This window comes from Leopardus geoffroyi, chromosome A3, assembly GCF_018350155.1.
Source record: "Leopardus geoffroyi isolate Oge1 chromosome A3, O.geoffroyi_Oge1_pat1.0, whole genome shotgun sequence".
Classification (NCBI taxonomy): domain Eukaryota; kingdom Metazoa; phylum Chordata; class Mammalia; order Carnivora; family Felidae; genus Leopardus; species Leopardus geoffroyi.
In genome coordinates this window covers 124,532,063-124,603,057 of record NC_059336.1, presented here as the reverse complement: position 1 = coordinate 124,603,057, position 70,995 = coordinate 124,532,063, and the positions used below count along the sequence as shown (strand labels likewise).

Genomic DNA, 70,995 nt, shown 5'->3' with positions numbered 1-70,995 from the left:
AATATTTGAAGCTTAAGAGCATAGCCAAGGTTCCCAAGCTATATTAAGACAAAGAAAAGCCATGTAAACAATACAGCTATAAACGGTTTTGACTAAAAGAAGAAAAAAATAAGATTTTTTTAATAGGCAAAAGAAAGAAAGGAAGAAGAAAAATTTGCTGATAGGAGCCCTAAACCAATGATCAAAAAACCTCTTCTTTTCTCCCATGGGATCCTACTGAGCAAAAATTACTTGTTGACAATTTAGTCCCTTAAATCCGGAAAACAAGAACAGTGGAGCTTATCCAGTATGAGGGAAGCCCTTTGGGGCATTTGAATATGTTCCCTATGGGACAGGCTCTAGGGGTTAGGGCACTACTGTCTTATTTGACTTGTTATATCTGTGGTGTTCATGTAGAGACCCAGACCTCAAAATATGAATCATAGGAGAAAATACCACAGCTTGGTGACAGCTGGCTGCATGGGTTCGGTTGGATGGTTGTTAAGGGGGAGTCTGGAGTCTGAGGTAGGAGATCCCCAGAAAGTTCTGAGCATTTGGGCGAATTCTCAACAGTCATTTAGTGATTCTTGCATAGAGCCAGGCATTGTGGTAGGTCTTCAAGATGCTGAGAGAAGATGGAATTTTGGCTCTCTACCAGCTTCCAGTCTTAGACAGGGAGGCAGAAACCTGAGGCCATAACTTCGTCCTGATGTGTGGGTCTCTCCTTTGCTGAAAAACCAATAAGCATCCCACTGCCTCTAAAATGGATATGCCCCAATCTGTTCAGTTGGTACTTTAGCCCTCCATGATTAGCCTCCACCTGAGTTTCGACTCTCTCTCTCCATCAAGTGCAGTCGCACTAAGCTATTCCCTGTTCTTAGAGTATGTCTTCCTCCTTCCTACCTCTCTCCTTTTTTAAGGCTTTGCCTCCTTCGAGGAAGCCCTCCCTCTGTCCCCACCCCTCCTTCTTCTGTCCTGTGAAATTCTTTGCCTTAGGTCCTTTTAGATCAGAGTTTGGGATAGATGAATCAAGTCCTGGTGTGTAGGAGGAGACCTAGCACCCTACCAGAGACTAACTTGCTGGGTCCTCACCTGCAAGTCCTCTGTCCGCCCCTCTCTGTCCCCTGTCTCAGGCCTCATCCTCTACTTGCCTAATGGGGTGGGAGGTTGTTGGATTTTATTGTACTGTTTACTTCTGACAGTTCTCAGCCTTACTACCAGGACCCGAATTCATCATGCAACCCCTGGCTGAGGCTGCCTTTTGCTGCCTGGTAACTTCCTCCAAGTGGACATAAAGTCCTGCACCCAGTCTCAATCTTCCTTTTTCACGGGTCTCTCCCTCCCTAATCCTCACCTAGAGATGGGGGTGTGTGTGTAGGGGGTGGGGCAGGAAGAGGGTAGGCGATAGGACTTGAAGAGCTAGAAGCTAGGCCCAGGACCACCCAGCTCACAGTCAGCTTTTGGTCTCTGTGTCCAAACCTAGGGCTGTCCCAGGGAAGAGTACAAGGGTGGGGGGAGTTGGGAGTGGCGGAGTAGGTGAGGGAAAGGGCCGCTTCTAAGGGTAAAGAAAAAAACCTTGCTCGGAAACAAACGTGTGTGTGTGTGAGCGCGCGTGTGTTTATTTAAAAACAAAACCGCTTAAAGGAGCCGCTCCCTCCCCCACAGGGCCGGCCACCGCTGGGAGTTTGCAAGGAAGCGGGACGATTTTGAGCCAACGCCCCACAAAGTGCAGCCTCTCTCGGATCCGCTCGCCCAGGCCCCGCAGGCTCCCGGCCGCCAGCTCCGGGCCCGGGCTGGCTGCGAACAGGACGCGGGAAAGAGGAGGGGGGAACCCTGGTGCGGCCAGAGCCCCGCAGCGACAGCGGAGGCGCAGACTCCCCAGTCGCCGCCTCTCCCAGCCCCGCGGCCTGGGCCGTCAATCAAGCTCGGCCGGCCCCGCCCCTGGGCTGCAGCGGGTGGCCAATCAGAGTCGAGCTCCGCAGCGATGAGCTCAGTCGGCTCGCTTCCCATTGGGCGGCTATATTAAGAAAGTGGCCGAACTCTTTAAATAGCGGGCGCTAGGGCCGCAGCCCGCATCTGCCACCGCAGTCTGCCTGTAGTCAGTGCTCTCTTGTATCCCGGGCGACACCTATAGAAACTGGGGAAGGGACCCGGCCGGCTCCGCTGCTCGAGCCACCGTTTGCGCACAAAGGCACCGACCCCGGGCCCGGGGCGAGAAGAGCGGCCACCGCCCCCGAGCAGCGCGGAGACCCACGGCGCGCCCTATGCCCCCGCGCCCCCGCCACGGCAGCCTGAGCGCACCGAGAGAACGCGCCACCGCGGGGCCCGGGTGCAGCTAGCGACCCTCGCCCCCAGCGCGCAGCCCGAGGTGAGCAGTGAGCGGCGAGCGGGACGGCAGCGAGGCGTTCGCGGGCCCCCTCCTGCTGCCCGGGCCCGGCCCGCTCATGGCGGCCATCCGCAAGAAGCTGGTGGTGGTGGGCGACGGCGCGTGCGGCAAGACATGCCTGCTGATCGTGTTCAGTAAGGACGAGTTCCCCGAGGTGTACGTGCCCACCGTGTTCGAGAACTATGTGGCCGATATCGAGGTGGACGGCAAGCAGGTGGAGCTGGCGCTGTGGGACACGGCGGGCCAGGAGGACTACGACCGCCTGCGGCCGCTCTCCTACCCAGACACCGATGTGATCCTCATGTGCTTCTCAGTGGACAGCCCCGATTCGCTAGAGAACATCCCCGAGAAGTGGGTGCCCGAGGTGAAGCACTTCTGCCCCAACGTGCCCATCATCCTGGTGGCCAACAAGAAAGACCTGCGCAGCGACGAGCACGTCCGCACGGAGCTGGCCCGCATGAAGCAGGAACCCGTGCGCACGGATGACGGCCGCGCCATGGCCGTGCGCATCCAAGCCTACGACTACCTCGAGTGCTCCGCCAAGACCAAGGAGGGCGTGCGCGAGGTCTTCGAGACCGCCACGCGCGCGGCGCTGCAGAAGCGCTACGGCTCCCAGAACGGCTGCATCAACTGCTGCAAGGTGCTATGAGGGCCGCGCCCGCCCTGCCTGCCCCTGCCGGCGCGGCTCCCCCTCTCGGGCTCGACCCTCCCCCTCCACACCGAGCCCGAAGAAGGGGAGACCTGCGTCCCCCAAGGACCCCACCGGACTGCCTGACGTCTGCCTTTCGGCCCGGCAGCTGTGACCCGGCGGCTCTGGGATCGCCGTGGGAGGCACTGGGCGCCCCCTTTCCAGTGTCTGTGTGCGTCGGGCTGTGTTGCACAGGCCCGGGCGCCCCGCTGAGTGCCAAGGGTCCCCTGAGCACCCCTTTCTGAAGAGCCGAGCCTCTTCGGAGTGTGTGGCTGTGTGTTTGTTCGATTCCCCCGCCCCACTTTCACCCACCCCCGCCTCTGATCCCGGGAGAAGAGCTTGGCGCCGGGGTGCAGCCGCGCCCCATCAGATGCGCGCCCGGAACCAGCGAGCGCCTGCTGTCCCTTGTCTGTAACATAGACCGCGGGAACTGCGGGAGGGGAGGGCTGGGGAGGATGGGGTGTTATATAAATATAGATATAATTTTATTTTCGAAGGTAGGATGGTGTTATTTAATGGTGGTGGTGGGTGGAGTGACAGGGCGCCAGAACAGCTCCGGCCCACCTTGGGTCGGGCGCCCATCCAAGCATGAACAGGACTTGGCAATCTTTCCAACCCCTGGGGAAGACTTTTGCAACAGCCTTGGGGCTGAGAGGACACAGCTTCCAGACTCACGTCTCCTGCGGGCCAGCCCCAGGCGAACCCCTCACTAGCCCTGGGCTGGAGGAGGGAGAGAGGGCTTTGGGTTGTTTTTTTTTTGCCATAAGCGAACTTTGTGCCTGTCATACAAGTGGAAATTGTTCATTCCAAGAAACTGATGTTATTTGATTTATTTAAAAGCTAAAACTTGCTGGGGTTTTTTTTGAAAGAATTCTTTGCACAATTGTTTTATTGTTTGACACTTAATGCACTTGTCATTTGCATAAGACAGTAGCATTCTGACCACCCTTGTACGCTGTAACCTCATTTACTTCTGATGTTTTTTTTTTTTAAAGATGATGATGACTTTTAAACAAGAGGAAAAAGAAACCACTAATTATTGTTTTAGTTTTCTTGAAAAAAAAAGTGGCAACACTGTTTTGCGATTTTATTTGTGCAGGTATGCGCACTATTTTGATAAAAGGGCAGTAACAAGTATTGGGACCTATTTAACCCCCTCCTTTTTTTTTTCTTCACAAGGCAGTCTTTAAAGCTATGTGAAATTTTCTCTGCATCTCTGTACAGAGAATGAACCTACCCCTACCCCTAGTCTCTCCTTTCTCCCCCTCCCTTCCCCACCCAGTGGTACTTCTACTAAATTGTTGTCTTGTTTTTTTATTTTTTAAATAAACTGACAAATGACAAAGTGGTGAGCTTATGATGTTTACATAAAAGTTCTATAAGCTGTGTATACAGTTTTTTTATGTAAAATATTAAAAAGACTATGATGATGACATTTATAAAATGGCTCTTGTGATTTAATAGCGTGTGGGGGCAAGGAGAGACTTCTAGGCAAGATCCTTCTTGCCGCCACTCTTTCCCTCATGGTGTTTGGAGTAAATGAGGCTGAAATCCTTTGGGGATGTGTGGGGGGTTGGGTGGCACGGGAGACCAGTTGCTCCTGTCCCCATCCCAGAGGAAGATGAGTGGGGGACCCAAGCACCCAGTGCCAAAGTCTCTGGCCTAATGCATACTGTCTGCCTGTAACACCGTGTCTAAGTCCGTGGGTTCTTACTCCTTGAAACTTGGAAGGTTGTCATTCGTGCATGTTAAATTAGGTAACCTTTTTGTGTTTGTCACAGATGTGGGGCCGAGGTCTCTAGCTAGGAGGCTGGTTACCGGGTTCCCTTCACATCCTCAAGGGGTTCCACAGTACCCCAGATTGCAGGTTGTTACCTTTCTAGCTGGAGCTCCTAGGTGGAAGGGGAGCGCCCAAATCAGGACCTGATTCTTCTTTCATCAAACTTTTGTCTCGGTGTGTGTCTATACAGAACCTAGAATGCTGTATTCTAAGTTCAGAGAATGGCCACATCACGGACAGAACACTGGATGTTTGGGGTGGCTGTGATTTAAAGCTGGGGCAGCCACATTGTGAGATTTAATCAGGATGAGCTCCAAATTCAGACACTTAGCCAACTGCAGGGGGTCTCAGAAGCAGCTAGGCAGGGCAGAGTGATACTTGGAGACCACACCAAAATCCTGCTCCAGGCATGATGGCTCAAATCTGCCAGCTCTCAGCAGTTTCTAGGGAATGTGGCTGATAGCGTTCACCTCTCCCAGCTACCTAAGATGTGCGGTTTTTGTTTTGGGAATCCGCACTTTCTGACTTTCCAGCCCTTAGCTGCTCTCCCTATCTCCCTGCACACCCAGGGCTGAGACCGAGGAGTTTCCTTTTGAAGTCATTTGCTTGAAAGCTTGAGGCTTCTGTTCCCTGTCTTTCCAGACACCCAGGGTCTTTTGTTGTGTGAGGCAAACCTGGTCGCTGGTGACCTTTCACCCACTTAAATGTGTCCAGAACAGGGCCTCCTGCACAGCCAGGCCCATAGGCCAACAGAGGGGAATTGTCTGGGCTTCTCCAAGGGCAGAGTGGGAGATGGTCCACCCGGGCTGGCTTCTTCTATGAGCCACTGCCTCCCCCCTTTCCTTGGCCCCCCAGCCCCACTCACCTCCATCCCCAGAGCCTACTGTTTCTTCCTTGCTTAAAGACAAAACTGCCCATTGAAAAACAAAGTGTTGATTTGCAGGTTTTACAGCTAGCAAATGCTCCTGTACCAGGGAGTGCAGGACTCTGGAGAAGAGCTCAGGCTTGGGCTCAATGCCCAGGACTCAGCTTTGTAACCAGCCAAGAGCCGGAGAGCCACCCAGCCCTCTGAAAGGGCCTTTTCTGAGTTTCCTGCCTGCTCAAATCTGCCTGGTAGCTAAAAGCTGTCTGGTTTTTTAATTTTTTTATTATTATTTTTTTTTTATTTTGGGAAGACAACCACCCAGATGACGCATGGCAGCCTGAGTTATGCTTGTTTTAAAATGCATGGCATTTAATAATCCTGCCGGAACACACTCTTCTTGCTGCATTAGGATCCAACTGGAAAATATAAAGATGAATTGCTGTAGGCTGGAAAATCAATTAGGAAAAAGAGGTAAAACATCTGGTGTTACTCTTAGGATATGAAAATTCATTTTGCACATTTAAAATAAATGTGCTGAGTTCATTTAATTGCCTGTTGAGCTGTTTCGTAGAGAATAGTGGGGTGTTTCATTGATCCCGGGCATTTCATAGCAAGGGGCACTGGCTTGGGTTCTCGTTTAATCTTAATTTTAAACCAATCTGGATTGTATTTCTAAGTTCTTTTTCACATGTGTGTACTTCTTTTTCCGTGTACTTAGAATGGTGGTTTTCAAACCTAACCATGCATCAGAATCGCATGGAGGGCTGGTTAAAACACAGATGGCTAGGCCTAGCCCCCCGAGTTTCTGATCCAGCGGGCCTGAGGTGGGGACCCCAAATTTCAATTTCTAGCAAGGTCCTAAGTGATGCTGATGCCGTGGGTCTGGGGCCCTCAGTTTGAGAACCACTGACTCAAAATGAGGGAGAGTCCTTGTCAGTGTACAGAGGAGGGGGTCATCTGGTAGGAGAGTAGATGGAATTCCTCGGACTTAGGGGGTCGCACCCCCACCCCTTGCAGTCCCAACTTCCTTACCCCAGAGAGTCCAGCACTTTCTGAGACCTTCCCTTCTGAGATGAACCACACATAACCCCTATCTTCTCTACCTTCTTGGGCAAAGGGGGCTTTCACGCCCTTCTAGAGATTTATTTCTGCCACTTCTGAATTCAGAATGCAGCAGCTCTCTGTAATTCATCCAGCACTGGCACCTACTTTGTCAGCTCTGCTGAGATGAGAGAGAGATACAAAAGCAAATAGGGCAAAGTCTTTGCGCTGGTGGGCTGGGCAGTTCCAGGAATACATTCACTAAGGCACTGAAGACAGTGTGCTCAAATGGAGGCATTAGGCCCAGGGCACAACAGGAGCCTGGGAAGTTGGGGAGGGCTTCTTGGAGGAGGGGACATTTGAACTGAGTCTTAAAGCAGGATAGAGTGATGTGTAGGTGGGAGATACAGCTTCTTTGTATTCCTGTGGGGCCTGGCCTCTGGGGAATAAAGCTCTCTTGGGTGGGAACCACCTTCCACTTTTAGGCCCTCTGGCATATATTTCTTCAGTCAAGAAAAATGATGTTACCCAGCCAAGTCAAACACAGCCTCTCCCCTGCCTTCCCTGTCCACACACAGGCCAGTAGAGAAGGTTGGTGATGATGACGGTTTCATTGTTTTCTCTGTGCCTTCCAGGGAGGCGGGGCGGATACGGGGACTGGCTTTGTGGTCACTGTGCTCCTGGGAAACACACAGCCTGGGCTCAAGGAGGCTGGAATACCACAAAGGGACCTTGTACTCTGGCCCACTGGGGGACAGTCCCTTTCCACTTTACTTGGCCCATCTTCCGGCTGGAGGGAGAACCTGAGCAGTCAGGCTGTCCCTCCTGGCCCCAACTCTCAGCAGGCCCCTTTTCTGGCCTGAGAGATAAGAGTCTGGAAGACCCAGGTCATTCCTTCCTGCCCATTCTTTTAGTCATAAGTATTTCCTGTATGAGGAAGAGACTCTGTGCCTAGCATCATGCCAGGAGCTTGGGACCCAGTAGACAAATGGGCAAGTATCTTCTGTCCCCTCATAGGGCTTTCCGTCTAGTTCGTGTGTCTGAAAGATGTAATAATAATGATGCTGATGAGAGCTAATATTTATTGGCTCAGCATTGGGCCCTATTCTAAGCCCTTCATCTGTATCATTTTATTTAGTCTCTGTATTAGTTATCTGTTGTTGCATAACAGATTATCTCAAAACTTAGTGGCTAAGAATAGCATTTATTATCTCACAGTTTTTGTGAGTCAGGAATACAGATACAGCTTAGCTGGGTCCTCTGGCTCAGGGTCTCTGCTAAAACTCTAACTAAGGTATTGGCTGGGGCTGGGTTCTTCTCAAGGCTCCCCTGGAGAATCTGGCCCACTCACTCGGTTGCTGGCAGGATTCAGTTCTCATTGGCTGAGGCCACATATTCAACTCCTCACCAGTAGGCCTCTCCATAGGGCATTCACAACATGGAAGCTTGCTTCATCAGTGCAAGTGAGAGAGAAGATCCAGGGAGAGAGAGAGTGTAGGCAAGACCATCCTAATCTTGGAAGTGACATCCCATTACTTTTGCTGTGTTCTATTTATTAGAAACAAGTAACTGAGTCCAGCACGTACTCAGTGGGAGCATATTACCTAAGGACAAGCATACCAGAAGGTGGGACCATGGGGGACCATTTAGAAGCAGTACACCATAATCTCTATGACAACTCTCAGGTAAATAGTGTTATCCTCACTTCCTAGTGGGATAACTGAACCGTACGAGGTTAGACAACTTGCTCATGGTCACAGAACACATACAGATTTGAGCCCAGGCAGTCTGGCTCCAGGACAATGGCCTTACATACATGGTGGGAGGATGATTTGAGAAAAATAACCCTGACTGCCGTGTGGAGGATGGTTTGGAACAGGGAAAGCCAGAGGCAAGAAGGGCAGTCAGGAAGACTTTTTTCCTGGTCTAGGTAGAGATGAGAAGGCCTGAACCAAGGCTCTGACGTGGGGAGGAGAGGGCAGATTGGAAAGGCATTCAGGAGGCAGAAGGTATGGGAATCTGAGTGGGAGGCACCATGCTGACCCCTAGGATTCTGATGTGGGTGATGCTGAGGATGCCATTATTTAAGGCAAAACAGAGTAAACAGAGGACAGGCAGATTTGGAGGCAGGGCTCTGGAAGGACATGTTGAGTATGGCTTTAGATATAGTGAGTATGGGGTACCACTGTGCTCATTCTCCTCACCTTCCTTCTCACACTACCATCTTGTACTTTCTGTAGAGTTGGACCAGTGTGTGCTGCTCAGGTCATGGCGAAGGTCACAGCTTTTATGGATGAGAAAAATCTCCCCTGAAGGGAGGAGACATTCATCAGATCACCCTCCTTGGAAGAAGCAAGTGCTGGGATAGGTCTTAGAAAGTTAGGCAACAGGGGAAGGGGTCTCCTTCATCTCCCTGAGGACCTGCTGTAGGTGATTTTAAGGTCTTGCTGGGTGAGGGGAGGAGACGTTTGCTCTAGGTGAGTGGCCAGGGTAGACAGAGACCCTATGAGGGCCATTCATGTTCTGTGGGCTTCAGGAGTAACCATACTCAATGGCCAGTTGCAAGTTATGCCCGGTAAATAACAAATTCCCTTCTGTTCTTTTGGAACCTTCAGTAAAATCTTGCTAAATGTTCCAGCCTGGCTTTATTTAGCTCTGCTGTGGAGATTTAAGGGAAGACTATCATCCATGCCTGGGCAATAAGTTCACTTATTTATTTTTGAGAAAGAGAGAGAGAGAAAGAGAGCATGAGCATGAGTGGGAGAGGAGCAGAGAGAGAAAATCCCAAGCAGGCTCTGCCCTGTCAACATGGATGGGGCCCGATGTGGGGCTCAAACTCATGAACCATGAGATCATGACCTGAGCTGAAATCAAGAGTTAGATGCTTAACCGACTGAGCCACCCAGGCACCCCACTTTTTTTTTTTTTAAGTTTATTTATTTTTGATAGAATGAGCATGACTGGGGAAGGGGCAGAGAGAGAGGGAGGGTTGAGAAGCAGCACTTCTGAGGGGCTTCCATCATGGTGGTTTCATCCGGAATCAGAACAGGTATCCTTGGGATAAAAATATTCTGGGATAAGATTCGTGGTTGTGATGGTCATCTGTCCTTCTCTACATGGATCGGTTTCCTCACTGCTAGCCACAAGTCAGGACGCCTATGTGGCACTGATGGCACATAGTTGGATGGGTTTATGGGTCAGCTGAGCAAAGAGGGAGCCATCAGAGAATAGGTGGCAGCAGAAGTGTTGGAGAAGGGATAAGATGCCCTGGGAAGAGTACGTAGAGGGAGAGGAGACTGTAAACTAGATCAGAAGCTCCACGATGAGCCTAGAGGCCATGCCTGCTCCATCACTGCTGAGTCTCTAATGCCCAATATGGTGCTTGGCACATACTAGAACCTCAATAAGCTGCAGAATGAATTAATTAATTAAAGAAGAGACAGAGATTTTGGGAGCACGCACTTCTAAGAGACCCAAAGAAGTGGCAGAGGTTTGCAACAGCTGCTGTGGAGAATAAGGGGAAACATTGTTAAAGAATGGCTGGGCTACGTGGAGGGTCCAGCAGTCCTTAGGTGCTGGGAAAGAAAAAAGCAGGGAAATTGCTCTGTTTTGACATGAGATACATGTAACGCAGCAGTGACGAGTAACCAAATATTTTCATCTTGGGGGCTGAGTCGAGGGCAGTTAAGAGAGTGTTCCTGCACGGCAGGGCTTTGGGCCCTGACAAAACCAACTGAGAGAAGGTGCCTGGCCCAACAGGCTCCCTGGGGAAATACTCCCAGTGATCCTGGGATGAGCAAGCAGAAGAGAAGCACATTTCCAGGGCTCTAGGCCACCCTCCCCAGGGCCACCAGAGTGGCGGGGTGGGCACAGTTACCGTCACTTTGGGCTGAGGAAGCTGGGTGGTTTTGGACTCTGGGTTGGGAGCTTGGCGTGACTGGTCCATGTTTTCTATTTTAGAAATCGTGATCTGAAAGTACAATTCTAAGGGCTATGGAACCGGGCCTTGGGCTTTTGTGACTCTCTGACCTCTGTCCCCGGGCTGTCATTTGGAGCTATTTTCCTTTTCTCTTGAATCCTGAGAGGGGAAGAAACAAATGTTACTAGGAGCAAGTTTCTCATCACTTTGTTAATGATTGATTTCATTTCACTCCAGAACTTGTTTGACCTTTGGATAAACAATTGAAACCTTCTGGAGACACCTAAAAGGAATGTAGGAATGCATTTGCTATTTAATGGTAGAAAGATTATAAATGGGACTCTGACAGAATAAAAAGTATTATTTATAGGAGTGCTAACAAAAAGTCACTTGTAACATACACATTCTTCAGCAATGGCCAAATAAGGGAAAGTGTGATATCTGGTCACATAACCAAGCTGACTCTGTAAATGAGAGTCTCCGTCTACCCATCCCCCTTTCTCAAGCCTGAGCAATCTCTGGCTACACATTTCTTCTAAGGAAGTCTAGAATTGTGGGACAAATGGAGATCCTGACCACACACACAAGATAACACTGACATAAATTAGCCAGCCTGGATTTTCAGAAGGTGTGTTTAGCTGTGCCAGGGGAGAACTGTTCAAAGTTTTTACTTCCTGGGTAATGGTAGAAATCATAGACGGTATAGTTGGTTACCTGCCAAACTGGAAAGAACAAACAAAGATGAACTGCAAGGAAGGCATGAACAACTCAAAGGGGAAACGGGCACTAATTGGGTTTAGAAAGCCACGAGTTGTCCAGCAGGCTGAGGTGATCCAGTCTCCTTCCCTGACATGGTGACAAACTAGAAAGCAGCCTCACCAGTTAGCCCAGAAAATTCAGAAGGCTCAGCGCCATTGTAAAGTGGGATGCAGAGGAGGCCCTGGAAATGGCTTCAGCCAGGGCCACGGACCCACCTGGGCATGTGTAACCCTCTCTTCCTCAGCTGGATGTTGGAAGAGATTGAAGCTCATGGAGCTGGCCCAGGACCTCAACAAAGATGGCAGGAGGAGAGCCCCCCTCTGTCCCACTCTGTTGTTATTCCCCCAGCAGGACAGGGAGTATGTTTAGTGGGAAAATCTAGGATTATAGGCAGAAGTCCCAGCTCTGTCTACACTCTGCATGCATTTTTGGGCCAATTACTTTTACTCTCCATCGCCTCAGATTTTCTATTTGTAGAGTGGAAATAATTTTGGAGATTAAATAAGATCAACCCAAGCATTCGGCACAGAGCCCAGCTCATCCTAAGTCCTCAACAAATCTTGGTTACCTTTCCTCTAGGGTGTTCATCTTAGCACCTGAAGCACAAAGTAGAAGCAGAATAAATTTTGCTGGATAAATGAGTGTATAATAACTCTTTTGTTTGTCAAGGACTTTTTCAACTGTAAGCTCCTCAATTATCACATCATACTCATTTTTGCAACCCCAGCATCTAGGGTAGGGTCTGGTACATATAGGTGCTTGGTAACCACTAAATTATTGAATAATAGCTTGAGTTCAGAGGGTCCTTGATAAATTGGGGACTCTCAGGATTGCATAGGATCAATTGCCACTCAGGAAGGAAGTACCCACCAGTAGGGTCCCAGAGGATGTGGTAGCAGGAGCTGAATCCCCTGAGCGCTGAGGGGAAGGGGGTCTGGGGACCAGCAGGCTTTCTCCCTTGGAGCATGGTGCTCTCAGCAGGGGCTGGATGGGCAGTGTACCAGTTTGTTGACCCATCGACACAGAGTGAGGAGCAGGGTGGCTGGGGCAGAGAGCCAGGGAGAGCCTGCCTAGCTTACCTCGCTGACATGGCCACAGATGGAAGGAGAGTTGGTAACTTTTACAGGTGAACAAGTGCCAGGAAAAACACTGACGACTCCTAAGTGATCAAGAAATGTGCTTGAAAGATCTAGCCATTAGTACTGTGTGTGCAAGGCCCAGGACTCAGCTGCTGCATTTGTAACCTGAGAAAGCAAGTCCCTGCCTTTTTTATGAGCTCAGCAAAACCAGCAGACCCCACCATGGAAAGGGAAAACAAAGAAATGAGGACATTTGATCAGTTGCCCACAGTGCCTCTGAGAGCACGAGCCCAGAGCTCTGTTTCTGCAGGAATGTACCAAACACACCATAAGTGAGCTGGTAATTGCTTTAAGTCTGGGCAAACTGGTTCTCCTGGCACAAGGTGGGAACTGAGCTTAATTAGACTGCAGGATTTGACTGGAGGAAAGGCCTTTGTTCCAGGTTGCCTCCAGTTTTTGTTTTGTTTTGTTTTTACTTTCTTGTTAAATAAGAACAAAAATTGTATTGTTGGGGCAGGAGCACAGGGCAGGGGTTTGGTATGGAAATTCTCATTCAGAGGTAAACTCCCCACATTTCAGATTTTTCAGAAAGCCAACCCTGAACTTGAGTTTCTGGTAATGCCTGACCTTCACGGGATCTGGGGCGGTATCCTGGGGAGGGCTGGCCGCTGTATGGAGACTTGGCTGGCTCACTTTGGCAGGTTTTCTCCAAGTGACTTGGAAATGGATGCCTGAATCGACTCTACGGTGCCCAATTCCAAATTCTGAGGAGTCTGGGCCACACTTGGGGGTCTGTGGCCTGGCGGCCTCCACGTCTGGGGAGATTGTGCTGTGGTGGTCAGTGGTGGAAAATGAAGTCAGGCATGGTCACTTGGCTTATCTTGTTTGGAGGCAGAAAGTCTGATTTCAGGGTTTGGGCTGGAAGCAGGGAGCTGGGATGGATTCCTGAGGGGGCTTTGGAATCAGCCTCTTCAAACCACACGAAGATTTGTCAGGCCCCTCCTTGGCAATGGGCCAGGGGTTAAAACATCATTTGAGTTCAAGGAAATCTGAATTTGCCTCCTGGAGGGAGTAGACCAGTCTAGCAGATCCTGGTAGTCCAGGAATTGGAGAACTAGAGGTTCAACTGGTCAGGGCCACCAGGAACGGGGTCCAGGCCCTAAGGAAAAGCTTTCGGGGCTCCCTCTTGGACAGACATTCTAAGATCTGTGACTGGGATTTGATCTAGCTCCCATCTGGGCCTCTGGGCCTGGTAATTAGTATGGCTCCCCTATCATCAGCAGCCCTGCAATGCCTGTGTGTGGCTGGGGTGGGGTGCTAGGGCTAAGAACAGGGTGACGAGGCAGGTTTGGGGTGAGCACAGGAGGATGGGCTCAGGGCTCAGAGACAAGGGCATCTGAGAGCTCTTCCTAAGGAATGGCCAGGGACTTCTCTCTTTTGGGGACACCTCCTGTCTTTCCTTATACATAATCATTGTGCCTTTAAGAGATAAAGCCCATCTTGATCCAGCTCATCCTAGGTGTGCTGCTTGGGGCCCAGATCTGGTGGGAGGAGGAGGACGTGAAGGCATACCCTCTTTCACTTGCTGCCTAAAATGAAGCTCTTGTGACCTCCCCCCCACCCCAACACCCCTTGTCTGTCACCTGACCCAGCTCTCACCAACCGTTCACAGCAAGGCTAGCTGGAAAGCATCAGGACCATGCTTGGGAAATCACCCAATGGCTGCCAGGTCCATTCCACACCTACTGTGTGTCAGGCCTGTGTGAGCAGGTTGCAGCGGGGAGGGGGGGTGGACAGGAGAGCACCCGAGATAAACTCCCCATCCCTGGGAACTCTCTGCGGTAATTCTCCTTTCAACATCTGGGTATTTCACTAAGCAGAAGAGGGGGAAGGGCTGTCACAACTAGAATCCTCCAGTATTTTCTTCCTGAGAATAAACATGGTATTTGAAAGGCAAGAGTCTTCCCATTTCTTGTGAGTAGTGGCTGCTTCTCTGGGCCTTTGGGGCTTAGCTTGCTGTTGTATTTACTGCAGGCCTTGGAGTAAATATCACTTCCAGTGGGAGGCCTTCTCTTGACTTCGCACAACCAGGTGGATAGCCCTTCTGTGTGTTCTCCAGCACCTTACCTTACCCTTATCTCAACACTTATCCACTGTATTTCTTTAAAAAATTTTTTTTAATGTTTTCTCATTTTTTGAGACAGAGATGGAGACAGAGTGTGAGTGGGGGAGGGGCAGAGAGAGAGGGGGAGACACAGAATCCTTAGCAGGCTCCAGGCTCTGAGCTGTCAGCACAGAGCCTGATGTGGGGCTCCAACTCACAAACTGCGAGATCGTGACCTGAGCCGAAGTCGGACACCCAACCGACCAAGCCACCCAGGCGCCCCTTATCCACTGTGTTTCAAAAGCCACCCACGAGCCTGTGCGTTCCTGAGGGCTGAGACTGTGTCAGCGTGCTGGCTGGGACACAAAAGGTGTTCAGTGTGCTTCTGGTGAGTGGCTAAGTTATTGGTCAAGTCTGTGTGGTGCCTCGAGGGCAGAACCAACAGAAGTTCAAGAGGCAGATTTTGGCTCAAAAGAAGAAAGAATACTGTAGCAATGAGAACAGTCCGAAAGGTCATGAGTCAAAGGTCATGAACTCTCTGTCACTGAACATGATCATGTCACAGCAGGATAACTCTGGTCCAAAACGTTATAGGATGTTTCAAGTATCAGGTGGATGGAGCTCTTGAGAGGCAAGACCAGCTGATGATGTTCCCAAGTGCGGGGTAGGAAGAGGACAAGGGAAGGGGGCCTGGAGTTGGCTACGGATGCTCCTTGGAGAGGTCCCCATGAAGAGACAAGGCTGAGTTTTGTTCCCACGGAATCTTCAAAGCAGAGCTCAAAGGTCATCTGCCTTTCCTGACTTCCTCACTCTCCTTCTTCTGCTCAAAACACATTGTTCCTGCCTTTATTACCATCCTCATCTCTCTTTAGTGGAGTCTTTAATTAATTACACGGCTCTCATCTAAAATGTGATCGCTTGGAGTCTAAGGACCCATCTTTAATTATTCGTACCCCCAGGCATCTAGACCTGGGCCTGGCACAAGCACTGAGCAAACTTTCGTGGAACGACAGACTAAATGAGGGCCTTTGTGTAAGACCAAGAGCTCATGGTCCTGCCTTGGAGGGAAAATAGCATATGTGAAGAAATTCAAGGAATAATTTCGTAACTAACTGTGTGACTCTGAGGGACAGTTGTTTCACGAAGGAGCTACTGCAGAATCTGCTGGCCCGCAAGCCGTCTCTGATAGGTTTGGGGGAAGGACTGAAACAAGATGTTTCTTCCTCTGCTCGAATGTAAGTGCCATGAAGGCACAGCCTTTGATCACCGCAGGTGCCTGGCACCAGCTTGGTGGTCCATAAATATCTACAGAATGGAAGCATTTTAGTTGCTGTTGTTTGTTTTCTTAAAGCAGATGGAAATGGTGTTGATGATTCATTTGTCCTCACACTGTGAATGTGAAGTCCAACGGGAAGGATTTGCCCAGATTCAGAAAATCCCCACAGCCAGAGCTGGCTTCATGGGCGCATGATGCTGTCGCCATCTTGAAATTCTCAATTTTTTAACAAGGAGCCCATGCTTTCATTTTATGCTGGGCCCACAAGTTATGTAGCTGATTCTGCCCACAAAAGAGGACACTGTCAATCGATAGCAGAAGCTGTGGAAGCTTCTGCCATGGGACTAGCAGAAGCAAGGAAGAATCTTTGGCTCTGGAAACCCACCTGACATAGTGACTTGCCTCGTGGCCTCTGGGCTGCTCATGGGGGCTCACGGGCTCCTGCCTGATCTGAATCTGCAGCTGTTTCTTCTGCTTAGCTCCAACTGGCCTGAAGTGACCTCAGGGAGTGGCAGGGCGGCCACAGTCAATGACCTCACACCTTTTGTCACTGCCAGCATGCTGTCACTGGTGTGAGGAGGGCTCTCTCCCTACCAGCTGGACACTTGTCTGGCACATTTTGTAAACAGTGGCCTCAGCAGCATGGTTCTCACATGAACCTTCTCCACTGCAACCCTTTCAAGGAATTTAGAGCATTTTGCTGGCTTGGTTGGAAAACATCAAGTGGTACCCCTAGGGTACCCTTTGCTGATGCCAATCATTTTCTAATTCTTTAGGGCTGAATTCAAGGAATCTTCTAGCTAAGAATGAGCTTACAGAAAATGGGAGCCCCTACTCAGGGTGGGGGTGATTTTTCTCTCCCTCTGGTTCAAGGACTTTGATCTTGGTGGGTTGGGGCACCTCCTGCCCCGCCTGGGGCCCAAAGCCCTGTTCATTTCTCTTAGGGAGACCACCAAGTTTTCATGCCTATAGGGTAGTGGGTGGCAGAGTTGTAAGGGAGAGCACCTTTCTGTCCCAGGGGTCTGGACCCCTGTGTGTCTGACAGTATGGACCAGTCACCGGTAGAGTCACATTCAATCCTGAGAAAAGCCACCTTCCTCTGCCCCCGGGACACAAGATAGGTAGGATGGCTGGGCTTTGGAAAAGGGACTCCAAAAGCCATACCCATGCTGCCCAGCTCCTTTTGCTGTTTCTTGCTACTCTGGGATGGAGCCCAGTGGGGCTCATAATCTCACAGAAAGCGGGGCTTCTGTGAGTTTTCAGATTTATTCAGGGTGTTCAGTGAGCATTCATGAATGTGTCCCTGGCATTGTTCTTCCCTGAACTCTTCTGGCTCAGACAGATCTCACTAACAGACAGATGCACATCAGGCTTTTGTAGGTGGCCCAGAGTAGTTCTTAACCTTTGCTACCACTTTTTGGAAAACAAAAAATGAGAATTCAAGTTGATGAATAGAAACAGAAGGTGGGGGTGCCTGAGCGGCTCAGTCTGTTGAGCAACCGACTTCAGCTCAGGTCATGATCTCACAGTTCGTGAGTTTGAGCCCTGCATTGGGCTCTCTGCTGTCAGTGCAGAGCCTGCTTTGGATCCCCCCGCCCCTCTTCCACATGCTTTCTCTCTCAAAAATGAATAAATATTTTTAAAAATTAAAAAAAGAAAAAGATTAAAAAAATTGTTTAAAAAAAGAAAAAGATTCTTACAACATCAAAATTGATGTTATTGTTAGATAACATCAAAATTGATGTTATTATTTTTTCTACAAAATAGTATTTTTTAATGTTTATTTATTTTTGAGGATGGGGAGGGGCAAAGAGAAAGGGAGACAGAGGATCCAAAGTGGGCTGTGCACTGATGCAGGGCTCGAACCCACAAACTGAGATCATGACCTGAGTTAAAGTTGGACACTCAAACGACCGAGCCACTCTGGTGTCCCAATAGTGTTGTTTTTAATTTCTATACACTACTGGATATGGGAGGGAGGCCAGAGGTCATTCAACCCAACCCCATCATTTTAAAGACGGGTAACTGAGGTCCATGGGGGCTGGGGGGCTGCCCAAGATCACACAGCTCATTTGGAGCAGAAGTAAGAACCCAGGCCACCCTGTCCTTCTCTCTCTCCAACATAAAGTTCTCAAGATACTTTAGTTATTAATTACACATTCACAGTTAAGGACCTGAGGAGTAACTGAAAGGGCATATGTTTTCAGTGCACTGGCAATAGCCTCAGTAGGTTTTATGGCTGTTTGTTCTGTCATTTCATCAACCATTCATCCTGACTCCTCACTGAGCAACTGCCTTGTGCCAGGCCCTGTGCTCAGTACTAGGAATATCACGTAGAATCAGATATGGTTTGAGTCCTCAGGGGCAAGTTGTACTAGGGAGTCTGTGTGTGGACATATGCGCCCCCAGCTAGAAGCTCCCTCCACAGTATCCTTTACAGGACATCACTTTGCCTTAGTATCAGCACACTCCAGTTAGAAAACCTGCTTTGAGAGATCTGGTTCAGAGACTTTGAAAGTCAGAGGAGTGAGTAATCCCAGAGGCCCATCAGGTGGAGGTGACTTTTTCAGCTTTATTTTAAGCCAAAGCTGGATTGCTGGATCTGAGCATGCTGTCCAATAGGCTGATGGAGGCATCTGTGTAAATGACTAGACATGAGCACATGTGAAATCTCTCTCTCGCTCTCTCTCTCTCATACACACATACCACACGGTGTCAGATGAGAAAAAGGAGACCCAGAGCAGTTTAACCACTTGCCTAACTAGCTAATTAGTTAATCCAGACAGGTAGGGGATTCCTTAAACTTTCCGTTCATTCAGGAACTGAAAAATGGGATGGAGTTTCCCTTAGAAATGACTTCATCTGGGGGCGCCTGGGTGGCTCAGTCGGTTAAGCGTCCAACTTCGGCTCAGGTCATGGTCTCACAGTCCGTGAGTTTGAGCCCCGCGTCGGGCTCTGTGCTGACAGCTCAGAGCCTGGAACCTGTTTCAGATTCTGTGTCTCCCTCTCTCTCTGACCCTCCCCCGTTCATGCTCTGTTTCTGTCTCAAAAATAAACGTTAAAAAAAAATTTAAAAAAAGAAATGACTTCATCTGAAATGTCACTGCTTCTAAGATGACATCTTGGAAAGGCATCAAGGTGGTCATGGTCTCCTGTGGTGCCTTAGAATCTCGGGAAGTCACTGCTATTGTGGACGATTTGAAGTGGCTACAAGTCTAGAAGTCAAACCGTACTGTCCCCGATGCCAGTTGCTCCCTGTGACAAAGGCCTGAGACATCTCAGCTGGGGCTGGGGCAGGTGTTGGGCAAGCCCTCGCCCCGCCCCCTTTTAGCCCAAGGAGTCCCTGGGAGCTTGCAGGGTGGCAGGAAGGATCAAGGATGTGTTCAAAGCCTGTGCCCCCACTGCAAGATGTTTTGGTTTAAGTATGGGATTATTGTTCTCCCTTCAAAGCCCGTGATAAAAGCTGCTCAGGACTGCCCTGCAGGGGCAGGAGGTTTTGATGCTGCAGGAAGGCCAGGACCCTGCCTCCTTCTGTAAGTAACTCAGCCCATCCACACACTCAGAACTGAGGGCTTCTTGAGTGGGAGAGACCTTAAGTGGACTGAGTCCAACTTCCCATGGATGGGTTCTTTCCAGAATATTCTGCCCCTGTTTGCTTTCTTCCAGAGACAGGACATGTGCTCCTTTTTGAAAACTCCATCTACAAGAGCTTTGGACAGGGCTGATCTTCTTGTAGGAAAAGGCCACCTTTCCTTCCCGTAATGTCTATCTAGGGGTCCCAGCCCCGTGGTCTGAGGGCTAACCTTGCTCTCTGTGGTCTTGCTGCCCTATGGAGGTGTGAGTCTGGTGTCCACTGTGCTCAGGGCCAGTCATCCGAAGGTCACTTCTTGGCCATTCTTCCCAGATGTGGTTGAGAAGCACAGGAGCTCCTGAAAGGGCGAGCTTCAGGATTCTGGAAAACCAAAAGCCAACAACTCCAGTTGCACACTGACTACAGAGGAGCTAAGTAGGGCAACAGCCTAAGAGGCTTCTCAGCAACATGGAGCATGGAAGCCACAGACTATTGGGGATTCCCTACCTGTTGCTTTGAAAGCTTCGCCCTATGTACATAAGCCTTCTTCCCCCAGGGGCTTAGTTAGCCACCCCAAAGCTGGGCTCTGTTCGTCTCTGAGTCTTACTGTCTCAACATAACTTCTAGCCGGAGGCAGAGAATTTTCTTGCTGTTTTGGAAACAGCTGGAGTACAAACCACCTCCAGCCTTGGGCTCCAGCCTGGGGACTCAGAACCTCAGGCTCAGTCAGCACCGTGTTCTGGACATACATCCGCACAGGGCTGATGGTCACAGGAGCCCATGGGTGGGCGAGCAGTGGGAGCAGGCATAGATCTGTGGGCAGGGGCCCGCAGGTCATGTCACGCCAGCCTCCATCATTAACCATGGGCTCTCTGGCTTGTGTCCGGAGAAGAGGCCCAAGATGAGGCTGGGCTGGGTGGCAGTGTAGCTGGGGGAGCTGGGAGAGTGTGACCCCTGATGCTCCAGAGGTGACCCTGGAGGACTGGGCAGGGTTTGCCTGGACCGCTCCTTAATGAGCCCACCCAGGCACATGGCTCGTCCCATTCACCTCTTCAGCAACATTTATATTCAGCCAAGTCATCCTAGCGAAAATGATTCTTCCACTGCCTGCCTAACTGAACGAGCAAAACCCCTGGGGGTTATTTGGACAAGAGTATAAACGATCTCAGGAATGTGACCTGACCTAGTAAGTACAGGAAAAATGAAGGAAAGCGTCTTCAAGGTCTTTGGGGATTAAGTGGTAGTAGGCATTAGGGGTGTGTGGGGGACTCTGGAAGGGGGTCCTGTTTCTCGTGCACCAATGGGGGCACTATCTCAAAGCGGGAGGAGCAAGAGGGAGCTTGCCTGTTCTGCTGGAGAAGCTGGGCAGGCCCTGTGCACTTAGGAAGCTGCTGTTACACTTCCCTTCAACACAGGGTAATGACCGAGAATTAATGTTTGTGTTTGGGGAATGTGCTTGGTGTGTGTGCGCGCGCGTGTGTGTGCATGAGAGAGAGAGAGAGAGAGAGAGAGAGAGAGGGCTCGAGTGACCTGATCATTACCCATCTAGTGACCTGAGAGAAGGCGGAGACTGTCTGCCCTATACACTGGTGGGGAGACCCAGAAAAGACCCAGATGCCGTGCCCCAGAGCCCAAGTGTCACGTGAATTATGCTGCTGATCAGCAGCCCAAGTTGAATGATCCTATCAGGCCAACAATGGCACTGGGCTAGAACTACACTAAATAATTCAGACTGGGAAGCAGACTGCCAGGGATTGTGGTTTCACCCAGATTCCCTAACCAGAGAAGAAACTAGAAGGGGCAGATCATCCTGGGGTCAGACCACTTTGTGTCTGCTCAGGGAGGTGACTGGAGGTTTTCCCCAAGTAGGGAGGGAGGTTCACTCTGTACATCGAACTACGGAGTTGCTCTCAGGGAAAGTCATAGATCTGAGCACAGCTCTGTGCAGCCTTGGGTCTGTGTGGAGAGGGAAAGACCTCCTGAACTGAGCCTCTGCCTTAGGGTGACGATCCTCCCCCAACTGGGGGACTCTTCCTGGTAGCAACCGCTCTGTCTAGATCCCAGCCACTGTGGGCTCAAGGCTGCAATCACCGAGTCTGTTTCCTGAGGGCAGAGACATCGACTACTGGTGGATGGGCCCTGCCCAAGCTCTGGGTGTCTGTAGGCCTCCACGGGCCACCCATGGTCAGAGCCAGAGCAGAGCAAACTGAGTCACTGTGCAGCCTGGAGAACTGGGTCCAGGGCTCCTTGATGGCTTTATTTCCCAACTTTTATCCCCAGCTTCTAGAACTTAGGCTAGTACAGAGTAGACCCTCTGTTTATCTTTGCTCAGTGGATTTATCAAATAATATAAAATAAGCCAACTTCTTTACCTCAGTAAGCACAGCTCAGACATCATACTTTCTTTCTCCTTTAAAATTTTTTTTAAATGTTTTTATTTATTTTTGAGAGAGAGAGAGAGGCAGAGCAAGTGGGGGAGGGGCCAAGAGAGAGAGGGAGACACAGAATCCGAAGCAGGTTCCAGGCTCTGAGCTGTCAGCACAGAGCCCGATGCGGGGCTTGAACTCACAAGCTGTGAGATCATGACCTGAGCTGAACTTGGATGTTTAACCGACTAAGCCACCCAGGCACCCCTCTTTTTTCTTTTCTATTTTTCTTTTTTGACATCATAGACTTTCTTTGATGATTTCTAAAATGGTAGAGTCCTGGAATAACCATCATTAGTTAATAATGTGGATGAACATTAATTATATCATCATAGAACACTAGTTATATTGTGACCTTCTCATTTTTGCTTCAAATCTATTTTATTTGTTGGTAAATAAGAATCATTATATAGGAGAACTGGGTCCAGGGCTTTTTTATTTTTTACTTTATTCACTTTATTTTTATTTTTACTTCATAATTCTTTTTTAGAGCTCTGTACATGTTTGCACGTGACTGTGGCATTTGATCTTTGCAACAGTCTTGGGCGATAGGAAGGTTGGTGCAGTTTTGTTACTCCCATTTTCCTGCTACACATATTGAGGCTGAATGTTTCCCAGACCTGAGATTCCACCTGATGCTTTTCCATCGCCCTCAACGGGGAGGCCGGGCCATCAGAGTGTGTAATCCTCCTTTTGTCCCACCAAATGGGAGGCGGCACTCAATCGGGTCCTCATGTTATAAGGCAGATGCAGGCCCCGAACAACCCTGCAATTACCAGGGAGAGGGTGTAATTTGGGGAACTCAGCCTGGGTGGGCTTTATTCTGGAAATCTCCCTTGTGATTAACTCTACTCTTATCAGACAGGATTATGTGTGGGAAACAGAAGCAGTCGGTTCTGACTCTGGCTCAGAGTCAGGCTGCACTCCATGTGCCCTGGGGGGACACCGTGGCTTCTGTGTCAGAGGCCTCTCTCCTTGAGCTGAGTGTGAGAGTTGCCAACTGAAGCTCAGGTATGACGGTCCCCATAGGGACCCCTGCACACCCTGGTCCTGAAGTGACCCCCGAGTCCTGGTGGTGGCCACTCCTCTTCCTCCCCAGGTCCCGGGCAGTGCTCCAGCCCTGCGTGGAGTCTGGTCTGAACCTGCCACTCTGCCTCCATCACCAGCAGTTAGTTGCTGTTGGAGGACGTTCGAGTGCCAGCCCTGATGTGCGGAGCTGTGACTCCAAATGGGAATCTCAGTTCAGATGGCTGTTTCACCTCTGATTTTCACCAAAATCTGTCCTGTTTTGGTGTCAGGACAGATGGCTGTCCTGTTCTGTCCCAGTTTTCTAACCTGTAAAATGGGTGTCTGGGCCACTGCCATGCGGTACTCTTGTAGGGTAGCGTGGAGACCGACACTCAGTGACCTGCTCTGTGCTCCATATTTATCTTATTTATTCTTCAAAACCACCCTCTGGGTAGATATTCATGCCCCCGTTTTACAGTTGTAGAAATTTATACATGGAGAGATTTAGTGATCTGTGGGAAGAAAAACAGAGCAACCCTGGACATTTGGAAGCTGGCCTTCTATTCACAGCCAGCCTGTGCTCCCCTGTCGGACATAAACGATCTCACAGGACACCAGCCTCACACAAGGGCACCCTGATCCAGGGTAACCTGGAGCCAACGAGGCTGCTTCATTTTGTGTGAGCACAGGGAAAAAGTCACTATGACACCCCAAAAATCTGATACCCCCTCAAATGAGTGCCTGCAACCTCTTTACAGCTGTATCCTCGTCACAGCTCTTCTTATGGGAAGATTGGACACTTGCCCCCACTTTGTAACAACATCCAGTTGAAAGCGAACTCCCTCTTCTTCGACCTCCCCCAAACCGCCCAACCAGGCTCAGTTAGGTTTTTTCTAACACCCTCTCACTGAGATGCCCCTCGTATGTGTTCCTCTTTACTGCAATGAGTAATAAACCCAGCTTGTTTCACTGTAGGTGTGATCTTGTGGTCTTCTCGGAGGGTGTTGAGCCTTGGCCAGGATCCCATGGTTGAGGAAGGATGAAGACAGGATTCAAACTGAAGACTCAGGCTTTTCTGATCAGAGCCTGTGTATTACCATGTGGGCCCTCCTGTCTGGGAGAGCAGTGAAAATGACTGATCTCAGCACAGGACAGTGCTCCAAACCCCCAAGAGAAGCTCCCAGTCAGACGGAGGCTCAGAGCTCGGCATCCACTCATGGTAGCCTTGACTGTGGTGTTACACTCTGAACTTCCCATATGCTCAGAAATCACCCCAGCTAGATAGCTTTCTACTTGCTGACTGTTTGAAAGTGGAAATAGTGAGCCAAACACCCTTAATCTGTCATGTGGTCACACCCATTGACCAGGCACAAGGATCCCCTAGCCTGTAGAGTGATTGCCCCACCCACCCCTACGGCCCAGCTTCTTGGTGCCTGGCACATGGAGCCTTCCATGTGTTTTCTTGGCAAGGACATCTGAAACCCCTTTCCCAGTATTGTCCTTTGTTCCTGGTGATGCCTCTATAGCAGTGTCCTTGGTCCCGGCAGGGCACTGGCTTGAGATTTAAGGACTAGCCATTCTCACAGACCTTCTGGAGCCCAGAGGTCCGTGTACCCAATGGCTCATGACCCAGACTTTGGCATAGCTCCCACCTGAGAGCATCTGGCACCAACACCAGGGGAGCATCCTTGTTGTCACAGCTGCTGAAATAACGACAATTACTGTGGCCACCCGGTGCCAGCACTGTTTGTAGTGATTGTTTTGTGCCAAGACATTCTTTATACTTCTGGTTTCTTCATTAAAAAACCCTATAAGGTGGGTACTATTACTCCCATTTTACTGACAAAGAAACGGAGACTCAGAAAGTTTGATACTAACCTAAGCTGACAGACTGTAAGAGGCAGAACCAAGATTTGGGTCCAGATCTGTCTCCAAACAACTTACTTCTTCCCCTCTCTGGTGTCTGACTACCTGATTACATGCACCCAAGTAGTTGTTGCACTTACCATTCAAGCCATTCAACAGGTGGATGCTGTTCTCTGCCACGATACCCACTCAGGACAGGAAGACTCATCCCCCAGTTGCTGGGGCTGCTGTGGCTGCTGACCTCCCTGGGGATTGCCATTCACCGGAGACAGATGCCTTATCCGAGGTTATGCCTCTTCTAGGGGACGGGCCACATCCAGTGACTGGTCAATGGGGGCAGGTATAAAAGCCTGACCCTTGTCCCATCTGGGGAAACTCTGAGGGGCCATCCGAACTTCATAGTTCCCTGTGGGGTCACCTGAGGCCTTGTGATTGCGGTGCTGCCCACCTTCTCCTTCTCCCAATCCCGCCTCCTTCCTTCTCTCATAGACGGTCATCTGGAAGGCACTCCTTAGGAAACTTCCTGCACAGTCACAGTCTGCTTTCTGGGGAGTGCAACAAGGATGTTTTGCAAGATTAGCTGGGGCTTGCAGATTTACCCACTGGCTCTGTCAGCAGCTGCAATGTCTGGAGGAGGGTGGTTCCCCCAGCAGGAAGGACAGCCATTCCTGTGTCCCTGGCATCAGTCAGCCAAGCTGAAGGCAGAGGACCTATTCAACGAACTCTAGGGCCTCACCTGTTTCCAAGAAGTTCTCTGCCACAAGGCTCTGCTAAATAAGTGTTTAGCAAGAAAGCCCAGAGCTAACCCTTTCTTTAAAAAACAATCCAGGGGCACCTGGCTGGCTCAGTCGGTTAAGCATCCGACTCTGACTCTTGGTTTTAGCTCAGGTCATGATCTCACGGTTCTTGACTTTGAGCCCCGCATCAGGCTCTGCTTTGCTGGTGCAGAGCCTGCTTGGAATTCTCTCTCTGCTCCTCCTCTGCCCGCACTGTCTTTCTTCCCCAAAATAAACAAATAAACTTAAAAAAAAACTCAAAAAATTCAGATTACAGGGGCTGATAGTCTGAGTTTATTTTTAAGGTAAATTAAGGTAATCCACTTTTATAGTTTAACCTCTAAAACAGATTAAGTCATTTATAATGCCTTGACTAGGGAAAACAGCATGGTAACAAAGATATTATTACCTGATTCTCCAAATTCATCATTTATTTAGTTCTCTAGGCCAACCTCTGGGCTAGGGTTAGGGAGGCAGAGATCTAAAAAAAAAAAAAAAAAAAGATAGACACATGATTTTCTTTAAGTTTATTGATTTATTTTGAGGGAGACAGAGACAGCATGAGTGGGGGAGAAGCAGAGAGAGAGAGAGAGTCAGAGAATCCCAAGCCAGTTCTGCACTGTCAGTGCAGAGGACTGCCGTTGGAGCTCAAACATGAAACCGTGAGATTGTGACTTGAGCAGACACCAAGAGTTGGATGCCTAACCGACTAAACCACACAGGCGCCCCCCATGTCTGCATCTTGAGCTTACCATCTAGTAGATGAGGCTGACTGACATCAAAGCAGTTATAATAAAAAATATGATAATGATAGTTTCAAGGGTCCAGACTCTGGTTTAGAATGTTGAATGAAAAAAAATGGACATTATATTTCCATATTTAATTCAATGAAAACTAGGAAGAGACAAATCAGAAGCTCTGTCATCCAGAGCGATTCCAAAGAGGAGTATAATTTAGGAATTTGCTCATCTTTTTCACTAGCTCCAGACCTCACTCAGCTGAACCTCAAGGGGTTGGGGCTGCCCAAAACCTTTACGGAAAACTTCTTGAGCATAATTGTGTATAACCTGTGGCCCTCTGCCAAAGTCTTAAGAGTTATTGCACTAAAATTGTAGTTGATTATATCACTTCCCTACTCAAAAAAATGTGTAATGCTTCCTTTTCCACCCTCACTGCCTCCTGGATAAAGTTCAACCCTTCTCCCTCCATTATTCCCTAGAAAACTTTCCTTTGTGGTCCAGTTGGTCCACTCATTGGATCCCAAACTGAGGGGACCTTGCAGATAGTTCTGGTCTCCTTGCCTTTGCTCATGCTCATCCCCTTTCTTGGAACATCGTCCTCACTTCTCTCAACAAGCCTATTTAGTGCACATGTCCCAGGCCAGCCACCATTTTACCTCCTCTATAAAGTCTTCCCTTGAAGTGACCTCTAACCTCTGAGAGGTCTTGTATTGTTCCTCAGTAGGATAATAAAGCCCTGTGATACTGTGGTGGCCCTTCATTGTGGCCTTGACCTGTTATCTTACTGTGTTCTGTCACTCAGTGTTCCACGAGTCTATAAGGTCCCTAGCAAGACTATGACCTAACATGGAAGGGTCAGTTTGTGTCCCAAGAAGTGTCCTAGAGGACCCTTTGGGAGGACACTTTGCATGTCCTCCATGATGTGATTTATAGGACCAAGCTAGAAATGAGAGAAGTTGCTCCCTTTATCTCTTTATGAAGATTTGGCACATTTGGTGCTCCAAATATTGAACAGAACCAAGGCAGCTACTTTGGGGAAAAGGGGTATTATTTTTCACTGTTGAGAATAGATTAACCCAACTTCCTTTTCTTTTTAAGAAAAACCATAAATCAAAAAGGAAAAAAAAAACCTCTATGTGACCCTGTCTTGGTTCTCTGGGAACAGCCTAATCTGGCCTCAATCCCAAAAGGGGGGGAAAAACAATTTTTCAAAATGCTAATGGGCCTACACATTTGAGTTCAGTTCAGGTTTTTAGAAAAATGAACTATGATTCATGTGCGCATGCACGTGTGTGTATGTGCGTGTGTAATGGTACCTGCCTCTGTGTAGCCTGTGTGCTGATGTGTGTGTGTCCAAATATCTGGTCATGCTGCTCTTGAACTTTCCCTGAGTTGAAAACAGGCCTGGAATGGTGCAGGGGGAGTGCTGGGTGGCCCACTGGATGCCAGGAAGACGCTCTCACCAGAATCCAACCCTGTGAACACCCTGATCTCCGACTCTCAGCCCGAGATATAGAAGCATCTGCTGTCTGAACCGCCCAGGCTGTGTGTGGTGCTCTGTTACGGCAGCCCGAGCTGACCAGGTATGACTTTAGGCCCTGAATGCTGGGAAGTGGAGACTGGGTTCAGGAATGAGTTCCTGCTGTGGGGAGGTGGAGGCTTGGTGGGGGGATCAGAATGCTCCCAGACTCACGTCTCCCTGGGCTGGCTGAGACAGGTAACTTCCTCAGACAATCTGCTTCGGAGGAAGCAGTGATTTCGGGTCCAGACGTGCACTTTAGCTCCCACTGTGTAATTAGAGGATGTACAGCAATGGGCAGCTGGGCCCGTGGCGGGCCTGGCACTCAGATCGCGGTCTGTGGTAATGCTTGGCCCATGTCTGGCTGCGTAGTGGCTCAGCTGAACTCGGGTTCCTTCCCTCCCTGTCGGAGGGGATGCATGTTCTTACAATCTTCCTCCAGGGAAGGTGGACTGGGGGGAGAGATAACTGAGTCCCCAGGGTTACCGTGAGACCTGTCTCAGCCTCCCTTCATCCGGGAGTCTTCCCCATCCTTTCCAGTCACCCCCACCCATTGTTCTTGCACAGCTGAATTTCTTTTTCTTTCTGTCTTTTTAAATGGAGCAGATGTATATTTTCTTTGTTTTTGTTTTATTTATTTTGAGAGAGAGAGAGAGACAGACAGCATGAGCAGGGGAAAGAGAGAGACTCCCAAGCAGGCTCTGCACTGTCAACGTGGAGCCCAATGTGGGGCTCGAACTCATAAACTACAAGATACAGACCTGAGCCAAAACCAAGAGATTGGATGCTTAAGTGACTGAGCCACCCAGGTGCCCCACTGCACAGCTAAATCTCTGGCTGATGAGTCTATCCGGCCTGAAGAGTCCGGGACCAGAGCCTCCTGGCTGTGGTGGGTTTGGTCCCATGTGACTTCAGAGAATTGACTTGGTCTCCAACGTGGGGTCGTGGAAAGACGTTGTTTGGACAGGACCATCAGTAAGGAGCCTGGGTGGCCCTAAGCTTGGAGGCGTCCCACAGCCTGGAGGGGAGGCCTCTGTGGGATTTCTGACCTGAGTGAAGGTGTCAGTCCCCAAGCCCCCTACCCCAAGCTACAAAACCCTGTGCTCTGTGGAAATGATCTCCACCTTCTCTTTGTATACCTCCACCGCGAAGGCATTTTCTATAGCTCTGCCAGTGTAAGCAGGCTGTGTCGGGCTGCCTTTGAGAGGCTAAATGGAGGTGGGGAAGACTGAGAAGAGGGAGAGAAAGATAATGGAGGGAGGTTCTAGAAACCTAGATGGTGATATTCAAGAAGGATCTGGCCCAAGACCGGGGTGGTGGACACTTGGGCTGCCCCCCGCATTGTGCTTTTGAGGTGGTGGTTTGGATGCCCCATATTCTGTACCTTCTAGGAAATGGGAGACCCTCAGGAATCTGGCCATCAGGCCAGGGGCTGCGGCCTGTCAGCCTCTCTCCTGTCTCCTCTCAGCCCAGTGGCCCCACCAGGCTTCCCCACAAACACCCATTCCCTGCTCCCTATTTGCCCCTGCCCCGGGAGGGGGGCACACTCAGAGGGACCGTGCTGCCAGGAACGCTCCCCTGTGCGAGGGAGGGACTTATGCAGATCCGAGAGTCGGCTCCTCCAAGCTGCAAAGAGGTGTTGTCAGATTTGGCTGCCCTTTATTTTATTTATTTATTTTTAAAGTTTATTTATTTATTTATTTAATTTTGAGAGAGAGAGCGCGCTCAAGCGCGCGTGCGCGCGTGCAGTTGTGTACTTTCACGTGGGGGAGGGGCAGAGAAGGAAGGGGAGAGAATCGCCAGCAGGCTATGCGCTCAGCACAGAGCCCGAGTGGGGCTCAGTCTCACGACTTTCGATCACGACCTGAGTCAATACAAAGATTTGGTTGCACTTTAAAATGCTTGGTGCAGGGGCACCTGTCTGGCTCAGTGGGTAGTGCATGATCTTGATCTCAGGGTCGTGAGTTGCAGCCCATGTTAGAGGTAGAATTCACTTAAAAAAAACAAAACAAAACAAAACAAAACAAAACAAAACAAAACAAGAATAGAATGCTTGGCACAGCTTTTGCTGTCAGGTGGTCCCAGCGGGCTTCTTCAAACTGCCCCTCACCCTGTGTTTTGTATAGCTAAGGAGACAGAGGTTGAGAGAGGCCAAGGGTTCTGCCCGGGGTCACGTATTAGGGTGGGAGCTCCCTGGCCTTGGGGTTCCTGGGCTGGATGAAGGGCTTGTTGCTGCCGTGGAGGGGCGTTTTGCTATGATGGGCCTTCCTACAGGCTTTCAGGCCACCTCTTGGCTGTGTGGCTGGCCCAGCTAGGTCGGCGTTTGCGGTGGGGTCTGGGGAGGGGCTGCTGGTGCAGCATTCACAACAGCATCTCGCAGCCAATCTGTTTGCTCAGGGCCTCTGCCTGGCGTCGGGGTCCAGGGACAGAGTGGCAAGGATTCTGCAGTTTTCATCCATTCCCTCCTGAGTGTGAGTTGTGGGTCCCCTGTGACCTGGGGGCTCAGGAAGCCTGCAAAATACTTCTGAAATTGGAAAGGGGCAGCACAATTGAGGGTGGAGCCCTGGGCAGTGAGGGCCAGTGGGGCCCTGCTCTGTCTCGATTAGTCTTGCAGCCTGTATCTCCTCCACTGCACCCCGAGTTTCCCACTCGTTTGTTGAGGGGTTGAGTGGATGCCTGAAGGCCTGACGCTGGGCTGCAGGACTGTGCCTTCTTTGTCTCTCACATCCTTGTAAGACTTCCAGGCAACAGTCTGAGCAAACCAAGGAGAGCCCTAGCCCTTTTTATTACTTCTCTGAGGACAAAATTTGTAGGCCAAGGGGAAACCCAATTACTGTGCCCTTTTGTCTCTTTTGAATTACTTCCTAATCTATCTATTAAAAAACAACCTCAAGCAGGATCCTAAATAAATGGGCTTTAAGCAAGGGAATTATCGATGTGATTCATTCTCCCTCAGGGCAGATGTGCAATTTATCTTTCAGCAAAGCATACAGTGACTTAACAAATTGGGCCTAAGAACAATGGCCATCAGCCCGACCATCCCCAGGAGAAAGAATCAGCATTCTGAGTCAGTGCCGGGGCTCTGACCCCATTAGGGCCTTCTCTGGGGGAGCCCCTATAATGGTGACATCTTAACTAAATTGGGCCCCGAGAGTGGGCAGGCCTGGTAAGGGGGCACAGGGCATAGCCAGGGGCTGAGCAGAGCTGGGCAGGGGACGAACCCCTCCTTCCCTCCTTCTCCTGGAGCCAGGAGGGGCTGCGCCTCAGGAGCCTGTGCAGATTGGCCCAACCTCTCCCATCTCCCTCACTTCACCCCCCCCCTCACCCAGTCGCCTTCCAGATTGCTGCCAGGAGGATGCCTCCCCACCCCTGCCCCCCCCCCACCCAGGGCGTTTCACACCCTGATTTTGCATTGCCCTCTGTGCAGTTGAGGGGGCTGAAGGGATGGGGGGGCAGGGTGGGGTAGGGGTCAAGGGGTAGCATTCTAGAGGTGGGCACTACGTGGACCCTTGGCCCTTGGCCCCATGGCAGCTGCTGCCCTACTCCACACCCCCCGAATCACAGGCTGGAACAGGGCCAGGAACGTGGGACTGAACCCATTTTTCTTTTTTCTTTCCAGAGATGGCAGTAATTGTTCCTCCCCAGCCTGATGTGGGAGAAGGCTGAGTTTTGCTCTGGACTTGTCTGCACACTCCTGGCCTTCGCCCCTCACCCGGGACAGGCCTGGTCAGGTCTACCAGGCCCCGGGAGCTTTGCTTGCTGGCCCAGGGCCTCACCCAGTGCACGCTGCTCTGCCCTGGGCCCTGCTTTCCTGAGGCCCAGCAGCCAGGGGCCTGTGGTACTGCCAGCTGAATTCCAAGTAAACTTTCCCAGAATCACAGAATCTCTTGGAAACAGAACCCCTTGGCAATGTAAAGCATTCTCAGAACTGAGGAATTACAGAAAAATAGAACCTCAAGTTTGGAAAAGATTCTTCAGGTAATCGACCTTCTTTCCAGCACAGTGGCCTCATCTGCCTTCTTGTCTCCTGCTGTCTCCTTGAAAGGAAGCTTGTCCTTGTGGGAGATCTTCCCAGTGCCTCTCTCCTCCCTGGATCCGTGGGTGTCTCCACTTTGCAGTTCCTTTGCAGTTCCCAGCATTTGCCACCTGTGAAACACTAGCAAAAGCAAAGCGTGTGGGATTCTGTGTGGAGGCTGGGAAAAGCCCTGTATTGCTCTCTGTGTCTTTCTTCCTGCAGCATTGATGCAGACAGGTTTGTGTTGAGATGACAGAACCACGATCAGAGCCACCAGGGTCATCAAGACTTTGTGTAGAGGACAGTGCCCTGGAGACGCCCGAGCTACAGCAGACTTTGCGTGAAGGAGAGAGAAACTTGGTGAGATTTGGGGGCCATTTGCTACCCCAGTATAATGTAGCCTGTCCTAGCTGTGGTGTTGTGATTTATAATAAGAAGTATATGTATTTGATCTTCGTCCCTGTTTCTGGCACAGAGTCCCCAAATTCCTTGGAATTTCCTAAGTGGTTTGAGCCCTAAAGATGTCTTTTGTTGTGTTGATGAGGTGACTTTTGGGCCACACCTAGGATTAGGGGCTGGTTGCCAGTGGAGCCAACCTGAGTACAGGACTGAGACTTTCAGTCCTATCCTCCGGCCTTCCGGGTAGAGGGAAGGACTTGAGATTGAGGTCAGTCACCAATGGCCAATGATTTAATCAATAAGGCCTATGTAATGAAGCCTCCATAACCGCCCCCCCCCCCCCGCCGCAAATGGGGTTCAGAGAGCTTATGAGTTGGTGAACACATGGAGGTTCAGGGAGAGTGGCACTCTTGGAGAGCCTGGTGCCTCTGTACCCCTCCCCCACCCAGGCCCTATGCATCTTTTCCATTTGGCTGTTCCTGAGTTATATCCTTTTGTAATAAACAGGTGATCAAGTAAGTAAAATGTTTGAGTTCTGTGAGCCACTCTCCCGGATTAATTGGACACGAAGAGGGGGTCATTGAAACCTCAAATCTATAGCTTGTCAGTCAGAAGCATAGGTGACAACGTGGGGTGGCAGCTGGTGTCTGAAGGTGGGGTGGGCTTGTAGGACTGAGCCCTACACGTGGAATCCGATCCTGTCTTCGGGTAGATAGTATCAGAATTGAGCAGACTTGCAGGACACCCAACTGGTATCCGGAGCATTGTTTGTTCGTGGTAGGGAAAATCTACCCTACTTCGGAAGTGGTACCTAGCCTGTGTTCCAAACTTCCCGGAACAGGAATTCACCATGACCATGGATTTTGGGTTCATTGCTGAGCAGCTGTCAGCTGGAGAATTCCTTTTTCCCCCAAACTGAAATCTGTTTCCTCAAAGCTCCCTGGTTGCCCACCCCAAGTAGGTGAAATCCATCGTGACAGTTTCTTGTAGTCCTTTGGGGCTCTCTTTTCTCCCTATGCCAGTGACTCCCGCTCTTTAATGTGAATCATTTGGAGGGCTTATTAAAGTGTGGTTTCCTGGGCTCCATCCCCAGTTTCTGATTTGTAGGTTTGCGGCAGGACCTGGGAATTTGCATTTTTAATTTTTTTAATGCATTTATTTAGACAGAGAGACAGAGCACAAGTGGGGGAGGGGCAGAGAGAGAAGGAGACACAGAATCCGAAGCAGGCTCCAGGCTCCGAGCTGTCAGCACAGAGCCCAACGCAGGGCTCGAACTCACAAACCACAAGATTGTGACCTGAGCCGAAGTCTGATGCTTAACTGACTGAGCCACCCAGGGGCCCCAAGGAATTTGCATTTTTAAATAAAGTTTATTTATTTTGAGAGAAAGAGCAAACGCAAGCAGGGAAAGGGTGAAGAGAGAGAGAGAATCCCAAGTGAGAGAATCCCACTGACAGTGCACAGCCCAACAAGGGGCTTGATCTCACAAACTGTGAGATCATGACCTGAGCCGAAATCAAGAGTAGGACGCTTAACCACATGAGCTACCCAGGTGCCTGTAGGAATTTGCATTAAAGAAAAAATTTTTTTAATGTTTATTTATTTTTGAGAGAGGGAGAGACAGAGCGTGAGTGGGGGAGGGCAGAGAGCAAGGGAGACACAGAATCTGAAGCAGGCTCCAGGCTCTGAGCTGTTAGTGTGGAGCCTGACGTGGGGCTTGAACTCATGAACTGTGAGATCATGACCTGAGCCGAAGTTGGACGCATAATCCACTGAGTCACTCAGGTGCCCCCGAATTTGCACTTTTAATAAATTCCCAGGACTGTTGCTGCTGGTGGTCTGGGGACCACACTTTGAGAATAACTCTCTGGGCCTTCTGTTAGATCTCCCGAGGAGCTTGCCAGCCCATGTTGGTCATGGCTGCAGACGTACCCTGCCACGCCTTGCAAAATTAGAGCCCTCTACTTTGGTCCTCCCCTATTGGGCTGGAATGGTCCGAGCCTGGTTCTGTCCTTTCCTTGAACTGTGTGACTTCCCAGGCAGGGCCCATGGTATATTCATATCTATGGCCCTCAACCTGACACCAGCCAGTCACTGAGTAGGCGCTCAGTGAACACTTACTGAGTGGATGAAATGCATTATCTTCACCTCTGAAATCTCTCACCAATCTTCAGGCTCTTTGTACAGAAACCGCCCCCCCCCCCCCCGCCATGGAACTCAAACTGCCCGCCCTGTAGACATTGGGGTCCCTGCCAGCTTATAGGTGTGTTGAAGAGGGAACGGTGGGTAGGGAGTGTGCACCAAGATGTCTTTTAGTAGGAGAATGGAAACATAAACTGTGATCCATCCAGACAATGGAATACTCTTCAACGCTAAAAAGACATGAGCTATCAAGTCATGAAAAGACATGGCAGAACCCTGAGTGCATATTACCAAGTGAAAAAAAATCTGAAAAGGCTGTATGCTGTATGATTCCAACTCTGTGACATTCTGGAATGGAAAAACCGTGGAGACAGTAAAAAGATCAGTGGTTGCCAGTGTTTGGGATGGAGATGCAATGAACAGGCAAAGCACAGAGGATTTTTAGGGCAGCAAAAATACTGTGTATGATACTGTAATAGTGGATACATGTCATTATACATCTGTCAAAACCCATAGAATGTACAACACCAAGAGTGAACCCTGGACTTTGGGAGATAATGATGTGTCATCAGTTGTAACCAATGGGTCATTCTGGTGGAGGACATTGGTGGTGGAGAGGCTGTACCTGTCAGTGTGGGGGCAGGGGTGCATGAGAACTCTGCACCTTCCTCTTAATTTTGCTATGAACCTAAGGCTGCTCTAAAAAATAGTCTATGAAAAGAAAGAAGAGGGAGTGTGCCTCATCCTCTCTCCAGAAGCTCTAATCCTAGGGCCTGGTGGGGGATGCCCTAGCTATTCCTGTAAAGTCTCAGCTTGGCAAGCCTGCTCCTGCCGTGGGATCTGCAGATGACTTTCCCCGTGCTCACGCAGGCCAATTCTGACCTTGGAGAAGTATTGGGCTGTCTCAACTTTTGCAAACACAGACAGGCTAGCTCATGCTTGGCTGCTTTGCAGGTGGTGTGGGCTGTGACTTTCTGGGGGGCCTGCTGGGCCAGATCTTTAGTTTCTCTGTCCCACATCGATGCACTAATTCTTAGGGCGCCACCTCCTGTATCACGTGCCTTGGTGGGGCTCATGGAAACAAGGCGGTCAAAGCTGAGGACCATGATTCCACTCCTGCTGGGTGCCAGCTCTCAGAGAGCCCTGGACGGGCTGAATGACGAACAGCCTGTCAAACTTGGCTCCTGAGGAAGGAAAGCTCTGAGGCTGACTCTGGGGCGTCCCACTCTGTCCCCAGGAGAGTGCTGACCTTGCTGGAAGTCAGTGAAACCCTAACCCAGCTCCGTAGTTCTGGAAACCAGGCCCATCGTGGAGGGACCCTTCCAAATTCCAAATGCTTACTTATGATTTGTAGAGAAATAGGCAACCATATCCAGAGGCTTCTCTTCGGTCAGCACTGCTCTCTCAGGTTCTCTGGTTGGGTTCTCACTGTGGTGGGTGACAGATGCTGACCCCAGGCTCTATGTGTTCAGCTCCAGCCTTGTTCTTTCCTCTCACCCTCCACTTCCTCCTCCTTCTCCTCTCCTTTCTATTTTAAAATGTTTATTCTGAAAACAGTTAAACATGGGAAAATTGAGAGAGTGCTATAATAGACCTCTCATACCTAGTATCTAAATGTAACAGCTATTCACATTTCGCTATATTTGCTTCATCTATGTCTTGCTTAAGTATTTTGTTTGTTTGTTTGTTCGTTTGTTTGTTTTTAAGTAGGCTCCATGGCCAGAGTGGAGCTCAATGCAGAGCTTGAGCTCCCAATCCTGAGATCAAGACCTGAGCTGACATAACAGAAGCTTAACTGACTGAGCCACCGGGTGCCCCTTGCTTAAGTATTTTTTTAATGTTTATTTCTGAGAGAGAAGAGAGAGAGAGAGAGATGGAGTATGAGCAGAAGAGAGGCAGAGAGAGAGGCAGACACAGAATCTGACACAGGCTCCAGGCTCCGTGCTGTCAACACAGAGCCCGACGCAGGGCTGGAACCCACGAACCGCGAGATCATGACCTGAGCTGAAGTTGGACGCTTAACCGACTGAGCCACCCAGGTGCCCCTGCTCAAGTATTTTCAAGCAAACTACTGACATGTATCTTACCCTGAATACATCAGTCAGCATCTCTAAAAAAATAAGAGGAGTTTTCTACATAACCAAAATATCATTGGTGCACCCATAGAAATGAACAATTCTCTAATATCACCTGTTTTCAAATTTCTGCAATTGTCACAAAAATGTCTTTTATGGTTGGTTTGCTTAAACCAGAATTCAAGTGGGTCCACGAGATGCATTAGGTCATTATGTCTCTTGGGTCTCTTTTAAACTGGGACTATACTGTCCTTCCTGCAGTATAGACAGGTTGAGGAAACCAGGTCCAGTTGTGCAGATCATACCCAGTCTCCACACCTGTGGTTTCCCAGGCAGGGGTGGCGGGGGAGGGGCCCTGCTTCTTCGCTAGTGGGCCCTGGGAGTCCCTGCAGGCATCTTACTGAGGAGGAGGAACCGGATTGCTCGTGGCTCGAAGTGTTTCTGCTTTGAAGCCCAGAAGCTTGGAGAAGCTGTCCCTCCTTTGGGAGCCACTGTGACAAGCAGAGGGTCTGGGGGGGGATGGCCCAGCATGAGAATAAAGGCTTTAAGACACTTGTGGTCACAGCAAGCCCCTCAGGGAGGGAAGAATCACATAGAGTCTCTGGGAAGGACCCTTTGAAGATGAAGGTCAATGACTCAAAGCTTGTCAGGGCCGGGCGCTCTGGTATCTCTGATCCCTCCGTGAGGGTGGGGCCTGGCCAGGGCCCAGCAGCCTCCTGCCCACACACTGTCCCCTTTGATGGGGTGCTGACCGTGCCCTTCACCTCTCTCAGGGTCCACTCCCCCAGAGCAGCTTTTCTTCTGTCTCCAGTGATGCAGCAGCTGTTGTCATTCACGCACAGCTGCTGTGGCAGCAGCTGTGACGTTGTCCAGAGCCCTTCCCGCTGTCCTGTGCCCTGCTCCTGCCTGTCCCAGCTCTCTGGGTGGCTGCAGGTCTGTGGAGCACATCCACTACAAACAAACAACTTCTGAGAGCAGTGTGGCTCCCTCACCGTGAGAGGCTAGGCATGACCTGCCCAGGTGTAAGTTCAGGAGGAATTTGTAAATCAATTGTGTACATGAGAAGATAGCATTTCCCCCTCATTAGATGGGAAAAATTACTACCCCCCCTCCCCAAGTTTATTTATTTTGAGAGAGAGAGAGTGGATGCACATTTATTTTGAGAGAGAGAGAGGCAGAGAGAGAATCCCAATGCAGGGTTTGATCCCTCGAATCGTGAGATCATGACCTGAGCCGAAATCAAGAGCTGGATTCTCAACCGACGGAGCCACCCAGGTGCCCTGGGAAAAATCACATTAAAAGTTGATAATATTGGGGCACCAGCGTGGCTCAGTCCATTAAACATGTGACTTCGGCTTAGATCATGATCTCACGGTTCATGAGTTCGAACCCCACATCGGACTCTGTCCTGACGTTTCAGAGCCTGGAGCCTGCTTCAGATTCTGTGTCTCCCTCTGTCTCTGCCCTTCCCCCTCTCATGCACACTGTCTGTCTGTCTCTCTCTCAAAAATAAATAAATAAACATTTAAAAAAAGTTGATCATGTCCATTGTCGCCAAGGGTGTGGGGAACAGTCTCTTGTTCTCTTGGTAGAATATAAATTGTTTTGGAAAATAAATTAGCAATATCTATCAATAATGAAAATGTACATGGTTTTTCATTCATTCTTTCCTTCAACAAATGTTTGTTGAGTCCCTACTATGAGCCAGACACTATTCCAGGTGTTGGAATGTAGCAGTAAATCAGACACATGAGGTGTCTCCTACCGTGAAACTTATATTTTGGTGGGAAAAACAGATAATACACAAATAAGTCCACACTGTAATTAATAGTGAGTGGCTTTGAGTAAAAATAGGAGGGCAAGGAGATTGAATGTGGGTGAGTTGTGGCTCTTTCAATCCTTTGGCCCAGGAATTCCACTCCTAGGAAACACAGAAATGCTTACACTTGTACACAAAGAGATACAAGCACAAATGTTCATAAAACAAGAAATTGGAAACACCTAAATGCCTAATAATAGAGAAGATGCTACATGAATTGTCCAACCACACACACGGATCATCTGCAGCCACTGAAAGAATGAGACAGCTCCATGTGGACTGAAGACAGATCGTTAAGCATAAGCCGGATGTTATGAATGATATATATAGTAGGACCCATGTCAGTAAAATAATGCATATGTTTGTGAATGCGTAGAAAAAAGGTCTATTATAAAATAGGTCTAAAATAAAATTCCTTGGGGTAAGGAAAACCAAAACACAATGATCAGAAATAGATACTCCACATCACAGCACAGATGCCTTTCCTAGGGATTTTGAGATCCCAGTTGAGGAAATGAAATGGCTCCTCAGGTTTGTCAAATCGGCTCTGACCTGCAGCTTTTGATCCTGAGGGAGAAAGGGAAGTGAAATGAGCATTTGCTCCCAAATCCAAAACTCCCAGCAGCCTCTGCTGGCCCCAAATCACAGAGTTAAGAGGTCAGGAAAGGGGCAGGAAGAGAGGGTCCTGCTTCTACTGAACAGGGTGCGGGGCCACGAGTTCCACGTGGTCTCTGTAGGGGAGGAGTTTCCACCACCATCTAGAGGTGAGGAAACTGAGGTGCAGGAAGTTAAGCGGCTTGGCCAGGGTCACAGAGCAGCTGGGCAAAAGGTGGGGTTTGAAGGTACATCTGCTGAGGTTCAGAGTCTGGTGTCGACGGTGATGGTCTGGGCCACTCTTCAATGACCCCTCCCTGCAATAAGGGCACACCTGTGGGCAAGTCCCTCTCCTGCTCTGATGGGAAATGAGGACCCTCTCGTCAAGCCGGTTGTGGCCCGTCCCTAAGCCCAGCGCCAAAGGAGGCCACCACCTTCTGGGCCCCTACGTCCTGGCCCCTGGGAAATCAGGCACCCATCCTGCAGCCACTGTTGTGGTCACAGCTGCGAAATGGTAGTGATAGCAGTAACAGCAATAGTTAACATGGAACTGTAAACGTAGCTCCTACAATGCTAGGCATTGCTCTAAGCGCTTTGCAAACATTCGTTCACCCAACCCTTTTTTAGTTGGCATCATCCCCCTTCTCCAGATGACAAACTGAGACACGAAGCATCTAACAACAGGCCTAAAGTCACACAGCCTAAAAGGGAGAGACCGGATCTAATTTCCAGTAATCTTCAGAGCCCATACTCTTGACTTCTCTTGTACTGACTCCTCCAAAGCTAGTTAACACACGTATCCTTATTGTGTGCCGGGCATTGTAAGTACCTTAAGTCTATTAACATATTAGTTTTTCTGAGACAATCTTAAGAGGTAGGTTCTATTAAGTATCCCCATTTTACAGATAAGGAAACTAAGTGCAGAGAAGTTAAGTCACTTGCCCAAAGTCACACACTGCATGTAAATGTAAAAGGTGGAATTTGAGCCACACATTTTGGCTCCTGAGTTTGTGCTCTTAAACATCTCTAGCACCTCTAATGCTCTCAACACGCATTTTCTATTTCTAGAGGACTGCAAATCCCCATGGGATATTGCGGCATTCATAGGAGAAGGAACAACTGGTAATTACTGATCTCTGGTCTCCTCTTGCGGTTGAGAAGCTAGTTGTGTCCTGCTAGCAGTGACCTGCTGTGCTGGGAAGGACAGACTAATCCCTTTGCTGTCCAGCTAACGCCCCTCCCCGCGGTTACAAGCCAGCAGGCGTGCGGAGGGGCTGGGGCTCCAGGATGAGTGGGCGAATTCGAGATCTGGAGCGGTGTGGTGGGGAGGGGGGCATTCAGGAGACCTACACAGAGCTGCCCTCACTCCCTCACTTCCCATTCTCTTTCTACCTCATTAGGATGGAAAGATGAAAGCAATTCCGAGGCAATGTAGCAGAAGTGTCCCTCCAGCTCTGCTCCTGTCCTGGCAGAATGGGGCAGACCTAGCCTGCCGCTGCATCACGTTCTAGTGCTGGTCTCCCGCTGGGAGACAGAGAGGGGGCCAGGGCGCCAACCCCTGCTCCCGGGTCACCAGGAAGCTCAAGGGGGTCTCACGTGGTGCCTGGTGGAGAAGCAGGCCGCTGCCAGGCAGCTTTGTGCATTTGGTGGCTTCACTGGAAACTCGTCAAACAGTTGGCAGAAACACTTCCCTCCTCCAGTGACAGGAGCTCACACTTCGGGAGGCACTGAACTGCTCTGAAATGTGATAGCATCGCCTGTCAATTTCTGCACACAGAATGCTGTTTTTTTACAGCGAGAATATTTGTCTTGGCCTTCTGGAACTTTATGGGCTTCCAGGCCAAGGATCCCCGCTCCCTGGGGCAAGGTTTGGGTGGTGGGTAGGGTATAAGAGGGCAGGGCAATGTAGGGAGAGGTAGTGGAGAGCTCAGGGGAGCAGCTACTCTGTGCTCAGCTTGTGGTAGGGGTGGGGAGGGCTCTGCAGACATTCCTGAGCCCGGCAGGCAGGCAGGCAGTGGCAGCAGCAGGCACAGCTGCTAAGACAGCAGCTGCAGAGCCCCAGAATGGGTCTGAGCGTGGCCTCTCCCTCCTTGGGTCTGGCAGACAACCTCCTGTCCACCCCCCAGCTACACTGCGGGCTGTGGTTGGCAGGGGCAGACACTCGGCCCTCCCCCTGCAGTTTTGAGCAGATGCAGGGATGGGGGGTGCGGGGGGAGGGTGTCTGAGGAGGTGAAGGACAATGGCGCTGTGCCTGGTGTTCACAGGGTCTGAAAGGAAGACCTGGGCACAGTGTTGGTGCATTTGTGATTGAGGCCTAATTTCCTTCTACGGGGCGTGCGTGCGGCGTTGAGGCGGAAGCTGCGTGCTGAGGAGACACTGAGAGGTTTTGAGCAGGGTCAGGGCAAGGTCAGGGGGCAGATCTACCTGCAGGGTGGCCGGAATCTGGATGGAGCGCACACACTGGAGTCGGTGACCCAGGTGGGAGGCCATAGGGACCGGACAAGGAATGATGTAGAAATGGCCTGAGGGCAGCAATGGAAGACTCGGTCTTCCATTGTCTCCCCTCTGTCCTCAGCCCTGGTGCGACAATGTGCTCAAGGCTGTCCCCTCCCTTAACGGTAGACTCCCAAGGGTCCTGGAGAACACCTGGGTTATGAAGTGGAAGTGACTCTCGGGAAAGGTGAGGATCCTTCCTGCCCAACGCCCTGAAGCTCTGGGATGATGGAGGGTCTATCTGAGTGAGTCATTCTTGGGCCATGGCGCTGGGTGGGTCCTTGCTCTCAGCCTCTGCTCCTGCTGTCCCAAGACTTCCACCGCCGTCCTTTATTGGGCCATCAGCATTGGCAGCTCATGGATTTAAGCATGTTTGGTGTGCTTTCATCTTTTTTGGGGTTTTCCCCACGATTTATGCTCAATTTATCTCATTTTTAGCTGGTGGGAGGTTTTTGGGTTTTTTTTTTTTTAAGTTTATTTATTCATTTTGAGAGAGAGAGAGAGGAACACATGAGCAAGGGAGGGGCAGAGACAGAGAGGGAGAGAGGGAATCCCAAGCAGGCTCTGCCCTGTGAGCACAGAGCCTGATGTGGAGCTCAAACCCACAAACTGCAAGATCATGACCTGAACGAAAATCAAGAGTCAGACACTCAACCTCCTCAGCCACCCAGGTGCCCCAGCTGGTGGGAGCTTATTCAAGTTAGCTCTTGAGTCTTTCAGTAATTTTAGCTCTGGTATGACAAGAAGCTTTCTGCCCTTGTACATTTCCTTCTGCAGACCCAGACTCAGTCATTTCTCCAAGTGGCCCTCATGACTATTAGTGGGAAATGGCATTCCCAGACCACAGTCAAGGTATATTTGTATTCTTCCTTTCTTAGATAAACAATACAGAATACAAACCCAGTAATGCACCCAGCATTTTCACTTACCCTTATGGCCGACATGTTACTCAATAGCAGTGGATGGAGATTCATTCTTTTTTTTTCTTTTTTTGAGATTCATTCTTGTTACAGCTGCCTAATACTGCATTTGGTAGATGTACTTAAAAAAATTTTTTTTAACGTTTATTTATTGTTGAAACAGAAAGAGACGGAGCATGAGATGGGAGAGGCAGAGAGAGAGAGAGGGAGAGAGAAAGGAGACACAGAATCTGAAGCAGGCTCCAGACTCTGAGGTGTCAGCACAGAGCCCAATGTGGGGTTTGAACCCACCAACTGAGAGATCATGACCTGAGCTGAAGTCGTCACTAACAAACTGAGCCACCCAGGCACCCCTGGTAGATGTACTTTCAACGAGCCCCTTACTGGAGAATATCTGATTGGTTCCAGTCTCTCACTATGACAAATTATCCTGCAACGGAGAGCCTTGTGCATGTGTCTTTTTGCGTCTTTGGAAGAGGTCCCTGAGTGGGATTGCTCTAACAAAAGGTAAACGCATGTGGAATCTTTGTGAATCTTGCCCTCCATGGAGTTGTAAAGTTTGAAAATACCACGGTCTCTCCAAAATGGTGTGATGTCAAACATTTAGACTTTTGCTAATGTCTTAATAGGTAAGGAGTGGCATTTTAGGGTAGTTTAAATGTGTGTCTCTGATAAGTAGGATTCAGTAGTTTTTTGACATACATATATTTAAGAGCCACTCTGCCCATTTGAAAATGAGATTTTTGGTCCCTTTCTTCTTTAGTTTTAGAAGTTCCTTATTTATTAGGATATTAACCTTCTTTTTTATATAAGTGGCAAATATTTTTTTATAGTTTTGTATTTGCCTTTTTACTTTGTTTATGGTGGGTATTGGTCACTTGAATTTTTTGTTTTGTTTTTTCAAAGATCATGACTTCATAGCTAAGATCACAAAGATGGACTTCAGGGGGTTTGAATCCCTTGTGCAAATAAATCCCTAATGCAAATTTTGGAGTAAATGAGCATATATGCATTTTTCTGAGGAAAGACTCTGTTCTCTCAGATCCCTGTTGTTTAAGAGCTTACCTCTACATTCTAGAAATCTAAGACTCCTTGCTTTTAAGCTTTGGCAAATGTCCTGCCTCTGTCATCTCAGACATCAGTTTCTCCACTGCGCAGCGACGGGACTGGGCCAATGGCCCATTACAGCTGGGGACCCAGAGTCTGGACCTGCCCGGGCTCCCCCTGTGACATCCTCCAAATCCGACTCCTCTTGGCCTTTTGGTGGGAGGCACCACCTTCATTTGTTAAATACAAGACCAATCCTCACCAATCACCAATCATCCTCACGGGGGTGGGGGGAGGGGACCCCCCCAAGGAGACCTAGGCCTGGGATGAGTCACTTTCCTACTGGGAAAGGTCTCCCTGATTAGCCATGAATGTTGCCAGAAACTCAAGGTAAACAAAGGGTCTATAAGAAAGGTCATACACAAATTACTGGCCCAGAGTGGAGAGAATTTGGCACCCAGGAATACAATAGCCAGCAGGGGTTAATGAATAATTAGACATTAATTCTTTGTGAATGGAAACGAATTATACTTCACTTGGAGAAGGAGGCAAGCTGCCTGTGGAATGAATGAGCTGTTCTTGCCTCTCAAGGCTTAATCTAGTCGTGCTGGGGCGATGGGGAGCAGAATAACTAAAGTTTTTCAAAAGTCTCCACAATGTTGCAAAAGCCTCCAGATCTGAAGTCCCTCAGAAAGAACAACCCACAAATCCTCGAACTGTTCTTCTGCTTACTCTTCACTTAGGGCCTGTCGATGTCTCTCCAGGAAGAAGAGGTCTGCTATTCCAGGAATCACAATGACCACCCACCGACAAGGGATCAGACCGATTTAGACATTGGCCATCACTGAGAGTCTCCAAACCCAAAAGGCCAGTTGTCTATCCCTGCAGACACACAAAGCTGGGGGCTCGGGTGACAAGCCGCTCTCCTCTGGACCCTGGGCCTCTGGCACAGAGCTCCTAGTGGCTTTGGGATCTGGATTGAGGCTGCCCTGGGCAGAACTGGCTGCTTAGCCTGGCTTCCTGGCATTCACTGGGAACAGGCTGGGAAGTAGAGAGGCAACGGACTGTGGTCCAGCAGTCAGCATGGGCAGGGCACAGGGTGACCACTCAGCAAAAGTTTGTGGATGAATGAGAGGGTGGGGGCATGCGGGGTGCACAGGAGCCCCAAAACTGTCCGTTAAGCAGGGCAGTGGAAAGTGTGGTCCAGTGCTTCCTCCGCTATACAGAAAGTGCCCCTGCATTTTCCAGAGTGATTACCATAGTCCTTGTCCCCAAATCTATGAAAGTTGATCTCCCTAGATATTAATCCCTATCCACCCACCCCCATGTCTCAACAGCCCTTGGCCATTTTCAAAAAGGGGCATCAATCAGGCCATGAGAGCCACAGCCCTGGTCAGGCCTCCTGGTTCTAAGTCCTGAGCTCTGCCTGGCCGACACCTCCCTGTTTTCCTCGTCCTACACCTTGTGGTACCTTAATGTTCAAAATCACCCAGCAACTTTGCCAACAGGAGCTATGTGTTGGGTCATGGGGGCTAGCCGGGGCCTAGGCACTCACTGCAGCTCTCACTGAGCCCCTTTAGAAACACTTCCCCCCAAAAAATTTAGGGGCGCCTGGGTGGCTCAGCCGGTTGAGCAGCTGACTTCAGCTCAGGTCATGATCTTGCAGTTTGTGAGTTCCAGCCCCGCGTTGGGCTCTGTGCTGACAGCTCAGAGCCTGGAGCCTGCTTCCGATTCTGTGTCTCCTTCTCCCTCTGCCCTTCCCCACTCGTGCTCTGTCTCTCTCTGTCTCTCAAAAAGTGAATAAATGTTTAAAAAAAAAAAAATGAAACACTCTCCACTGCCACAGCTGTCATCCGCACAGTGGGGGGACTCTAGGGCTCCCTGAGTGTGCTCCCTGCTCTCTCTGCCCCCTGTGGCCTCCCAGGCCTGCTCAGGCTCACAAAGGGCTCCCAGGCAGGTCTCTGCAGAGCCTACTTTCTGTCTGCCCTTAGGCCTCCTCATGCTCCTGGCTGTCTCTGGTGTTGGGCCACCTCCTCCTGCAGGGGTCACAGATGTAAAGGCCGAAGAGCAGACTTGTGCCGTGGGGATAGGGCAGGGTGGGTGCTGGACCTAGAAGACCTACCTTTACACCAGAGCTGCTTCTGCCCAGCTCCATGACCTTGGCTGGTCAAGGGAGAGGGTGAGACATGGTCTGGCTGCCTAAGCAGCCCAGTCAATTGACTTCCCTGAGATGTGTCTGCCTCAGATGTAGGATGTGATAACAAGTTGTTCCTCACTGAACTTTAGTAGAAGTAGATATAAAAATTAATTATGGACAAGTTGCTGATGAAAATCAGGATAACTCCTGTTGTCTGCATTCTGGTCTCAGTCTTCATTTAGCATCTATGCTCTTACTATGACTTTTGGCATCTGTCTTCACTCGGTCGTATCCTTCCTCCCCACAGAAGATGAGGACCCTTTTCTGTGATGCTGACTCTCGCTGAGGCTCTGACACCCAGGCTATTGGCTGCAGGGTGAGCTGGTGGGTAAGTTTGCTTTTGGAGCTCCTAGTTGATACCCCTGTTCTGGTTCACCCTGCTTTCCCTCTTCCCACTATAATAGTGAAGGGAGGGTCTACTCAGGGCAAAACAGGTGCAATCTGGAATACTGAGTCTTACTCAGCAGACTCTGGCCAAATGCAAACCCTGGAGATGGGCCACTCCAGGTCCGGGCTGGGATCTCGGGAGACAGGCTTACTCTGGCAGGAAACCTCTCATTGGCAACCAACTCAGACACCAGTGGCCCAAACAAAGTGGTTCCAGAGGAAAGAGGGGCGCCCAGGTCCAGCCTAGCCTGGTGGGGAGGCTTGCTGGGGGGACAAGGCCCTGACAAAGCTAAGTCAGCTTTGTTTCATCTCTCTAACCAGGCCTTCCAGACACCAGCAAATGTGTTTGTGGCTCCATCCTGCCCATTCTCGCAGAGGATGGCACGAGATCAGTAAAGATGAAAAAGGTCAGCAACGCTCAGTGGTGGGGAGTCTTGGGAAAGGGACCCTTTTCTACACTCTTGCTGGAAGTAGAAATCAGCTCAACCCAGAATAGGCAGGTTAGCAATAGATAGCAAAATTTAAAATGTCCACACCCTTTTACACAGTGGCTCCAATTCCAGAAATATACCCACAATGACATAAATATAAAGAAATCCACTCAACATTATCCTTGTTAATAATTACCAACAAGCTAAATGTCAATAGGCAAATAGCAGAGAATTTCAGTAATAGTGGGCTGATGACACCCCCACTAAAAAGGGTACACAGAAAAAGTCTGGAAAAAGTGGAAAAAAGGTACAAAATAATGTGTATAGTAGAGTGTACAGAATAATATGTGTAGCATATTCTAATGTGTATATATATATGTGTATATATATATACACATATACATAGAAAAGTACACAAATAATGACACACATACCATGCTTAGAGAGACATCTAGTAGGATGTAAACCACAATGCTAATAGTATGCAGTATATAACAGTATGCAGCATATACACTATACAATATCTAACAGTCTGCAGTACATAACAATAAAAGCATATAACAGTACATAATAGTATAGAGTATATAACAGGATACAGTACATAATGGTATACATTGTATAACATTTACAGTATATAATATAGTACATATATAATACAGTACATACATAATATAATATATACATAATACAGCATACTGTATATAATAGTGTGTAGTATTAATAGTATATAGTGTATCACAGTAATGTATCACATTATATAGTATATAGTACATGACAGTATATAGTGTTTAACAGTATACAGTATATAAGAGCATGCAGTATATAACAGTATACTGTGTGTATAGATCACAGTATACAGTATGTAACAGTATATAGTCTACAGCATACCCCAATGTATACTAAAATGTTAATAGTCATTACTCCCCATAGTGAGATTTTAGTGATTTAAAAAATTTTCTTCTGTATTGATTTAGTTTTATGAAAGGCAGTAGAGTGTACTGGTTTGATATCAGGCTGTGGGACCAGCTTGCTAGGGCTCACATCCCAGCTCTATCGATTATGAGCTATGCAGTCTCAGGAAAGTTAACTCCTCTGCGCCTCAGTTTCCTCATCTATAACATAGAGATAATAATTATACCTACTTCACAGGCCTGTTGTGAGGATAAATGAGTAGGTTCTGACACACGCGGAGGGTCCAATAACTGTTAGTTACTGGACTTCATTCAGCAATACTTAGCATGCAAGGCACTGTTTTATTAGTTTTTCACTTATGAAATTGAAAAAAGAACCCAATACAGCTATTTTGTTTTTTTCTTTTTTCTTTCTTTCTTTCTTTCTTTCTTTCTTTTTTTTAAGGCAGCAGAACCTAAAGAAATGGAGAAACATACTGCGTTCATGGGTTAAAAACTCAGCATAATAAGGATGTGATTCCCCTCATACACCTATTGATCTATAGGTTAAATGCAATTTCTATTCAATTTCCAGAAAAGTTTCTTGCAGACATAAACACATTTACTCTAAATTTTATCTGGAAATGCACGAGATCTAGAATAGCTAAAGTAATCTTGAAAAAGAAGGATAAGGTGGGAGGAAGGACTCTACTCCATACTGAGGTTTATTCCATAGCTACGGTAATCAAGATGGTGTGATATTGGCCAGGGATGGACCCCAAATCAATAGAGAACACAGACACGGACACCCAAATATGCTCAGCTGCTGTTTGCAAACGTGGAAAAGCAATTGCATGGATGCAGGAGAGCCTTTTCAACCAATGGTGCTGGAGCAGTCTGTCTATCCACAGGCTAAAGAGTGAACTTGAACCTCAAACTCACACCTTATATACAAAATGGATTGTGGACTTGAATGTAGCATGTGAATCTACAAGACTTTTAGGAAAGAGAAATAGAGTAGATGTTTGTGATCTACAGCCAAGCAAAGAGTTCTTAGACTTGACAACAAAAGCATGGTCCGTAAAAGGAAAGATTGATAAAGCAGACCTCACCAAAATTAAAACTCTTGCTCTACGAAACACTCTATTAAGGTGAAAAAACCCTACAAATTAGGAGAAAATATTTGCAAACTACATATACAAAGAAAGACTAATATTTAGGCTTAGGGAACTCTTAAATTTCAATAGTTAAATCCACAAAAAAGCAAGCCCCATAAACTATCTGATTAGGAAATGGATGAAAGACATGAAGAGACGTTTCAGAGAAGAGGACACAGGGGTGGGAAGCACATGAAAAGACGTGCACCATCATTAGCCAGCAGGGAAATGCAAATGAAAATACGATGAGCCATCACGACCTATCAGAATGGCTGGAATGATCAATAGCGACAGCTGGTGACACAGCTAGAAAGGGGCCTCCCAGGGCCCAGCCAGTGCTGTTTGGAAGCCAGCACCGGGAGGATTCAGTCCAGGGAGCACACACCTCGGAGTCTGGAAGAGTCCGCCCCCGCGGCCTCCACCAGCACTGCCACACACAGTGACGAGCCAGCCGGGGTCATGCTGCCCTCAGTCCGGCTTGAAGCCGGGCTCTCTGCTCCACCTCTCTGGACAACTCAGGACAAACTGTTTCTAAAATCAATTTATTTTGAATTCCCAGGCTGGTAACTTAGTCCAGGATTCCATGGGGGAGGGGCGGGAGGGGGGTGGGCAAGTGACTGCTTTGCTTTGTCTCAATTTCCATTCACGCTATTTATGAAATAAATCATACTGTTTTAAATAGATAAACAATTTTAAATACTCTTTTAACCTATTTTCAATCCAATAAAATAATAGCAGTGACTGTTTATTAATTTTTTTTTTTCAACGTTTATTTATTTTGGGGACAGAGAGAGACAGAGCATGAACGGGGGAGGGGCAGAGAGAGAGGGAGACACAGAATCGGAAACAGGCTCCAGGCTCTGAGCCATCAGCCCAGAGCCCGACGCGGGGCTCGAACTCACGGACCGCGAGATGGTGACCTGGCTGAAGTCGGACGCTTAACCGACTGCGCCACCCAGGCGCCCCTAGCAGTGACTGTTTAGATGCTTGTGTGTGTGCCAGGCCCTGAGCTAAGTCCTTGATATGTATGACCTAACAGAAGAGTGAGTAGGTAGATTCATCTCTTTTTGCAAATGGGGAAACAGGTTCAGAGAAATTAAGTCACGTTCCTGAGGTCACACAGCTCCCAGGGGGCAGCATCAAGACGTGAACCCAGCCACACCTCATTCTAAAGCCTCCCCATCCGTGCTGCCTCCCAACAAAACAGGTTAAATGCCAGTGTCACTGTTATTAGCTCAGGACGGGCTTCTTGCTGGAACAAGCAACCCCACATTTCAGTGCTCAACATGTTATTCTGCTGGTTGGAACTTAGTTTCATGGGCCTCGCCTCACTGCAAAGGAGGGTGGGAAATGTGGTCCCACTGTGTGCTCAGGACACAGGACTTGGTTAACACACAGTAGTGGCTCAGCCAAATCCACCTCCAGGGATATTTTTCTCTTCACCAGAACTCACGTCCAAAGTCAATGTCTCATCAGGGTGCAAACCAGCCAATCTTTACAAAATGCCACAAACAGAAAAGCCCCACTTCATGTTCCTGGTATAAAGCCAGGGCAAGACACAATTCTCCGTGCAGAAATTTAGAGAATAGATTTTCAGGTCCCTTTGTCCTGCGTCCTTTCTTGTCCTAACACTGAGAACTTTTGCTGGCCAGCCTGGGCTGAAGGCTGGGCTGGAGGCCGGGCAGGGGTAAAAGGAGCCTCCAGCACCCCTTCCAGCCCGGGTTCTGGGCTCATTCAGGCTGAACAGGAGCCGCTCCCCTCACCACCCACTGCCTCTGGTCCCCTAGCTTGACTTTGCCGGGCAACACGTGTGAGCAGCCCGGACCAGCTGGACATTGGCACGGACCTCACAGAACCACCCACGCCTTCTGTGCCCACCCCATCAGCCAAGAGCACACGCTGGTCTAACCTGAGCGAAGGCCTCCAGCAGCCCAGGCAGAGGCTCCCCGAGTTCTTTGCCGCTGCCTCCCCTGCCTTTGTCTTTCTGACCCGCCAAGTCAGCCTATTGCGCAGACAACTCAAGTCTAAGAGACATCAGGAATTTGCACTAATTCAATTAAGCAATTAGCCTATCAAGCGGTAGGAACTGCCTGGACTATACCTTCCGTTGAATGGAGCGGACTCTGCCCCAGCTTCTGCTGTTTGGGCTTCAAAAGGCAGTTAGGAGCTTGCCCGGGGGACCGTGCCTGCCTCGCCTCAAGGTTGTAAACCAGAAACAATGAGCTGTCTTTGAGGATTATCTGGCTCATATATTTTATCGGGTGCACAGGTGGCACAGCTAGGTGCCAGGAGACTGAGCTCGAGGGCTGGCTCAGTCATGGACTTTTTGTGAATTTGAACAAATCCTTTCTGGCTTGGGGCCTCAGTTTCCTCACCTGTAAAATGGGAGTGCGTAATGTTCGGTCTTCCCACTGACGAGGTTGTTGTGGGATAACCTAGGGGGAGATTCTAATAGGTAACCAATATATACAGACAGAAGCCTTGATGTCATGACTGTCCATGTGGCAGACTGTTGGATGGATGACCCAACAACATTTCCCATCCCCCTTCCCTGGCCACATTCAGGTCTCAAGGCTGACAAGGCAGCGTCCTCGTTTCCTTAGCCTCCGGAGGAGCATGGCTGCGCGTGGCCACATGACACGGCATTAGCCACGGAACAAAGGGGAAATGTGCTGGAGGCTTCTGGGAGGACTTCAGCTCTTCTGATTGGAAAATGACAGAGAAGAAAGGGGCTGGTCTGGCTTCTTCCTTTTTACTTCTTTCTACCTTGAGCTCTGAAGGCATGCCAAGAGCTGTGGTGGCATCTTGGCACCATGAAGAGATTTAGGGCCTATTGTAATCAAGTATGGCCCATCTTCAAAGACCCTTTTCCTAATGAGGTCACATTCTGAGGTTCTGGGTAGACATGAATTTTGGGAGGATGCTGTTTAACCCACTACAACTACCCACCCCCATTCCCTGAACTAATCAACCAGCAAGTTCTAGTAACCTGACCCCCTAAGTATATTCTGGACCTGGCCACTTCTTACTATAGCAATTCGACTACCCTACCCCGAGGTCCATCAGCACTTACCTATCATGACACCTTGTGCCTATAGCAACTCTCTTAGGCAGGGAAGGCAGATGGGGGGCCTCAGCCTGCCTCAGTGGAAGGTAAAATCTTCTTTAGGGCTCACAGTTCTAGAGGTTGTGATGCTCTCTGCTCCTGGCCCCCCACCCCCCAGGCCATGTGACTCCTCCGTGGCCATGTCGTGAGAGGTGACAGCAGCACAGAGAGTGCTGTACCCTCAGCGATGACAAGATCAAGGAGGGAGAGGCAGAACCTGACTCCAGCCTGATCAGAGAGGCTAGAGCTGGGCAGATGTCCTAGATGCAGGCACAGCTGGCTGCCTCTTGGGTGTGGACTCGGAATCTGGGTTGGTGGGAGAGGACAGGTAGTGTGGGAAGGTGTCCCAGGTCTGTCCTGACTGGAGCCTTGACAAGAGAGATGAGAAGCCATGGGCCCTCTAGGGGGGGTCTACAGATAGAGGCCTGTCCTTCCAGAAATGGATTAAGTTTCTGGGCTCCCCGGAGCTTCTTCTGTGCCCTGCTGGTGGCAAAGGTCCTGACACTTGATGGAGGGACAAGTGTCTGAGGCTGCAGAGTGCTGACCGGCCACAGATGATTCAAAGGAGATGGGCCAGCCTCTGAATGCAAGTAGAGGCCCTGCGAGCAGGCAGGCTGGGTGGTGGGTGGGCTGATACAGGCCACAAAGCATTGATTAAGCGCCTGCCGTCTGCTTTGTGGGTTCGCGGGTTTGTGGGTTGGTAGGAGCACGGTAGGGCGCACGTCAGCATGTCCCCGCAGAGGAAAGAGGAGGCAGGAGTGGGGAGGTGGGTGCTGGGGGACGGGAACCAATGCAGGCAGAATCTCAGAGGGCTGAGTGTGTGCCTGCTGTTAACCCCCAGCAGCAGACAGTCCCTGCTGGCCATTTATGCTATGGAGGCTGCTACAGCCCCCAGTCACTGGGACCCAACCGAATGTATTAGAGAGGGGACAGGCCCTTCGTTTTTAAGGATGTTCCCACCTGGAGGCAGAGGACCGTCAGAAATGACTATGGGGGTCCTTCTGTGATTCTAAAACTAGACAACCTCAAGCTCTCTGGGTCTCTGCCTTCCCAACCTTCCCCCCACCTTCCTTGGACAAAGGAGTCATGGTGGGATCTGAGGCCCATTCTTAGAAAGCTGAAAATAATATGAAACAGAGTTCCTGTTTTAAAGAGAAACACTTTCCTAAGTGGACCTTTCAAAAATTTTGGTTTGCTACCTATTTAAGGAAATATCAAACAGCCCCCCCAAACACAGCTTGCGGGAGGATGCCATTCTCCACCCCACCCCACTCACCCCATGTCCCCACCCCAGGTGGTTGGAACATTTTCTGCAGCTGCACTGGCTTCTCAGAGGTACATCCTGGCAAATGCCATGGGCCAGCCTCCTCAGCCAGGCAATCCCGTCCTCCCAGCCCACTGCCTGTCCTCTGGCTGGGTCAGAATCGGCAGCAGGGCCCCTGTTGGGGACTCTAGGGAGGGCTGAAAACCCCTGCAGTGGCCTCCAGGAGGATTGTAGCCTCCAGACTGTGTTGGTCTGGGACCTTGATTCAGCTCTTCTGGCTTAGACCCCATACAATCGTCTTTTGCACCGCATGCTTCATAGGAAATGAGTGAATGAAAGAGAGAAAAGTAAGAAGGAACATTCTACTGACTTACTTTCTTAAGTCTTTGCCATCTCCATCACCAGACTCAATTTTGAAATTCCAGAAGGAAAAGAAGAAATGAAACATGTCACATCTCAGACCGTTCCCACAGGGACTCATTTCAGAAGCTGGGTTTCGTCCTTTTTAAAAAAAACAGAATCAATACCATCTTTCATGAAAACAATATTTTGTTCCTCTTCAGCTTCAGCCCAGGCCCACCCTTGCTGGCTCTGTGCAGAATCAGAGAACAGAGCCAACGAGCAGCTCTCATCACAGACAGGGCGGGAATGTCAGGGCAGAGCAGAGAGGGGGCTTTTTGGAGGGCAAGAAGTTGGAGGGACCCTCTGTTTTCTTCAGAAGGGGCCACCACCATTAATAAACCCCTCCCCACCAGCTTGCAGGCCCTCAACCCACCCAATAAGGTCAAACACCAAACACCGGAGGTCCTCATTCTCTTGGAGCATCCTGGCCACTGGATTCCAGAATGAACCCTGGTATCCTGCAGAGATATTTGGGTCTTTCCTTCAGCCCCACTATAGGGGGTAGATCAGTGGACGGCACAGGCAATGGTTTATGACATTCATTCCAATGTCTCAATGTTTTGGGAGGATGAGGAAACTCAAACATCTGTGCCATGTATACCATTCCTTTAATGATCTAATAGACGGTGGAGTATACTTAGAATATGTGCATGGCTGGAGCACTTATGTTGGATTTGGAAAATTAAACACACTTAGGTTCATTTATTTCCCCCATTACCTTTAATAGCTTCATAGAACGAGAGAAATGTAGCTCTAACAGGGACACTCCATTCTACTCATCCATGCATTAAGCGTCCTCTACTACATTACTGAAGAGCTAAGGCTTGAGCTGTGTCTGAAGATAAGACATTTTTCCAGAAAGACAAGGAGAATAGTGTCCTGTGCAAAGGAGCATAGCAGCCAACAAGTCTGGTCTACATGGGATCCAGCAATTAATTCAACGCTGCTGGGGCACATGGAGCCTGTGGGATGGCAGGGGCTAGTGGGAGAGGTAAAGGTCAAGGTCTCGTAAACTACCCTGAGAAGTCCAGACGTTATTCTCGTGTGCATGGGAGCCCCTGAAATGATTTAAGGGGGGAAAGAAGCTTGAGATCAACATTTTTTAAATTAACTATAATTTATTGTGAGATTGGTTTCCATACAACACCCAGTGCTCATCCCAACAAGTGCCCTCCTCAATGCCTATCACTCATATTCCCCTCTCCCCCACCCCCATCAACCCTCAGTCCATTCTCAGTATTTAAGAGTCTCTTATGGTTTGCCTCCCTCCCTCTCTGTAACTTTTTTTTCCCCTCATGCTCCTTTGTTTTCCCCTTCTTTCTGCTGCCAGAACATTTCTGTGTTTTACTAGGAGGGAGACATTCTTGTCCTTTCTGCTCCCTGCCCCCTCTACCAACTTCCCTTTTTAGATGGTAAATTTATTCCTTGAGATTCCTGGGGACCTGGTCAGGAGCTGACAAGTCCTGTCCCTGCCTCCACCCCTTGGCCACAGTCCTGGGGGAGCCAAGATTTGATGGGCTCCCCAGGGTCAGCAGCATCAGGCTCCAGCAGGACTTGGAGCCTAGTTGGTTTTATCCCACCCAAGACAGAAGCCCAAGCCCATGACTTTCTCACCCAGATTCTGGAACCAAGCTCAGTGTCACTGTAAGTAGCAATTGCACTGATAAAAACACCCTCCTGTGAAAGCTGGCAGATAGGCATGGGAAATCGGAGTGGCAGCGGCTTGAAAGATCAAAGTCAGATGTGTCTTTTTGGGGGGAGGCAAGACCAGGTTTCAAAGGGTTTTGAGGAGGAGGAATTAATCCTGCCTTTATTTTGCTGGAATCAGTTCTTTCATTCTGGGCCAGTGGTGCCCTCTCCTCCTTAAAGGGGTGATTCCTCAGATGCAGAGAAAGCCTTGTTTCCTTACCACGAGAGAGTTCAACCCTGAATGGGACACTCTCCCTACCCCCCAGGAAGAGGCAAGGCTTGATGACACAGCACATGGATAGAGCCTATGCTATGGCTGCCCCATTGAGAGTGGTTGACAACTCCTCACAGCGATGCTGTGACCTGCTGCTTCTTATCCAAGGTGAGGCCAAGTCTGATTTCCCCTGTTGCCAGTGGAATAACTCAAGGCCAAGTTCTGGTCCTGATCTCACTCCCTGGGGCCAATGTTGGCTATTCACCCCACTTGGGATAGTGTTCACTTTCTTGCCAAGGGTCCCACAGTCCCTGGGATAGATGTCAATGAGAGGTCAATGAGATGGCATTGAGGAACAAGCCAACAGAGCAAGGTCGAAACTGTAGTCGAGGTAATAAGAGGACAGGATGTATAGCAAGAGGGTGGCCTTTGGTGTGAGATGGGACTGAGTTTCAGTTCCAGCTCTGCCACCAAAGTAGCTATGGGACCTCGGGCAAACCCCCTCACCTCCTGAGTCAACTCTTGACCATCATGGTCATTGATGCCATTTACTATGTACTATGTGCCCAGAAACTATTACCTCATGTAATTCTCATAACGACCCTATGAATAGATATTCTTCCTATTTTGAAGATAATGAAATGAGGTTCTGTCTGGGAGATTACTAAACTCACCCAAGACCGATTTAGTTGGTAAGTAGTTAAGACAGGATTTCAACCTGACTCTGATTCCAAAGATGTGTAATAGGTTAAATTGTTTCTCCCTGCGCCTGGGTGGCTCAGTTGGTTAAGTGTATGACTTCAGCTCAGGTCATGATTTGGCGGTCCGTTAGTTTGAGTCCCATGTGTGGCTCTGTGCTGACAGCTCAGAGCCTGGAGCCTGCTTCGGATTCTGTCTCCCTCTATCTCTGCCCCTCCCCCGCTTGCACTCTGTCTCTCTCTCTCTCTCTCTCTCTCTTTAAAAAAATAATAAATAAACATTAAACAAAATTAAATAGTGGCTCCCAAGAAGACATGCCTCATCCATAGCCCCAGAACTTAGGACTTTGACCTTACTTAGGAAAAAGGTCTTTAGAGATGTAATTAAGTTATGGCTTGAGATGAGATTGTCATGGATTATCTAGGTGGGACTTAAATTCAACGACAAATGTCCTAGAAGAGACAGGAGAGGAGAAGACACAGAGAAGAGATGGTCATATAAAGATGGTTTGGAATGATGTGGCCACAAGCCAAGGAACCCCTGGGGTCACCAGAAGCTGGAAGAGGCAAGGACAGATCCTCCCTGAGAGCCTTTGAAAGGGGTACAGCTCTCCCAACATCCTGATTTTGTTTTTGTTTTTTTTAAATTTTTTAAATGTTTATTTATTTTTGAGAGAAAGAGACAGAGCGTGAGCGGGAGAGGGGCAGAGAGAGAGGGAGACACAGTATGTGAAACAAGCTTCAGGCTCTGAGCTGTAAGCACAGAGCCGGAAGCCGGGCTCGAACTCGTGAGTGGTGAGATCATGACCTAAACTGAAGTCGGATGCTTAACCAAGACTGAGCCACCCAGGCGCCCCCCAACATCCTGATTTTGAATTCAGGTCTCCAGAACTATGAGAGAATAAAGTTCCGCCGTTCTAAGGCATTCAGTCTGTGGTTATCTGCTACAGCAGTGCTAAGGCATTCATACACTACAATGTATGCAATGCATTTTATTGCTATAAACTACGTGAAAACTACGTGCTGGAGCAAACAGCAGTGGAAAAGTGCACAAGGACTCCTAGGTCCTTCCAGACCAGCTGCACTCATTTGACCCCAGCCCCAGGCAGCACGTCCAAGTGGCCTTGAACCACCTTGTTTGGGAAGCTGCTCTCAGCAAAGACAGACTGATTCCCACAGACTGAGGGGGCTCAGCCCAGGCCAAGTTCTCTCTCCTCCGGGCAGCTCTCCTGCTTTTGTGCTGCCCACGGCTCAGGCTGCTTCTGGTTTGAGTCCCACTTTCACTGACGGAGGTGCAGAGGCGGGAGCACCGGCCATCTGGGGGTGGGGGCGGGGGTGGGGAACAGCACAAGCAGGACTGGAGCCCCCAGGTTATTGACGAATCTGACTGAGTCACCTCCTTTGCTCAGAAACATCCTGTGTCTCCTCACTGCCTCCAGAATCAAGTCCAGACTCCTGAGCCTGGACTCCCAGGTGCTTCACCATCTGGCCCCAGGCCGCTGCCAGATTCCCAGACCCTGGGGATCCCAGAGGCTGACCCAGCTCCGTGAGGCCTGGCTTTGTACCCGAGACACCGGGCTGCGTATCTGCACCCCCATCACTCAGCAGGAGCACAGATTTCTGTCCATGAAGCCAGAAGGAGCTGACCTGACATGCCCTCCCCGGGGGCTCCTCCTCCACTCCTGCCCACCTTGCAAATTAAAAAAAAAAAAAAATTTTTAATGTTTATTTATTTATTTATTTATTTATTTAACGTTTTTATTTATTTTTGAGACAGAGAGAGACAGCATGAACGGGGGAGGGTCAGAGAGAGGGAGACACAGAACTGGAAGCAGGCTCCAGGCTCTGAGCCATCAGCCCAGAGCCTGATGCGGGGCTCGAACTCACGGACTGTGAGATCGTGACCTGAGCTGAAGTCGGACGCTTAACCGACTGAGCCACCCAGGCGCCCCTTTAATGTTTATTTTTGAGAGAGAGAGAGAGAGAGACAGAGTGTAAGTGAGGGAGGGGCAGAGAGAGAGAGGGAGACACAGAATCCAAAGCAGGTTCCAGGCTCTGAGCTGTCAGCACAGAGCCTGACGCAGGGTTTGAACCCACAAATTGCAAGGCCATGACCTGAGTGAAGTTGGATGCTCAGCTGACTGAGCCACCCAGGTGCCCCCACCTTGCAAATTCTTGAGAACATTGTGCCTTGTGCGACACCCACAGTAACTGCCTGGGTCAGCACCCAGCAGTGACACTGGGGATGTAAGCCCCCACAGACCCCACAATTTAGACAGATGGCTCCTAGCTACCTCCCAGCAGAGTCTCACAGCCCTTGGTTACTGTCAAAGGAACCTGTAAAACTCAGGAAATAACATAAAGGTGCCTCCTGAAAAGTCTGTGGGATGTTGTTCTGCCTGAGATGACAAACACAATGTGCCATGTTTGCAAGCAAACATCGTCATAATAGCTTTCCGTTTAGTAAGAGCACAGGATGTAGAGATTCTGCCTTCCTTCCCAGAGGTGACATCGCTAATGCAATCAGCCGAGAAGGTTTTACAGTTCCGGGCCCCCGGGGCGGAACGACCAGGCTCCTGAGGGAGAACAGCCCCCTCTGGCAATCACACTGACACCAGACAGCCCGATGCCACAAGGGACAAGATGCGCAAGAAAGGAAATACTACAGCTGACCCAATCCCTAATGAGTGAGCATGATCCAAGACCCTGAGACCCTCACCCTGAGTTTTCACCCTTTAAAAACCCTTGCTTGTGAGCCATCGAGGAGGTGGGACCTTTTGAGCACTAGCTCTGTTCTCCTGAGTGGCATCACACCAGGAAATAGCCTATCTTTCTTCGCTGCAAAACCTCGGTGTCGGTTATTATTGGCTTGCTGCGCCATCAGGTGGAAGGACTCCCGTTTGGTTTGGGTACAGTGATTGCTCAATGTTTGCTGATGTGACTTGAGTTGAATGGATTTCAGGGATCCTCCTCAGACTGAGAGTGATTCCTCTCCTTCTTGAAGGTTTACTCTGCTCCTGTGTTTGTAGCTTCTCTGCTCCCCGCTCTTTTTTTTTTTTTTTTTGATTTTTAAAAAATGTTTACTTATTTTTGAGAGGGGTGGGAGGGGCAGAGAGAGAGGGAGACACAAAATCCAAAGCAGGCTCTAGGCTCCGAGCTGTCAACACGGAGCCCGATGCGGGAACTCATGGACTGTGAGATTATGACCTGAGCTGAAGTCAGACACTCAACCAACTGAGCCACCCAGGTGCCCCTACACTTATTCTTGCCCTTGAACTTGATCTAGCCACAGCTCTCCAAATCCTGCTTTTCAGTGGGCACTTTAGGTAGACCACTGTGTACAGCAGGGCAGGCTGAGTATTGTCAGTCCTGGGGGGCACCATTCACTGAGGCCGTGATGTGAGTGGGACCCTCTGGAGATATACGAGGTGGTGGCCCTGTTTCTAGGTGCCTTCTGTCTCCAGATGCTGGTCCTGGCTCAGGAGGCTCAGACTCTGCTTTTCTTTGCTGGTGCTTTTATCTTGCATCTCTGAACACAGCCAGGGCTTCCTCCTGGGGCTGCAGAATCTCCCGATCACAGAATCAGATGGGTCCTGAACCAGGTCACCCACGAGCTGCCCACGTGCCGTGCCTTGTGCCTCAGTAAGGCGACACATAATGTCTGGTCCTAACTGGAGCACTTTTAGAGGAAAAAGGAGCCCTGAGGTATTATTATAGCAGGACAACAGGTGTAAGCCATGACCTTCCCTGACAAGCCAGGGTTCCAACCCAGTCCTGCCTGATGCCACAAACTGCAACATCTCCACTACTCAGAGGAGTACACAGCCCAGGAGTGGCCACTGGTGGATAGAAGGGAAAGGCAGGCCCAAAGCAGGGAGAGGTCTCCAGGGAGGGGTCCTGGGGGCCCTGAAAGGGGACCATCACTTTGGCTCTCTGTGTCCTCCACACTGTCCCCATCCTCGGCTGATTTCTGTGAGCTGGGCCAGCCTAGGCCAAGAGCACTGGCACAAAAAGCCTTTGGCCGGAGGTCAGGGCCCTGGGAGTTAGTCCTGGGTCCGTGTAAGTGAAGCCAGCCACTTCCCTGGCCTGGGCCTCAGGTTATCCCTTTTATAAATCAGTCATAATCCCTGCCCTGCCGGACTCACAGGAGGCTCGAGAAGCCTCCGGGGGAAGATGTGGCCGAGGGGTTTTGTGCCCTGCAAGGTGTGGCCCCTGTTCCAGCTCGGTACTCGTGCTCGTATTCTCCCTGAGTCTCTGCGGCAGGGACGAACAGGCCCCGGGGCACTTCCCCCGCTCTCAACCACCACCCTCACCACATGTTTCCATTGCAGACCTAACCCTGAGCACATCTCCCTGAAGGGTGGGTGGGTGGGTGGGGGCGGGGGAGAAAACGTCTATGACATTCCTTCCTCAAAGCATTCTGGATGCAGTGGAATAATACAGGAGCTGGGGTCTATCCAACAGCAAGAATGCAAGAAATTGAGAAGCGTCTACCGGTGAGGAGGAAGCAGGCATGGAGGTGTGGGCCAGCAGTCAGGATGCACGGGAGGCATGGAGACCTGCTCTGTGTCACCAGGGAGGAGGCTCATGGTAGCTGGGGCCCTGGAAAATGTAATGGTGGCTGCAGTGAAGGTGTCCAAGCTTCCACTCCTCCCCAGAGACACACTACCCCCGCCCTGGTTACCTGGGATCTCACACCCTATGTGTACACGATGTGGAGCCAGAAGAGGCAGGTGGTACAGTAGCTCTTCTGGAAGGAACCTGCCTCATCCAGGGTGGGCACGTGGGCCTGAATGGGGGGCTGTCACCGGCTCCTAGAAGGACATTTGAATGGACCAGAGCAGGAGAAGGTCTGCGGGGAGGCTGAGGTCAGCAGCACCCGTCAGTTTCTGATAATTTTAGCCACCCGGGGAGGAGGTCAGTGGTTCTTTATCTGAGACAACTGTCTTCGGTTTAAACGAGCCCCCAGGGAGGCTCTCGTGGGGGGACAGGAAAGCCGGCAGAGGTTGGGAGGCCTCAGGAGGTCGACAATGGGCGGTTGGCTGACTTCTCCCCAGGAAGGAGCAGCCCCAGATCCGGGTGGCAGGGGAATAATCACATCCCAAGGAGGTCCAGGAGGTCACTTCTCTGATCTGGAAGTGGCAAGGGAATGGATCACGGGAACGGAAATACGGAAAGCTCAGCCAGAGTTAGCAGAGAAGTCCAGCTGGAATCAATTGTTAGCTCATCCACTTGGGGACTTTCCACAGGACAAAACAAATGTTCTTCATATAGAAGACAGGGGTCAGGGGACCTTAGGACACGGAGAGTTTTCTGTTACCCCGCTACCCTGCGGCCTCTCTGTGTGACCTTGGAAAAGCCTCCTGGACACCAACTTCCTCAGCTGGGGGGTGGGTGCTGGGGCTGAGGACTCAGCAGGATAGGGGGCTCTTAGCAGATGTACCCACTAGGTACCTCTTCAGATGGGCGCTGTCTGCCAGGACATTAGTTTGTTTAAATGAAGGTGTTCCAACCTGTCAGACTCTGGCTGCCCTCAGCGACCCTACGCTATGGTTAATACCTCAGTTCCAGTTCACCCGGCCCTGGCAACCACAGGGCTCACGATGGCTGACAGGCATCCCCCTCTTCTCAGAGGAAGCGTGGTGGCGGCCAGACTCAGGAAGCCCCTGCAGGGCACCTCTGGGCACTGTGTCACCCAGCAAGTCGGAACGGCCCCTCTGACTATCCAAATACTGTGCCAGGGATGTGGGCCAGGGAGAGGCCCCCGGGAGAGTCCCATGAGAGGACCCAGCTAGTAAGGGGCAGAACTAGAGTTTGGATCCAGATCTGCCTGGCCTCCGAGTCCATTCTCTTTCCCCGAAGGAGCATTACAGGAGACTCACAGGGGCTGACGCTTGTTACTGGGGGTTTCCCGATGCCTCAAGCTCATGGCCAGGACAGTCATGTTATTGGTTCAAATGAAGCCTGGGGGTTCTATACGGATTCCATCTCATGGTAGAGCAGGACCATGCAGTTGATAACACGTGGCCTTCAGAGCCAGAAAAATCCAACTCTGTCTGTCACCTGCTTGCTATGTGACCTTGGGCCAGTCACTTAACCTTTCTGACGTTTGTGTTCCTCAGTTGGTAAAAATCAGTAATAATATCTACCTTTTCCAGTTACCCTGAGAATCACATGAGCTGTATTTATAAAATGATTGGAATAGCTTCTGGCACACAGTAAGTTTTCCAAAAAGTTAGCTCTTATTTTAATGATATCTTCTCCCCTGCCATGACTGGGGCTAAGTACAGTTTGACTGGGACATACACGTATGTATTCGTATACCCGTCCACACATTGAAGCTATGTCAGAATCCTGTGGGTGACTCATTCCTTCCTTTTGTTAAAAGAGAAGAAGCCCCTGACCCATTTCATGTGGTTGCTTTGAAGGATAGCTAATAAATGTGCTCCTAAAAACCTCTGTTAAATGTCAAACCCTTAAAGACATCATTCAAGGAGAGGAGGGTTTCTTCAAGGTTGCACATTCAGCTGGGGACAGAGAAAATAAGAGGTCTCAAAGTTGAAAATGTGTGTTGTAATTTACTTCAAAAACTTTACAGAAAAAGAATGAGAACAAAAACGTATGAGCCTCTAACTACACTGCTCTAAACCTGACTTCTGATCCTTATGGGAGCCTGTGTCTAGGAGGGTAGACTTAGCATACACGCACTGGAATGTCAAGAATTGATCGGTCTGGGGCTCATACAGATCCTCCCTGGGAGCTCTGAGACATTGAGGCAGAAAACCAGAGTCCTGCTTGTACCCCTGGGCACCCCTGGGGAACGTCGTGAAGGGGCTTTGAGATCAATGTCGAAGCCCCTGGGATTTTGGTGTGACATAGATATTTTTTTAATATTTATTTATTTTGGGGAGAACACAAGCAGAGGAGGGAAAGAGAGAGGGAGACCGAGGATCCGAAGTGGGCCCCGTGCTGACGGGCTGGACAGCAGCAAGCCCAATGTGGGGCTCGAACTGACGAACTGTGAGATGATGACCCCAGCCGAAGTCGGACGCTCAGCCGACTGAGTCAACCAGGCAGCCCTCGGTGTGACATCTTTTAAAGAGGGAGACCTCCCCACACCCTGAGGAGGTAGCAGATGGACAGGGAACTCACCTTCAGTAGGAAGAGCATCCTGGAACTGCGCCTTGTGAGGACAAAGGCTCCCGGCTCATGGGACTGGGCTCTACACAGTCTCGCCTCAACCAGAGGAGCTGCTGAAATTGGCTCATGTAGCCCGGGGACACCATGCCCAGGCCAGTCTGCATCCGGATTTGTTAATTTCATATTACTTTATGCCCCCACTTCCCTGGATCCTGGAGAAAATAGTTAACGTGTCGGAGCCCTTATGACATAGCAGGCATGGTTTCAAGTACTTTCCATGAATTTAGCTCACTTAAACCCAACAATTGCTCTACAGGCATCTCATCATCCCCTTTTCTAGCTAAGCACACTGAAACGGGGTGGACAATGTTGCAAACAATGTGTGTGCAACAGGACTGGGGCCCGGCCCAGCTCTCGGGCTGTTCCGTGATAACGCGGAGTCCTTGCCTACTGGCACCTCCAGTGTCTCAGAGGCTGTTCTAAGGCATTAATCTACTGAATCCTCTTAACAACCCAGTGAAGCAGGTGTTATCTTTACCATCCACTGCACCCATGTGGAAACAGGGCACAAAATGGTCTAGAGTTTGCCCATAGCCACCCTGTCCAGAAGCGTCCACTAGAACCTGTGCACTCAACCACCATACCCTGCTCCCTGGAGGGCTGCCTTTTCCCTGCTGCCCCCTACCCCACCCCTCCTCTTGTTACCTAGGGTTCCATGGCAATGACTCAGATTGGCTCCACCACCCTCTGCTGTTGGGCATTTGGGTGGCCCACAGGGCCCATGCCTCCTTCCTCGTGTGGCTTCCCAGCACAGGCTCTAGAGACTTTTCTGGTGGGGGCCAGCGGAAAGCTGGGAGGTGTCAGGATGCTGAGGAAAGACACATGTCTGATCTATTATTAAAAACAGTCTACCCTCATGCAGCCTCTCAAGGTCCCAAGAGAGGAAGAGAGCCTCAGGACGGCCGAGGCTCCTCCTAGCTCTTCTGGGATGGCCGAGGCAAAGGCCTGATCATCATTTATGTTCTTGCCATCATCCTAGAAAACATGACCAGCAGAGTTTTGTAGGCTGTGTGCACCCCAGCTCCTACAGCATTCAACTGGGCATTCATAAGTGGGCATTCAAATGGGTCCAGGATCCAGATTGTGGCTCTGGCTTTGCCTAGGGGATACCAGGGCCAGAGGTAGGTTGAGCTGAGCCCAGACTTTCCCAAGGTCACATTGTTGCCTTGGCCTGAAGCTTAGGACTCATTCTTCCCCTGACTAATGTTTTGGAGGTCAAGATGAGACGGACACACCTTGGGTTCTGTCCTAACTCTGCTAGTACATCTCTGGGGATTAATTTCTCCTCTATAAAATGTGAGGGCTGTTAAATATACCTAGATGTGCAAGATTCTCTCCTATTTCCCAAAGTGTGTTCCATGGAACAAGGCATTGCTTGAACCAGGGGTTCCATAGTCAAATAAGTTTGAGAAACACTGCGTATCTTGGTCTACTCTTAGAAATCTTCAATGCATGTCAACACATGCTTTAAGAAGACCCCCTTTAAAGTCACCTATTTAGCCTGACTTAACCCCGCATCTCCAATATTTACTCACCAATGGAACACTTAATTTATAAACTTAAGATCTATTAAGCCTTCTGCAAGAGTATGGACAGTAGGTGCCTTGGTGAAACCTACTTGTTCTGGCATCAGGCCTATGCCATGGTCCTCTGCAGGCAAAGAGGTGAAGGAGACAGCCCTGCCTCCAGCAGCATGAGGCCCAGTAGAGGTGTGGGCACCCACAATCTAGCCTAAGAGCCAGAAGGGAATTCTGGGAAGGAGACTCAAACATTTCCATCCAGGCATCAGGGAAGGCTTCCTAGAGGAGGAGGCCTGAGATTGAGGCCTGGTGATGGCATGGTGGGGTTGGCGGGGGGCAGGGCTGGATGAAGACATGGGTGTCTTGGTCTCACAGTCTGAAGATGGTGTGGGAGAAGGGAGGACAGGGCTCCGTGTCTCCTCTGTGATCTTGAGTATCCTGACTCTGAACCTACAAACTCAAGTCAGCAAATCAAAAGCCTTCCAGCTAAACGGCTCAGGCTCCTTAGAAGACAAATGGACGCCCATCTTCTGTGACTCGATTCACTCCAAATAGGTCATTGGTGTTCCTTCTAGCCACATGAAATTTTAGTCTTTAGAAGAGTCCTCTCTGTCCTCTCTGTCCCCTTTACATTCTGGTGATATTTTAGTGCTTCTAAAGCAGTAGAACCTCATGAGTCCAACTCTGACAGGGAAGAAGGTGAGGGACTGATGTTTCAGGTGTATAGGACTTTTGTTCATTCATTCTTTTCATTTTTCAATTAGACAGGTGTTTATTGAGCACCTGCTCTCTTGTTCATTCATTCCTTTATTTGTTTCAGTCAACAAGCATTTACTGAGTCCCTACTATATTCCAGGTGTTGTGCTAGGTGCTAGGGATCCAGAGTGGCATCGACCACGTTCTTTCCCTTAAGGAAGCCCAGAGTCGTAGGCCTCAGAAAGGCAGTGCTCTCGTAATATAACTGTGAAGCTTCCATGTGTCATAAATAGAACACGTGTGAGAAGCTGCTATGTCACAGTGTAAAAGCTGGCAATCTAGGATGTTAAGTACAGGGACTGAGAAGGGCACAAGCATCGTGGGCTCAGAGACAGCTCTTGGAAGCGGAGCGAAAAAGTAGTCCAGGCAGAGGGAGCAGCTTGTGCAAAGGCACCGTGGCCCAAAGAGCTGAAGGCGGAGACCTAGAGTTGACGTCAGAAGCTACACAGGACCCGTCATGAAGTGCCTCTTGAGCCATGTTAAGGAGTTTGAACTATGTCTTGAAGGCTATTAATAGAGAGGGGACTTGATAAAATGTATGTTTTTAGGAAGATCTCTCTGGTTGTGAGTGAAGTGTAGGGGCTGGCAGGACAGTGTTGCCAGAAGGAAGGGATACTCCTACCTAATGAGGGCCCAGCACAGCAGGGGAGCATCGAGGCTGGGTTTGGAGGAGACCTCTAAGGCAGATTGGGGCAGCTGTGCTGTGGAAATCCTGGGGGTCCCTTCTCTGGGACAGGCTCTGTCCTCTGCCCAGCACACCTGCCAGGCAGTGAGGGGAGTGAGGGCACAATTCCCATGACATGGCACCAACAACAGACACAGGAGCTCTCGGGGCATCTCCGGGGGGACATGTTTCTTTGAGAAAGCAGACAGTTTCTGCTGCAGGACAATCCCTTCACAGTATCCAGGCAATTGATTATTTCTTATCTCACCAAGTAAGGGGCCCATGTGGAAATGACTCCCATCCTTCTGTTCACATTTTATGTTGCTGTTTATTCTGAACAGGAAAAGAGCAGAAAATAGAACTGTTTTCGGATGAATACCAATTAGAGGGTTTTTTCCTTTTATTTCTGAGTGGTGGGAAGAGGGAGAAAGTGGGGGGAAGGGGTTTCTTCTCTAGGGCTGTTCAGGTGGGAGCAGGCACACCTCAGGGCATGTGCTTGGGGACTGGCCCCCTGCACCTGCCTGAGAAGGATCTGAGAGCACAAACAAGCCAGAGCCTAGAATGTGCCTTAGCCCCGACGTGACAGCCCTTCTCAAGGTTATTCCCTTCGTGAGATTGCTGACAGCAGGCCCTTGATAGAACTGGAGGCAGTGCAGGCCTGTAGAGTCCCCCAGGGACTGGAACAGGACTGGAACAAGAGAAGGCAATGGGGCACTGACTCGCCCGGCAGGTTGCCTGGTGTCCTGAGTGAGCATTGGATTAAAAACAGGGGACCCAGGCTCCGGCCTCTATGCTGCCTACTGTGTGCGGCTGACTAACTATGTTCTCTTCCAGGCTTCAGTCTCTCCCTCTGTAGAGTAGCTCTTCTGCCCTTGACAAATGCCCTGGAAAAAGTAATACAGCTCCCTGACTCCCACACACCCAAAGAAAACACATAACAATACCCTCGAGAGTGAATGGGCCGGGAGTCCAGGTTGGACACTGTGAGGGTGGCACGCTTGTTGGAGGGCCCGGGGTGGTCTCTGTGCCGTGGTTTTGCTGCAATCCACATCTCCCTAGAAACCGCAGGGACGTGGCCTGCAATGGGCCTTGACATCACCAGAGGCTTCAGAGGAGGGTTCCTGGAGCCTTGGAAGCTGGGATGGGAGTTGACAGGCCCTGGAGGGTAGGAGGTGGAGGCCCAGTGGGGACCGCCTGGCATCGGGGGCTGGAGGGAATCTCTTCCAAGGACTCGCTGTGTGTCCCTGGGCGCAGCCAGCTCTCTGAGCTTCAATTCCTTCATCAGTGTGATGGGGACAGTAAGGCTGGTGCACGTGCCTGGGGGAGACACAGGTGTGAGGACAGGGCGGTCATGTTGACAGCATTCACTGCCACATCCCTGGTGCCTAGTTGGCCTCCAGTAAACGTTTGTTTGTTGGGTGAATAATGCATGTGAAATGCGTAGTACAGTGACTGGCATAGAATCAAAAGCAAGCGTAGCTGCTGCCCTTGACCTGCCGCGCCCGCTCGGTGCCACCATTGCCCGCAGTGACAGTTACCCGCTTCGACGTTTTGCACACTCAGGGATACGTGCTCAGCCCAGCCCTGTGGTCTTTTCAATTCAAACTTCATCAGAAAGGGATGTCCGTGCCCAGGTCACCACACCCTGTTCTCTGCCGGCTGCCAGAAGCCTCCATTGTTTGCCCCAGCGGTTGCTGGGGTGTGATGTGAAAGCTGTCTCCCCAAAGGAAGTAGGGGTCCCAGGGCCTCAGTCGGGGTCAGCTGCCTCTGCCCTGCCCTACTCTGGACCTGTCCTGCTCAGAGCAGGGCTGAACCAGTGCCACCTGGCTCCCCTCAGTGCCAGCCCGGCCTCGGCCACCACTCCCTGAGCTGTCGGATGTGAGGCTGTTGGCTGCCCCTTCTGGCTTGGACAGGAGTTCCCTTCATGCACCTGCTCCTTCCACACCCACACCAGCCCACCCAAAAGCCCAGCTGTGGTTTTAGGAGCATCCCAGGCCCATCCCCAGCCTCTGGCTGGCCGCTCTGGGATTTGTGTAGAATGCCCAGATTTCTGTCACTCACTCCACACACTGCTTAGCCTGGGCTCCTGGCAGCATTCTGGGCTGGAAAGGGGAGAACTTTAGCAAGGCCCACGCACTCCCCTGGAACCTCCTCTACTCACTCTCCCCCAGGTGTCTGCACCCTGCCCGCCGTCCAGGATGCTAGAGGGCCCCTTTTCTCTCTAGAGCCCTCACCCAGCCCCCTACTGCCCTCCATTCACTCTCCTGCTCCCCTAGGAGAGCACTGATGGCCCCTGTGCCCCCAAGACACAGCCACGTGTTAATTTGTTCATTCGTAGCACTTAACTCACCAGAAGCTCGCTAGTCCTCTGTGAATAGGGCAGGGGTGGCCTGCAGGTTGTTGTGAGTCGGTTGGTCTGGTCTAGGACTCTTAGCCTCGTGGGGAGGGGCAGGACGGGGTGGAGTCCACCTGGGAGCTCAGTTCCTGATGCCCAGGGTGTGGCCTGTCCTGGCTGGGCCTCCACCTGAGCCACCCGAGGCTGGTTCTGCTACTGTCCTGCCAGGGCAAAGGCCCGAGGTTGGTGAGGCTGTGAACCTAGCTGGAGGGTCGTGACCGGAGAACATTTACTGAGCACCTACTGTGCGGGGTGGTGGGGGTGGGGGTGTAGTACCAGCTGTGGCTCCCGTGCGGCCCACCAGTGAGGATAGATAGGGAGGTAGGGGCTGTGTTGGGGCCACAAAAGGAGCCCTGGGGAATGAAGTGGGGGGTTGCCACTCCCATGTGGGCACTGGGAAGCCCTCATCTTGAACTCTGCATTGACTTCAACCGGCAAAGATGAGGAAGGGCATTCCAGGTGAAGGGAACAGCACTGGTGAAGGCCAGAGATCAGAAGGGATGGCCATCTTGGGGGTTGTGAATAATCTGGGCTGTCATGGTGGGGGCTTGTGGGTGAGGAGGCTGGGAAATAGGGTAACCATCTGTCCTGGTTTCTGGGACTGAGATGTCCCCTAAGACATAAGACTTTCAGTGCTAGAACCAGTTCCAGGCAAACTGGGATGAGTTGGTCACTGTACTGGGAAAGTGAAATTGAGTTCTGATAGAAACGGACTTTGAATATATTAGTAAGAAGTTTTGGGGTTTTGTTCTCTGAGCCACGAGGAACTATAAAGTCTTTTTTTTTTTTTTTTATGAGAGGAAGGGGAGGAAGTATCTTCTATAATCAAGCCCATTGATCCCACACTGATGGGAATATTTATCTCCATTTTTCAAATGAGGACACTGAGTGTCAGAGAAGTTAGGTCACTGGTCCCAGGTCACAGCAAATAAGCAGTTGCTGATTCCAAAACTTGTGTTCTCAACCACTGAATCCTCTTTCTCAGGGTGAGGCTCCGGTAGCCAGGGACTGGGTATTGTGGCCTAATGTCGAGGCCGCCTGGGATCTCTCTGAAGATGGGAACTCAGGCCTCACTGACCCTTGGTGTCCCTGTCTGTGGCAAGCAGCTCCAGGGCCACTCAGCCTTCCTAGCTCTGTGCTTCTGTTGTCCTTCCCAGGTCTGGCTTCAGGGAACAGTATTGAAAGAATGGTGGGGCCTGTGTTGGCCCCACTGTGACTGAGAGAGACCCTGAGGAGCTGACCACCTAGCAGCCCCTCTTGCAGCAAGGAACAGCATTACTAGGAGGACACAGGGTCCAGGAGGAGACCCTGTGGCGGGGAAGACTCTCTCCTGGCTGAGTAGGTAGCAGGTAGCACATTCTCTGCACCAGGGATCAGTGAGAATAGGCCCAGGTCCAGCTCTCCTCTGCCCAAGTCCAAGCTGCTTGAGATGCGGCAGCCTCTCCTCCCAGACAGCCAGGCACAGAAGCATTAGTGGGTGGCCCGAGGAGCCGTCACCTAGAACCAGGAACTGGTGGGCTGGAGAGAAGCCGGGAATAGGAGGAAGGCCAGCCGGTGGAGCCAGGGCCTGGTGGCCCAGGAGCAGGTGTGGGGGGCGGGGGGGCAGCAAGCATGCCTGGTTGGAGGAAAGAGTGTCTGGACAGGTGGCTTGAGCCCAATGACAGGAGTGGTCAGCCAGGTCCTGATCACCCGAATCTAGGGCAGGAAGCCAGGCGTGTTGACGATCCATGTGTGTTATAAGGTGGCAGAGGGTGATCTGAGTGGCACAGGGCCCTGGCACACATCTGGCTTTTAGGCCATCCTGTGTTCAACGTGCCCCTGGCCGTGGAGTTACACCAGGGAGCCAGCCTGCTGAGGAGGGCATCCCAAAGTCAAGGCTGCAGCAGTGATGCTTCCCCTGCATAGCCGCTGAGGCTTCTGGGCAGTGGAAACTTTGCATGGGGTGCTTTGTCGGGAGAGCCCCACATGGGCCCCCAGAAGAGAAATGCTGGTGCAGGTGGCTTGGGCCTCAGTCAAAGGTCTCTTGGTGGATCTGTGGGAGAGACATCACAGGTGTCTCAGCCTTTGTTAGAGAGACAAAGCAGGACTGTTTCCAAAGGAGAAGAGGGCCAATGGGGGTATTTGACTCCTCTCCGTCCTTTGCAAGTACACAATTTGCTAAGGATCAAGGACGGGTGTCAACCATGGGCACCATGAGAGAACAACCTCCATAGGCCTTTTTGTGCAGTTCTGGAGTCTAGAGCGCTGGTTCAGGTCAGAAACAATAAGGCCTCTTTCCTGGGCATGAGGCTGGGTTGGGGGACCCCTCAGAGCCTCTCAGGGGGAATCTGGGAGAGGGGAACAGGGGGTTATTGATTCATGGTTGCCATTTTTGGGTGATGAACACATTTTAGAAACTGAAATGATGATGGTTACATAACACTGTGAATATAATTAATGCCACTGAATTGTACACTTATGGCCAAAATGGCAAATTTTATGCTGGATGTGTATATATTTTACCACAATTTAAAATAAGTTAAAAAAAAATTCAAGATGGAAGGAGACCAATGAAACAGGGTGACCCAATGCAAGGTGGTGACCTGGGTTCAGTCCTGGGGTAGAAAGAAAAAAAAAAAAAAAAAAAAAGGACAGTTAATGTTTATTAAGGAAAACTTGGTGAAATTCGAAGAGTTTATAGTTGTGTTAATAATATTGTCCCAATGTTAATTTCTTAGTTGTGACAAATGTTCCATGGTT

At 50.0% G+C, this 70,995-nt stretch overlaps 1 protein-coding gene and 1 long non-coding RNA gene across 2 annotated transcripts; both read left to right on the top strand.

Annotated features, from left to right (window-relative positions):
• Nucleotides 1-2,033: 2,033 nt before the first annotated feature.
• On the top strand, nt 2,034-4,492 carry RHOB (ras homolog family member B). Its single transcript, XM_045447622.1, has one exon. The coding sequence runs from the start codon at nt 2,424-2,426 to the stop codon at nt 3,012-3,014; it is 591 nt and encodes a 196-aa protein (XP_045303578.1). The 5' UTR covers nt 2,034-2,423; the 3' UTR covers nt 3,015-4,492.
• An 8,240-nt stretch (nt 4,493-12,732) lies between these two features.
• LOC123581488 lies at nt 12,733-33,389 on the top strand. The gene is made up of 3 exons (XR_006703757.1): nt 12,733-12,879; nt 31,402-31,760; nt 32,020-33,389. It is a non-coding gene; the product is annotated as an uncharacterized LOC123581488 (long non-coding RNA).
• The last annotated feature ends 37,606 nt before the right edge of the window (nt 33,390-70,995 follow it).

Coding starts and splice junctions, on each gene's coding strand:
- RHOB (XM_045447622.1), top strand. CDS start 2,424: ATGGCGGCCATCCGCAAGAAGCTGGTGGTGGTGGGCGACGGCGCGTGC.